At 39.4% G+C, this 62,113-nt stretch overlaps 1 protein-coding gene across 1 annotated transcript; it reads left to right on the top strand.

Annotated features, from left to right (window-relative positions):
* Window positions 1-28,576: 28,576 nt before the first annotated feature.
* Window positions 28,577-37,621, top strand: LOC125378405. The gene is made up of 5 exons (XM_048393883.1): window positions 28,577-28,922; window positions 33,144-33,413; window positions 36,215-36,383; window positions 37,118-37,233; window positions 37,602-37,621. The coding sequence occupies exons 1-5, from the start codon at window positions 28,586-28,588 to the stop codon at window positions 37,619-37,621; spliced, it is 912 nt and encodes a 303-aa protein (XP_048249840.1). The 5' UTR covers window positions 28,577-28,585.
* Window positions 37,622-62,113: the final 24,492 nt, after the last annotated feature.

Genomic DNA, 62,113 nt, shown 5'->3' with positions numbered 1-62,113 from the left:
ATTTGAAAACGTTCGTTGGAGTTGCCGGGTGCAAGAGCTAAAGTACTGTTGGAAAAACTGCTAGAAAACTGCTTTTCTGGCTTCATTTAATAAATACGAGTCATAGGACTAAAAAAGAGCATATATCAAAATAACTCAAATTGCCCTAATCTAGCCTGTCCTAACTGACACTGTGATTACCCTTAAAATGTACTTTTACGGGTAAAATGATGATCAACTTAGAAAATATTCGTGTGTTGTCATGCATGTATGAAATGGTCAGTAACCTTAGTTAATTACCTGACACCTGTCCCGAGGTGATGATGGGGGTGGTCTCAAAATATTGCTGCTATTGTACTTAAATGACATGTGCGTTGATTGGGTAGCAATTAAGGATATGTACTGCATTATATTTGCTTGGAAACACGATGGAATAGTTTAGAGCTATGAAACGGGATGCGTATTGGAAGGTTGCGGTTTTGGAATCCAGATGTATTTGTTGTTCTACAGACGATTTCTTGAGGTAGCATTTATTTATTTGAATGTTATCTTATGTCTTGCCACGAACCCTTTACACTTAGCCAAGATGGGCACAACAGGGTTGAGCTCACAATGTCTGACTGGCGTACGTAAGACAACGTGACCGTGTTGTGCCGCCATCACATATGTCCTGTACTTTACAGGGTTCTTTTCAGCCGAATTTTCACCATGAGTTGAACTTTCGTTTCATATGGTCTGAAGTCGACAATGCCATATATTCCTGTATGGTCGCCTTCAGACTACTCAAGGTTTGGGCGACAGTATCTGATTCCCGGACGTTATATTAACTGGCGTTATCTATGACAATGACACTGACGTTGTTTAAAATGGGCAATAGCTGAAGTTCTACCTAGTCTATGAACATATCACCTCCTTATGAAAATCACCAGTTTTCTTTTTCGCCTCGAAAACTAGCACATATACATGTACATGTACATCAATAAGCCCCATATCATGGGTTGCAGCGTGCAAAACAATGACACGATTACCTTTACATGATGGTCTATAGGTGTTTTTTGTCCACCTGCCACATGTAGTCAGTGGAATGATTCATCAAGATAAATTATCTGGATGCCCTGACTGTGATAGTTATGAATGGTTCAGAGATTATGTCACCTCATAGACAGGATTGAATATTTTCCCCTGAAAAGTGCTCGGTCATCGCCACGCGCAGTGTATCGAAATCCATCTCTTGGAGGGCAATAGTTAATGCAGTTAACATTAATTGTATCTTAAATTCCTCCCATATTCTAGTACATGTCAAGGTTACCTTCTGCTCATAAAGCCTGCACACTATACGCCTATTTATTCTGTATCAAAGCTGACTCATTTCCTTTTACGTCCCAGTTTTGTTTTCGACACCACCCCTATACCTATTTTGTTTTATTTATCATACCGTAGACTTGATGGTATGAACTGAAAACCATATAGCTTGGGCAGTTCGGTAATCCACCCTATCTAAATTAATAAATGTTTTCCTCTATCTCTCTAAAGTGTTAAGTACTTGTATTCATTTCCCAATACAGACTCCATATTGTGTACATAGTTGTGGCTATGCAAGTGTAAAGTAATATGCATCATGGGAGGAATGTTTACAAAACAAACGCAGTGTCATTTTGTCACTTTAGAAGCTGCACATCTGAAATTTTCTCAAAATGATTTTTGTGTGTGGATCAGACGTTTTATGAAGACTACATTATTATCATTATAACGGAGTCACGTGCGCATATTTCTGTCGTCCGACTGCCATAATTGGACATAGAATAAATGTAAACTTCCTGTTTTCGTTCTAATTTGTCTCCTGTAACCTTGTCGATAGGACTTCTTGTGACTGAAATACTTCAAACCACAGGGAGGTCGATCGGTAGTTACTCTATATTTCAATAACAACAGTCTGTGAAAAATTATATCCTTTTGTCACAGGCAAAAAGCAGTTTTCTAGCATTTCCGACAATACTTTAGTTCCTTCATATTCATTTTTGAATTGTTCTGAATATATGTGGAACTTGGAAGGTTGAGAGACGTAGTGGGGTTGTTCTTGGACTGTTATCCTTTGAGCATCGCTACTTACAATTGCCAAAAGTAGGTACTATAGCTTTAGTGTGTTTCGTGTCTGCCACATGAAAGCTTGACATTCGAAAGCGAGGTCTGCATATTTTCTTCCTGAATCTTGTCTTTCACATTTGTGTCAAACGGGGCCGAAAATTCAATAATATAAATGATTTCATTGGATTTATCAAAAAGGACAAGATCAGGTTTGTTGGCCTGAATGTGTATGAGGCTGTATTCGAGCCTGTTCCAAAGAATTTTGTATTTATCATCTTCGATGACGCCCTCTACTTATTCTGGGTCGTACCATGGATGGACCTCTGTGTCAAAACCACAAGCATTACAAAGACGGTATTAATGTGTCCACGTTAATCAAACCACGCCTCTAATTATAATTGGTAATATTTTAATTATGAGCGATTGAGGGAAGAGCAAGGGTGTGGAATCTATTGTCCGACATGATTCTTCGTGTGAGGATGTCAATACCCTGAACTTCTTGTTTCGTCCAATCAACACCACCAAAGAATACGAAAGGACAGGTACAACATATTTTTTTGTGGCTTTGACTTTATTGCGAGTGTTCGGCAGAGAACTCCTGATTTTCTTAAGTCTATATTTGTACTCTGTCTAAAGTTTGTCTTGTTATGGGCATTCTGGAGTTTGTCCCTAGCCTGCATCCGTAAGTATGTATAGGACTGACCTTCCACGAGATGGTCAATATCAACTCCCACAAGGACATACCAATATCATTAGAAAAGGACTCGACAATGAGAATATGTTTGTGTAGAATGAATTCTCCTTTGGCAAGACGTTCAAGGTCATCCACGTGAAGGAGGTGAGTAAAGGGTGTTGGGGATCTGTGCTGAGGTCAAAGGTGGTAACCTCCCTCTTTGCTGAGCAAAATGCTCGAAGGATATAGTGACAAACAGAAAAGCAAAGGACTTAAAAAAACATCGCCCTGAAATATTCCTTTTCTAATAGAAATGGGTTCCGAAGTCACCACCTGCCCCTGTGAATACATCTCAAGATAAGCTGACCAGCAATTCAATAAAGTCTTGAGTAAAACAAGTAGCCGCTCGGTGAGGTCAATACATTCCAGTGACTTCAAAATCCATAGGGGGGCAGGGGTGGCCCAGTCGTCTAAGGCGCCGCGATTCGCTGTGCAGACTTGCGTCCCTTGGGCGCGCTAGTAACCTATGATTGTGGGTTCGAATCCCGGTTCGCCCCGATTATGTTTCTAGGTTTGTCAGCACCATACCCGTGCTCGTGGGTTTCACCGAAGTGGTAAACGTCTGAGACCTGCATCACTTCGGGCTTTCCTCCCACATTAAGCTGACACGCGGCGATATAACTGGAATACTGTTAAAAGCGGCGTTAAGCCCAACTCACTCACTCAAAATTTATAAGTGAGGTACAGAATCATAAGCTTTTCTGTTGTCTATCCAACACATGTAGATTGAGAAGATATGATGGTAAGTTTTAGCCTCTTCAAGGATCATTGTTTAAACCAGCAATTGATCCTCACAACCCCAATATCCCTTTCTGCTCCATGGAAATAATGTCATTGAAAGCGCAGTATCATGACACAAGGTATGTAAGACATCCTGTAAATATTTGATTCTTTGTATTCAGAGATATAATAGGAATCAGTCAAATCACATTTCTTCTTCTTATTATTATCATATGCGTTCGCGAATCACTATCAAATAGTGATGATATCAGATGGTTGCGAAAAAATTGAGCGTATCCTGTCCCACAGGTGGCACCCGTCACAAAATTGTTTTACCGGTGGTCTTAATATAATGATTTCAGAACACCAATGACGAGGAAAAGATATACCCTACCCTTGTCGAAATAAGCGACCTAATGGAGAGACGCCTCACTCAACAGGGCCACCGGTGTCCCCGGATAAATGTTCTGAATATCCCAGATAATCCCAGAGTCGAAATACCATATTATATTCTAATTATAAAAATGCCTTTGTGACTATAACAATATCTCAAAGGAAATATACCTTGCCATTACACATTGGTATAATTTTAACGAATTCAAAGACATATGTGTATTCTAGACGATACATTTAATTAATGGAGACATTTCAATTGTGTATCATTCCAATTTGTGTTTCCACCAATATATGGTTTTCATCATCATAAATATTAAGCAATAATCACTCGTCCACTGATATCAGACGAAAGCCCAGAGTGAAGCATGTTTTCGACGTACACTGCTTTGATGAAAGCCATGTGCCTGGGTATGATACTGACATACCAACACGCCTAAAAGGGCGAACTGCGACTTCCGCCGCCTTAGACCACCGACCCCCGTGCCACCGAGAACATATACGTAAACACACATACATTGGAAGAGGTTATTTAGGCACTGACTTGGTGTGTTTAAATAAAGGCGACAATACCTTTTCCATGTTCATAAGAAGTCTCTTAACAAAAGCAGAGTCAATTGTGCGATTCTGACCATGAGCATGTGTTTATGATTTGGTTTTGGTTGGTTTGTTGTTTTACGCCGCCCTCAGCAATATTCCAGCTATATGACAGCGGTCTATAAATAATCGAGTCTGGACAAAACAATCCAGTGATCGACATCATGAGTTTGATATGCGCAGTTAGGATCGATGACAGTCATCGATCCTAATTGCGCATATCGATGCTCATGATATCAATCACTGGATTGTAATGATTTCCCTAAGAGTAGCGGTACATTGTCTGAACTAGACTATAACACTAACAACGGGGACCTGTTTATCATTTCTTTAAACAGAGCTTCTAAAGTAACCAACCAGAAGTTACTTCAGCCCATGCCGAAGACTAGACATTTTTATGTATTTGAAAGAGTATGTACTTACATGTAATCCTTCATCAGGTGAATGAATGATACATGTATGAGTGAGTGAGTGAGTGAGTGAGTATGGTTTTACGCCGCTTTTAGCAATATTCCAGCAATATCACGGCGGGGGGACACCAGAAATGGGCTTCACACATTGTACCCATGTCGGGAATCGAACCCGGGTCTTCAGCGTGACGAGCGAACGCTTTAACCACTAGGCTACCCGACCGCCCCGATACATGTATGAGGCAGAGTGCACATATGTGTACATGTAAGAACAACAAAAGTGGAAACTTAAAAAGGGAAGCTTACAGATAATTGGCGCTGATAGGTGATCAGCAATAGACAATGGACATGATATTCATAGCGCTTCGTGGTCTACGTCAACTTTATACGTATTTACATTTTATGCATTGTATCCATGAATTCTCTTAATTAGACCTTTTTAGGTATGTAAATGCGAATTGTGGCGTCTTTGACCTTCGAGGTTCATCCTGGCTATGATCGTCGGTCTGCCATCACCTTACCCGTGTTCATGAGTTTCATAAAGATGCGAGAAGATCGGAGTTGGAATTCATCTTCAGCAACCCCAAAACTTCTAACGGGATCGCGCTTACAGACTACCTGACTTGGTGGAAGCAAATTTAGATCCAAATTGCGGGGATCGATGCTCATGAAGTCGAACACTGGACTGTATGGTACAGACTCGATTATTTCCAGACCGCCGTCATGTAGCCGGAATATTAAGGTGCGGCGTTAAACAACACGCAAACAAGCAACCATAAGTAGAGAATGTCCTTCTCCCTTTAAGCTGACAGTCAACATTCGTCTGACAGGGCGTTTGTACCTGACACACACTGCAAACTGCATTAGAAACAACTCACTGGGGACGAGGTTTATGGCCAACAGCCATTTAGACGATTGTGTAATATCTCAGATTTAGAGTGGGGGAACGGGTGGCCCAGTCGTCTTAGGCGCCGCGATTCGCTATGCAGAGTTGCGTCCCTTGGGCACGCCAGAAACCTATGACTGTGGTTTCGAATCCCCGTTTGCCCCGATTATGTTTCTATGTTTGTCAGCACCATACCCGTGCTCGTGGGTTTCACCGAAGTGGTAAACGTCTGAGACCTGCATCACTTCGGGCTTTCCTCCTACATTAAGCTGACACGCCGTGATACAACTGGAATAATGTTCAAAGCGGCGTTAATCCGAACTCGCACACTCAGACTTAGATTAATAAATGTCCACCCTGCATCTTTCTTTTCATTTACTCGGCATTTTGCCGAGACGCCAGGATACCTCCACAAGCTATTTCATGTTATAGTAACGTCACGTTCTTTCAATCATGACGGTATTGAGGTTGTTATTGGAAACTTTAACGATATTGTTTTGGGAACATGTGATTCGTTGTGTATTGCATTTTGATCAGGACAAATTATATTTCGTGTTTTTCGGCTTTTTCTTTTGGTAGTTGCCCTAAGTTTTCAATTTTGTTGATAACCGTAAATTTTTAGTTTGATAAATAATTGATAACAATAAGCTTATAATATCAACTAGTTGTTATGGAAACAGTGCACCATGGTTCAGTGATCTTTGACCTTTGACCTTTGATCTACCTTCTTTCTATGAATAAATTATTGCTTCACTGAGACTGAATTTGTCTTTGGCTGAAGTTGCATTAATCTATTTGCATAGAAACTGAACATCGGGCATATGCAGAACAACATGGGCTGGCTGCTCAGGCTGGTTTACCTGGTGTCTTACATCACAACATATCTACCCATCTGTCATTGTCACTCTCGTTTGAAGGGACATTTTACCAACCAAGGGAAACAGTCTGTTAAGGTGGATTTAGAAAACATCCTCGAAAAAAGACAAGGCCGAGATTAGTTGGCTTGTGCCAAAGTGTGTGTTACGCTTCCACAATGCAACGCACTATTTTACAACAAAGCATCACGTCAATGTGTTCTACACAAGAACCTAATTGATTGTCTTAAACCAGAGGACAGAGTGGAATGGAGATTCTGGCGACGTCAGAATCCTTACACAGGTACGTGTTTTATGTTCTAGTTCCTCACAAATGATTTCACAAAAGAGTTGCTTTGTTGTAAATAACTTGATGATTAATGGAATAACAATTACATGAGTTTAATTATCAATATATTTATGTGGGCAAGTAGGATAAAATTGTATTTACGATTACCACTTCAGTGACAAACATAAGCAAGAATGTGGTGATCACAATAAATGGCATGGCAAGAATCTTGGCATGCATACGGGGAATCACTTCTGTAGTGAATTGCAGCGCCTGGAGGAACTTAATGTGACAGTGACGAACCCAAATGCCAAACTAACTCGAATTTTACGCGACATCAATATTTCGGTCGCTGTTAGATCATGGTTCAAATATACTACTACATTGCTACTTCTATATATGTTCCTTCAAATCATTTTAGCTAAATCGTGACGTAATTATATAGATGCAGGTAATTTCATTACATTTTTGTAAACACTGACAGGATGCATTCTTATATTCTTGAGGAATATACAACACAAGCTGCTTGTTCGGTCCAGAAGGCCCTGAACTAATACAACTTTACTGGGTGAACAGATACCAAATTCGAACAAATTCACAGTATTGAGGGGACATCATGGTTTAGTGGGATAGGGCTGATCAAGCTTGAGAACTGCATGCTCATGTAACTACTCTATGTCGCCTGCATTGTTTTTAACTAATTTGCTGTTATCTGTACACCGAACACCGGACCACAAACATTTCTATTTAGATGTGAGTTGAAAAGTTACATAACATCGGCAATATTGCAGCAATATCGCAATGAGAACAAGGCAATATTTTCTTAATTCCTGTCAAAAAAGGACAGTAAAACGGTAGGTAAATATCACAGTTAAAGACATAATACAAACCAGATCAAATTTAAAAACATCATTAATCTATATACTTGGTGGTACCAATTACAAATAGGCTATAACCCACCAGCAAACAAAGTTAGACCACCTTACTGGGGATCATGGAGCCTTACAGTATCTCTGCTTCCTGCATGATTCACCAGCAGGATTTATGTCATCACTTCGGTCACAATTGGCTGCCAATATTAAAAAGACACAAAATAAATATTAAGTTCTAAAACACAAGTCATTGTTATATACTTTGATAATGGATTTACGTGCCACTGGCAGGAGGCCAATACTTTTACGATACTTTGAAAGTGTCTGGAGACATGATTCAGGCAAGTGTTTTAATAGCTGATAATAAGTATCAAGAGCTTGCCCAAGTGCGGTATTGAATTCATGTTGAAAAAAAATTCATCATTGTAATCTTCAACATTATCAGAATTAAAATTAACTTTCCTGCTTTTGCTGAAATTTCTGAAATTTAGGATCATAGTTGGATGATGAAGAACGCTTAGCAAATATTTCACATAATTTATGTGCGATGTCAGATTTATCTGTCAATATATCATGATCCTCTTTGAGATGTGAATGCTGGATTTAGAACCTCTGCCTTTAATTCTTTGAATCATATTTCACATCTTTGACATAGGTGTACGGGAATTGATCTTGAATACATAATTTCTCTAAGACTGACGTTTATTTTGGTTTGCTTAAAGTTCGTCTTGCCTTATATTTTCTGCCTTTATCCTACGCTTTCTAGCCTCTTTGCAATCATTCCTAAACCATGGTTTACGAATGTGCGTGTTCACAGAGGACTTAGGAATGGTTTCATCAGCTTTGTTTTTCAGATGGTCTGAGAACACCTGAATAGGGTCTGGAAAATTTCTTTAAGTATCATGTTTCAGTGTTTCAAAACAACGGGTTTGACATAATGGCCAGTTTGCTCTATCAAAATTCCCCCTTGTTGAAGGTGGCTCATCAAGAGAATAGCTTTAAGTACTAAGGGTAAATAGTCACTTCCTCAGAGGTCATCATGGACTGACCTTGTAAACTTCGTTTAGTATATCAGCATCTGTAAGCGACAGATCAAATAGTGAATAAGTTCCTGTTGCATGATGCAAATACGTGTTTTAGACTTTATTAAATATACAATAAATAGTTGTTAGTTATACAGGACCGCGCACTTAGCGATAGAATCAATACTCCCCAAGGGTTAAGGGTCAAGTCCATTTAGGTCACCCATGATGACACAGGGTTTAGAGAGTTGGTCAAATAAAGGCTGAAGATCAGCCTGCTGAAGAGGAGTGGATGACGGAATATACAACGATCAAAGTGTGAAGGCAATGTGAAATGTCAGCCGGACTGCAACAGCTTGAAGACAGGTAGTTAGAGGAATAACACTATGAATTATAACCTGTCTCAACAAGATGGAAGACCTCCAGTGGCTTTGGCTCCTGGAGGTGAGAAGAGATCATCCAAATTATATTTCCTGATATCACATTTATCTGTGATTTTAAGATATGTTCCCTGCAAACACACGGCTGATGTTTGAAATAAAAAAAAAATATTTTGAATAAAAAGTTGTAAATCATTTAAATGTCTCCCCAATTCCAATGTATTATGTTGGACGATAGAGTCATCCTCCCTTCAGCAACCCATGCTTCCCGTAAAAGGCGACTATGCTTGTCGTAAGAGGCGACTAACGTGATTGGGTGGTCAGGCTCGCTGACTTGGTTGATGCATGTCATTGATCCCAATTGTGTGAATCGATGTCACATTTTTCTCTTCTCCACAAGTTCCAGAATCAGCTTTGGAATTTTGAATGGATTAAGCTTAGTAGGTTGTTTGTCAGCTGCTTCGATCACAACAAATTTAGCCCAGGAATGCAATCCACGAGGTAATTGTTCATTTTCATCAAGGTCAACATTTCTTCGTTTTAGACGGTTTGAACCAGAGTATTGCTGGGACATGGTGAAAAAGGTGATTCAGCACCCAATCTCACCACCCAAAATAGTGTGCCACAAAGTGTTTTGGTGCACTGGATATCCAAGATGGGGGTGTTATACTCCATCTAACATGACACAAATGCAATATTTGTATACAGAATTAAATGTCCCACTGGCTCAGCCCATGACAAGAAATTGGATACATACTGAATTAAGACTCCAGGCAATTTGTTACATAAATAATTTAAGAATTCAAGCATGTATATACATTTATATAATCATGTGTGTGCATACACAATTTGTGCACAGGGAATGGCATGATCAGCCGATTGATGGATCAGGGCCAGTTCTACCCCCGCCTATATGTTAACCACCAGATATCTCATTGTAAAGAATTTTGCAAATATTATGAAAATTTGGTTTTAATTCATGAGACAACCAAACATTTCAATGATTGGTCATTCATTATGAACACTTTCTTAACTTGTCTTCCAAAATGTTAAGGTTATTCACACAATGATAAAGTTAACAATATGATTCATACTCTTTTCCAGTTTACTATCAAGGCATCATACTTCTAACACTAACAATGAATGTAATCATGGAATGCTCCTTCAGCTTATGGCAGATTCACTACGGTAGCTTGAGGCATGGTCACTTTCCAAAATGATATAAAAAGGAAAAAGTTTGGTGTCATTTCTGAATTGACACTTTCTCTCTGGAGTAAAATATCAAAGATATTTCTGATTGCTTTACCGACTTTCATAATACAGATTTATCTCTATATTACTCATTTGTTTCAGATATCCTCAACAATAAGACGCCATATATGTTGGCGTTTATGATTCATAGCAACGTGTCTCCATACTGGGTTCACCTTGATACAGAAGAATGGGGATCAGTGGAGCTACCAAGAACTCATTTTTTGAACACTCAGGTTAATCAAGCAGCCTATGATGATGAAACAGGAATAATGTATGTTGTTCCAGTGCAAAAACTGATGTCCTTCAAAATCCGAAGTGTGAAAGACATAAAAGATGCCAAAGGGAAAGAATATTTGCCAGGAGTTCCAGGTAAAAAGGAGCAGAAAATGGTTTTCGCATAAGACAACATATGCATCTGTTGCAATTGGGATCAAACTATTCAGTCCACGTGACCATATTTTTCTTTCATTGTTACCATCGAAATTATCGGAGGCACGTCAAACAGGTCATCCATAATGTGTCTCGATGTGACTGATCTCCATCGTCCCATAACGGTTATTTGCCAGAAGTTAATTGTAACAATAATTATGTATTGGTTAGAACACGATGACCTGGTGTCTAATCGTTGAAGTGTTCCAACCTACTTACACAATTGCCAACATTCAAAGGACGCTTACACCTAAAATGTTTAAACAACATAACTTTTAAAGGTATTCAAGAGCGCAATGATTAAGTGTGAAATTCTGTGTGAGTCACATCTGCTTGATGCACGTGACCGACTTCCCCTGAGCGTTTTCGGGTTTTGGATTGTAATTTCAAGGAGAAATACAAATTCACATACGACCAAGGAATCATCCAATATTCTTTGCACATTTTGATGTACTATACTGAACCGCTAAAGAACCCCAACGTCACCCCAACTAACATTGCATGAAAAGTTGTCAAAGTTTCTAAAATTTAACATTACCTTGTCCGGAAAAATGAAATTTGATGATAAAAAAACAAAGCAGATGACAATAAAACCGATCGCCCAAACGTATCACGGCAACGGCCATGGTAACCCGATGCAAGTGAGTTCCATGCAAATTGAAATGCACATACGTTCCCCCATTAGATTTCTTGCCCTATAAAAATACACCCAGATCGGAAAACATTCATTCGTTATTGAATTGCTACCACATGCCACGATTGACAAGAAATCAGCGACACCAAGCCTTTGGACGATTGCAAGCTCGGCAAACCGCCCGGCAGGTAGCAAATGCATTTCAAGTCCACGTAAGGACCATATACAGGCTCCAGCAACGGTACCAGACCACCAACACTACAGATGACTGACTACGTAGTGGAAGACCAAGGGTCACCACCCGACGTCAGGATCGTAAGATTGTGCGACAGCATCTTTAAGATCGCTTTGTTACTGCTTGTGGAAACTGCTCGACAGACCATGAGGACACACCAGCGACACATCAGTGCGGACACCGTGCGTCTGGGGATCGTTATTCGGATACTTGTGTTGTTGAGAGACTCATGGGGTGGAATTGGTCTTGCATAGAGGGTCAGTCCTGTGGTCTTCCTAGAACATCGGTCCAGGGAGAGGCAATGGTGTCACAGCAGTTCGGTACATTGACCAAGTCTTGAGACCACACGCCATACCTCATTCGCCGCAACCACGAGTTTCAGCATGACAACGCCCGTGCCCACACTGCGAGAGCAACTACAGACTTCCTCCAGCAGAATGGCATGAGAACCATGCAGTGGCCTGCCGACAGTCCCGATATAAATCCCCTTCAGCACTTGTGGGACGAGATTCAAAGACGGCTGAATGACGTCCGACCAAGGCCGACAACTGTAGCTGAATTGCGTCAGGCGTTCCTCAGAGTGTGGGCTCACTCAAGTGCCAAATAACCTTCATCAACCGCCTCATTCATTCCATGTATCGACGTTGCACGCCAGTCATCAATGCACATGGCGGACACACGAGATACTGACTTGTGATGCCATTTTCTCAGAGACTAGTGTTGTGTTTCACTTTAAGAACATTTGACACTTTAATTTCAACCTTGATGATCAGTTTTAGCAAGTTTAATCTTTTTAATATGTCTTAAAGTGTGTTTACAGTTTTGGGACAAACAAGGTTTATCATATATCTATCCATGGTGACGGTTCTTTTGCGGTTCAGTATATTATGACCAAACAGCCCTGATCAACATGAGAGTAATTTCTGTCCGTTCGCGTCTTTCGTCCAAAACACACATACACTCTACGATGTACATATAATACCTAATCAAACAAACAGCGTCCTTTGTGAAACACATGTTTCATCGTTCATAAACGGTTAAACTATTGACGATGTAAGCAAACATAGTTGTTAATTTCATAAAGTTTCTTTCATGCCTCTGTGGCGGAAGACATCAATCCATTAACCTTGTGTGCAGACGATACCAGCCTCATAAAATTCAGATCGTAATATAAGTCCTTGCTACCGCTACACAAAGATTTGAGTAATCACATTACGGGACATGTAATTTGATGTTCTCATATCTTTGATTGTCTGGTCCAGACTCGATTATTTACAGACCGCCGACATGTAGCAGAAATATTGCTGAGCGTGGCGTTAAAGAACAAATAAACAGCCATTGAACAGTTTGTTGGACAATAACATTATGCCATATTTTCAATGTATAAGGATATAGTTTACTTGATAATATTGTTTTGATATACTTGGATGCATTTTGTCAATATGTTATTAAATATCACTAGAAGTATATATAATGTGTGTGTGTGTGTGTGTGTGTGCGTGTATGTGTGTGTGATCGTATTCCTTCAGTGTTCAGTGAAATATTTCCCAGATTTCAGTGTGAAAATATAGTCTACACTTTCGTCATAACAAATAGCCTGCATCTGAGATTTCTTTGAAATTCTAATTTCGTAAACAGATAATTCTTTTTGTATCTGACTGCTATCACCAATCTCTCATCGTTGTTATATATATTTTTGTCAGTATCCGGGATAGGCTATGACAAGAATCAAAAACGCCTTTTTCTTATGATTGGACGCGGCGTAGCATCTATGAAGCCTGATGAAGATGAAGATAATTATGACATGTTGTGGAATGGAGTTTTACAGAGACATGATGCGTTGTGCAAGATAGCGGTGGATACAAAGAAACAGTGAGTGTACACATTGACCCGTGAAGATCCGGGGTAGAATTTATATTAACCCGTCTCCTTGAATAAACGTAAAAGAGGCAGAGCTGATTGCCACCCGTTTGAGAGAATCCAAATGTAACCAAAACCAGAATCGTGAACGAATATTAATTAGAAACTCATATATGGCGCCCACTATTTTCTAAATACAATAACATGTTATACTCCTACAGGCGCTATAGAAACACCGCGGTCAAAGAGACAATAAAGATATTCAAATCTTTACAATACCAAATGGTCCAAGTTTCATGCTTCGCACTTCGAAAGCCTCAGTATACTGATGTCTGGGCCCCGTGAAGATCCGGGATAGAATAGGTCTTTAGCAACCCATGCTTGCCGCAAAAGGGCACTATGCTTGTCGTAAGAGGCGACTAACGGGATCGGGTGGTCAGGCTAGCTGACTTGTTTAATGCAATTGCGTGGATCGATGCTCATGATATCAATCACTGGATTGTCTGGTCCAGAATCGATTATTTACAGACCGCCGTCATATAGCTGGACTATTGCTGAGTGCGGCGTTAAATAACAAACCAACCAACCAACAACGGAGACTACCGGTAGGGTTGTACATTTCGTTTTGCAGAAACCTTTGTGAAGATTCTTGATTTTGTATGGACATATTTCCTGTAAATCTAAATGATCACAATGCGGTCTTGAGCCGATCACAATGAAATGAGGAAATTTTCATTCCAGGTTCATTTACTTCCATAGTAGAGCAATGAAGGGCATATTTCGCTGTAACTACAGAGGGAAAGGGACAAAAGTATTCAAGTCTGCGGTCAGTGAATGGATATCACTTGGCTTTGAAGGTAATCTGTATACCAAACAGTTTGTACCCGTGAAGAATTGATCTTCAGCAACCCATGCTTGTCGTAACAGGCCACTAACGGATCTAGTGGTCTGACTGCCTTGGTTGATGCATGCCAACGTATCCCATGACCGCATCGATGCTCATGATGTCAATCACTGGATTGTCTGGTCCACACTCGGTTATTTCCAGACAACCGTCATATAGATGGAATGTTGCTGTGTGCTAAACAATGGACAAGGAAATCCGGGCTATGGTTGTCTGGGAGACCTTAATTAGGAAGAATGTATTTTTCAAAACGCTCGTCGTGTCGCTGCGACTTTCCAGTCCATCACTTGAATGTCTGGTTTGTTTACAGGCCGCTATCGCACAACGTTGTACTGCTGCGGCAACAACAGGCGTCAGGCAACAAACACTAATTGTGGGTGCTAGACAGGAGACGCTTACCCATGTCATCAGTCATGTTTTAGTTATTTATGATGCCATTTACGACCAGTGGAATAGCTTACGGCGGACAATCGAGACTTGTATTTCTGGCGTTGACGCTCAACATGTATCTTTCGTTGCTTTTACGATATGAAAGTCTTGAACATGATCATGATGTGCTCTTTGAACGTCGACCCTATTTGAAGGAGAATCTTCTTATACATTATTGTACCAATTGCACAATGAAGTTTGGTACTTTTTTAGTTAGTGGGGTTAACACAGTTGTTGCGTTCTTTTACCTTTGGACCTTTACTTGACCTTTGCTCTGTGACAGTCCTAAATTCTCACTAAATGCATCTCCTCAGATATCATTTTCACCAATGCAGCTGCAACTTCACACGTTTATTCCCATCAGTCATGACAGCCCAAGGACATGTTGTTCAAAGGGTTCGATTCCATTTTTAAGTATGGCCGCCACATGAGCCATATTGAAAAACATATTTCTGACCTTTAATCAGCCATTTCCCTTTAAAGTGTTCTTGACTTTGGTATATGTATAGTTAGTAGTGGAGTGTTATAAATATATTCAGGGATTTCTTTGGGATATTTGAAAGTTTGACCTTAATTTGACCTTTTCCCAAACTGAAAGCTGAAACTGCTCATGGCCATTTCCCGAGCATTTCGTTAAGATTTTGTATGCATGTGCAGTTAGTACTGGGACCAACACTATTTGACATTTGCAATATTTTAGCATGAGTACTTTAAGCATGATCCTAAAGTGTCTCAAAATACATTTTTACCACTAAAGCTGACACATCGCATGCTTGCCCTCTCCAATACTGACTTCATGATTTGTTGAAGAATTTCGAATCGAGTTAACCACTAAAGCTGACACATCACATGCCTGTTCCCGCCAATATTGACTCCAGAATTTGTTGAATTTCGAATCTGATTTAAATATGACTGCCATGGTATTTTAGATATTAGTGGGACTAAACACAATATATTATGTTCCGTATGCTAAATATTGCTTTTAAATTATACATCGCCGTCATATAGCTGGAATATTGCTGAGTGCGGCGTAAACAACAAACAAATAAATAAATATACATATTTGCCTCTGTCATCGTCTCGGACTGATGTACTATGCTACAGTTTAACATTTATACCCAATTGAGACACTTTTTGTCTAACTGGTATTATGTGGATGGAAAATGTGCCAGTTTATCCTTATATATCGCTTATGTTGTTGTTATTGGATGTTATATTGCAAGCAAACGTATATTCAGAATAGGAATGGATTATTCGGATGTTCACGTAATTGATGTTGAAACAAGACAGGAACAGGCACTGAACGTCAAAAAGGCTCCCGAAATGAAACAAATGTCTATATGCACCGTGGTGGATGTTGGGGATCAAGTAATAATTACAGATGCAAATGGGTAAGTTTTGTAGCAACTTATCATAGTCGGTCACTGACTAAAATGATATGGCTATTAATTTGAGTTGCTTCCAGAATAAAGGTAACCTATTGCTGAAAATAAATACAATTTTACTAAAATCTTTTAGAAATCCAGTGAGCTCCATTGTTTAAAATGCTTCATGAGGATGGATGACCGTTTTGCTTTTCATCCCGTTTGCTTGTGAAAGAGATATTAACATATGTTTGCCAGTATGTTTGTGAGTAATAACTTTCCGATATTTGCACATGTGCATTTGGCGACTCTCAAAATTCTGATTTGTCAGTTGAAGCCACATGGCACAGTGCTAAATGCATTAGCAAAAATACGATATGACGTCATCTATTGTTCACGACGTCACAGTTTGTTTACATTACGTGATTTGAACGTGATCTGTAGGGTTGACAATTACTACTCTTTTGACCCGTGAAGATCCGGGATAGAATAGGTCTTCAACAACCCATGTTTGCCGTAAAAAGCGACTATGCTTCTCGTAAGAGGCGAATAGCGGTATCCGATGGTCAGGCTCGCTGACTTTGTTAATGCATGTCATCGTATCCCAAATGTGATTCCGTAGATCGATGCTTATGATGTCAATCACTGAATTGTCTGGTCCAGACTCGATTATTTACAGACCACCGTTAATATAGCTGGAATATCGCTGAATGCGGCATTAAACAAACAAAACAAAAAAACATACTCTTTTCTTCAGTTTTCCTCTTAAAATGTCGATTTTTCTATGGTAAGTGAGTTGGGTTTTAACGCCGATTTTAACAGTATTCCAGGTCTATCACGGCGTGTCAGCTTAATGTGGAAGAAAAGCGGAAGGAAAGCAGGTCTCAGCCTTTTACCATTTAGGTGAATCCCACGAGCACGGGTATGGTGCTGAAAGACCTAGAAAATAATCGGGGCGAACTGGGATTCGAAACGACAATCATAGGTTTCTGGCGTCCCCAAGGGACGCAACTCTGCACACGGAATCGCTACATGACTAGGCCACCCGTGCCCCCTGAATAAAATATATAGTTATCACCATTCATTCACTCGGTACAGATAAACCGTAATTCCTGGAAACTCGGTTATTCTACAAACGTTTTTGCAGTTTTACGCATGTGTACGATAAGGATTTACAGTTTGATCACATGATGACAAGGAATGAAGAATGTAAAAATCAATCCTGCGAGGACAGCTATAGCATGGTTTTGAACTTGCTTGATTAGTGAAAGGGGTGCATTTAGTTGTTGTAAAAAAAAATCCTTAAACATCAGAAAATTAAAAATGCATTTTGTGAAGGCAATATGAAGGAGATGGAACAAAGAAGATCTATTACACACATGAACAGAAAAAGAACACTCTTCTGGTCGAAGTTTAAATGTCGCTGACCAATACAATTTCGATGACACTGGATATATGGAAAGTAGAAGGTTGTGAGCCAAGTATACAAATACGTTTCAATGCAACGCCATTGATTCTGAAGCGGCAATCATACCACAAGGGACCAAGAAATGTATTTTAACGACAAACAAACATTGCAAATTCTCTTTGTGAATGTTTCGTTGTTTTCTGTTTTCTTCCTTTTTGTTGTAGAAATGACTCAATAAACATACTTCAACCGTTTATAAAACCATTCACAAGTTCTTCTTACAAATGACTAATCCGTGGTTACTTCTTTATCAGTGGTGAGTCCGAATTCACCTGTTTTACTGACTATCATCAGAAAACAAATAAAAAGGGAGCATGCTATTTATTGTTACTGCGTAATCACACATTAACTAACAGCTTAACATCCTTGGGGGGTTTACAGATACATGGGGATGAACTGTTAACATACAAAATTCAAACGTAGTTGTTTTCAGAAGGGGAGGCATACAAAGATATCCCCCCTGCCCATAGTTAACAGTTATAGGTACTTATATTAGGGGTAATATTTTCTTCAACTTTCAAGATGACAAAGTGTATTGCTGATCTAGCAAATCGTGCAAAACGGGCTTTGATGAAAGTAAATATAAATTTGAATAAAATAGGAATGATTGATCCAAAAGTATATTTTAAAATATTTGATACACAGGTATTACCAATACTTTGGTTATGGGTCAGAAGTATGGGGTTACCAGCGGTATGATCAATTAAAACGAGTTCATCTTTTGGCATGTAAAAGTTTTTTAAAGGTGGGAAAACAAACGCCAAATGCCATTGTCTATGGTGAATGTTGTCGCTACCCGCATTATGTCAATGCGCAGGTCCGCATTATAAAGTATTGGTTAAAATTAACCCGAATGCATGAAGAGCGTATCCATCCCAAGAAAAGTATAAAAAAATGTTGATGTATCTCGACAACATTGGTCGTAATACTTGGGTAGCATCTGTTCGTAACATTTTATTTTCTCATGGTTTGGGATTTGTATAATTAAACCAGTCTGTTGGGGACACTATAGCTTTCATTGGGTTGCTTAAAACGTGTCTTGTAGATGAATTTCGTCAAAACTGGATGTCAATAATCCTGTCCTGTTTGCAATATGTCTGTTGAAGATGAATATCATTTCGTATTGATCTGTAAACATTATACTGAGCTGCATCAAGTTTATTTGCCAGAATTGTATTGGAAGTTTCCAACTATATATAAATTCAAAACATTATTGTATACAACTCAGGATGAGTTATTAAAACGTCTGCAATATTATGTATATTATGCGTATAAACAAAGACATGAAGTTGTAAAATCTATGTAATGTGCTTCACATTGTATTATTGGCACTGCATTTTCTTGTATATGGGCCAAAGGCCGACACACAAATAAACAAATTTTGACTTTGACTTTGACTAGAAAGTGATAAATGGATCAACGGTGTGAAAGAAATATAGATCTATATATATATATAAACATGCAGTTTGGTACATGGTCCAAAATAATAACACTTAATGTTGGACTTAACAGATGTAAATCACACCGTTGATCCATTTATCACTCATACATTTATGTTAATGAGTATTATATTAATTTACAATAGTCCAATACTATACGAAAGGCTTACCAAATTGTGATGTGGTTGCTTAAGCATGCACAAGTGAATTTGTGAATAAGTCTGAAGCTGCTTTAAATTTTGTAAAAAAACCTCTTTCAGCTCCACCACGAAGCAACACGCTGACGTTCACCACGTAGGTGAAACACACAAATAGGAAGACGATGCTGATTCAAATGCACGATCAGTTGTCTTGGGATGCAAATATACTTGTATCTACTTCATATTTTTATACTATATGTCTTCAATATCTGATTGAGGTACCTTTCCGCCAGCTATCTTAATGAGCAGCCAGAAAGCATTTCTAATGTTATTGCGGCGACTAACGGGATCGGATGGTCAGGCTCGCTGACTTGGTTGATGCTTGTCATCGTATCCTAATCGATTATTTACAGACCGCCGTTTTATGGCTGGAATATTGATGAGTGCGGCGTTAAACAACAAATAAACAAAATCCAGTGTCATGAAATTTCTTCTGCTTGCAAGACATTTCTTACGGTTATGGCAAATGATTTTGTCACATTTACATCATTTGCAAGCTATAAACACCATTTGCATCTGACTAGGATCTGTCCTTTTGTTGAAAAAATTCGTCACGTCAGTAACTGGAACTCCAGTTGCCTGGCGCAAGTGAACAGTGATTTGATTGGTATGATTTCTGAAAGCCTGGTTTCTGATTAATCAGTCCTGACCTTGACGTGTTGTTGACCTCGAAAATGTGAGATGGTTCGTCCAAATATAACCTATTCATTACCTATCTGGTCGCTACAACCGACACGCTACAGTGTTATGCGAACACACACACACATTATATATATATATATATATATTGTCAGTCAGTAGTCTTTGTCTTCAATATTTCATCCTGAATTACATCCTTATTATATTTGGTGTCGATATATTTTATTTCGTTGAATAGAATTTCATTGAATTTCATATTAACCACGAAAGCCCGAAATGATGCAAGTCTAGACGTTCACTACTTAAGTTAAACCAACATGCATGGTGATGATGCTCACAAGCCTGGAAACATACTCAGGGAGAACAAGGGAATCGGATACAATTTCCAAGATTTATTGAGCGCTTAAGGGAGGAGGGCAAATCTAGATCAGAATCGGGAATTGCTGCTCATTGGATTTTTTGTATAACGCCAGCTATATGACGGTGGTCTGTAAATAATATCGTCTTGGGCTTACAAGTGTCGCCATGAGCATACGACTACATGCAAACAACCAAGTGACTGAGCCTGATCATTTTGTAAGACCCATGAGGATTCCGAGTAGGTACATAAGAACATAGGTCAATTGTAGCCTATGCTAATCGGAAGAGGCAACTCAGTGGAGCGGCACCTTTAACACCGTTAATGTTTATACTTCAATGTTTCGATACAATGAATTGAAAAATTTAGTCCATTGCTAAGAGTGGTTCGATCCCGGATAAAGACGTTACAAGATGGTCTGGTTGGCTCGTTAACGTGTTCAATTCGGCCACTTTTGACAACGTCACTTACGATGTATCATATTTCTTCATGACAAAAGATATTTCACTTGTTTGCGGGCATTTCCTTTGGTATCTGTTCTCTAATCTGTCAATTTGAGACATATATGACAGCAATATGAAAAAGTCCCCATTATACATTGCAAAATACCTTATATTGAAATACACAACAGGTCGTAGAAGGGCGGCCTGAAATCGGCCTCGCACTTATATCAGTAGGATCAGCCAGTCTTCTAGAAAATACTGCCTTGAAGACTCTTTAATAATGTCGCCCAACAAAACTGTAAACAACCAGCAGATATTTTAAAATCTTCACATCAGAGCTCTTCATCGGAGAGAAATGAAGGTTTCAAGCACTGTCGCACAGTTTTGACCATACACAAACAACGGCGGTCCCAACCACATTTCACATAATGCGAGTGCTTTAGTCAAATTGCAACTTACTATCATCATGGGTGAGGTGAAATTTGGTTGAACGTATATATATATATATATAATCCGTGGTGAAACATAACACACTTCAATAAAAAATACTATATATCCAATTTCATTATGGCTCAAAAGAATTCATATTTGACCAGAACACAAAATCGAAACAGTCAAATGCATTAAATACAGTGACACAAATGAAACGGTCATATCGTCGTGAAACAAAACATGAACACAACTATTCATACATGTGCACAGCGGGTCAAAACGTTTTAATGGCATGTGTTGCCCCCATCTGCATCAATGACATTGAAATGAATAAATAACTTTTTTCGGTGATGTTTCTCCATTCTTTCTGCAATGCTAAAAGAGGTTCAAGTCACGTTTGGGGTGGCGGCGTTCTTTAATGGACACGGTTATCCAAATAATTCCCAAAATGTTCGATTGCGAATGGTCTGTTGAACCTGCAGGCCATAGCAGTATTTTCATAGGATGACTTCACTAATGTATGCACAATGCGTTAATCTATGCTCAATGCATTAATCTTTAAGACCTATAGTTTCCATGGTGGGTTCAACAGATTCCATATGATCCTGATATGCCGCTTGCAAGGATAGTACATGGCACAAGCTGTCACCTGTTGCGCCCGTCTTGAGATGACTTCTTAAATGAATCTGCTGTGCCAGCTGTAGCAATCTCTGCCGACACCAATGTTGCCTACCAATTCATTGCTGGAGAAGATTCTGTAGTCCTTAGTTTGGCCAACTCGTTGTGCACTCCTTCGAACATGGTTACAAACTCTATCCAAAGATACATGGTCATTTCCACTGAATGTTGTTGACAATAGCAAATAATGGTTGGTCCATTGAAACAAGAGATGTTCTGGATTGGAAAGAGCTACAACGTTCTTGAAAACATCTAACAAGAGCCTCATCATTGCAACTGCCGCGGCGTCTTCCTGGAACAGAATATAGTTGGTGTATCAGTTTGTTTCTTGTGACTGGCATAGGAAGCAGCCCATGATACGTTAGTGGAATCCGGTCATGTTAGTACAGCAGTATGTTCAAGCCACGTGTACGTAAACTGTATAAACGTAAGAATCTCACGCAGAATGCTCTGGTCCAACAGTCTCTCGAACAGCGAGAGAACATCACGTCTGAAGCAGGTAAATCAAGACACCCTCTTCCCTGACTGACTGGTGGTTGCATTATCATTGCAGTTGGTTTCGTCGAGGTTCAAGGACGATCCGGTCAACATTGTCAAAACGCTGGAATACTGAGATGCCAGTCCCATTGAATGAACTCTTTGTAGTGGTAGCACTTGTTTGATTATGGATGTTACAAACAGCAGATGCAGACCAATCTTCAGGTCGGGTGGACACACTGTTCAAACAGTCATAACATTTACAAACATTGGTGTCAGTTTAAGTTCAAATCTCTGAAGTCCCCAAGAAACACTGACAAAGGAGGCTTCCTGGACTTGTAGTGTTAAAAAGTAGCAGCTGACACATGCTGAGTAGTGCTTGGTCCCAAGGTACAACAGACTGTTTGGTAATACTCACTCCATAATACTCGCTACCATGGCCACATGAGCGAGCAGAGCAGAGGGTATCACTTTAACCTGACAGTCCTCAGCAAATGTGCCATCAAACGATGTTGATGCATTGACCATTTCTTTACGTACAGTTCTTGCTTCCTGAGAAAGCGCAAATGTATTATCATCAACATCAAAGTCAGTGGCCTTCCCTGCAAAACTGTATCAACATCATCGTTCGACACTTGGAGAACGTGGACAGTTACTTGTGTAGTTATTGCACAAAAGATAAACAAACGATTTTACACCTTTTGGGGAATGTACGCCCCATCTGGTCCAATATGGACATCTGGCTTCTCCATAAAGAAAAAATAAAAATTATATTTTAAAAGAAAACGTTTGGCTTGGGTACACATTACAAAACAATAATCCTGTTAACACCATAATCCCGGTATTTGACAAAAGAGTTGAACACAAAATGCCAACTTTCCGTGATATCCAATGGGAGCTTACTTAAAACTACTCACTAACAAAATATTTTGAAAATGTAAATTATGATATGGGATATTTCAACATATCATTTACTCTTCTCCTAAAGTACAATGTAAAATGAAAATGCAACATAAAAAGCATAAACTAATAATTGGTCATTCAACTGTCAACATTTTTCAAGTCACTCGGCGCTGACGATCGGAACATCGCCAGAGGACGTATCCAAAGAGTGAAATCGCAGTCTTCTGTTGCACGCCACTTCAACGTCCACCAAATTGCCGCCTTTGGGACCGATACACTCACCGACCAAGAGTTACCAACCCTGCACAGGATCGTTACATTCGACTGTTCCACCTACGTCATTGCAATGCCACAGCTACGGATCTTACATCAAGAGATCTGATTAGTTGTGGCTTAGGTAAATTTGACAGCAATTCGCTACATGAATCAAATTCTTCAACCTCACCTTCTTAAAATCATTGACCGCCAGACGGAGCTGTTTCAACAGGACAACGCTCCACCGCACACAACTCGTGTCACGGTAGACTACCTTCATAATGCCAACATCAACGCTTGCCCTGGACTTCGAGATCTCCAGATCTCAACCCAATCGAACACCTCTGGGATGGAGTCGATCGACGTCTACGTCAACGTCAGAACACGCCGACGAAGCTCCCACAACTAGCCCACGCATTACAAGCAGAATGGCGGAGAATTCCCGAGGCAAGAGAGTTAACTGACTTTAAAAGTCCAGTTTCCACCCTTGCCGAACTAGGTTAGAATCCCTGGGGTCGATCGAAGCGCCACCGGTGGTTATTACGAGTTATGTCCCTTCTATGCCTCTCATATGGGCCAATCAGATTCCATCTCTCAGTATGAGAAGATTTGGAAAATATCTGTTGACAACGAGTTGGCGGTGCATATGTTTTTCAAATCCTGCAATCGTCAGAAATCTGCATAATAGTTTACGAACCGGATTTCTATTTCATTGCGCGATTTTGATTGTACTGTGCATTGACTCGTGAGTCCAGACACATTCTAACTCCAATATACCAGCCTACTTCGGCAAGGGTGGAAACAAGACTTTTATTGTCAGTTAACTCTCTTGCCTCGGGAAGATGAGAGATGCAGAGCCGTGATTGCTGCCCGGGGCGGTCACACGAGATACTGAGTTCAGCGCAACTTTGTGGCCTTTTGTGACTTGAACAGTTTTCAATGCCTTTGTACAACGACAACATGTGACTATCGAGCTAAAAAAATCATATTCGTGATATCAAATTACCGCACTCAGCAATATTCCAGCTATATGGTGGTGGCCTGTACCAGACAATCCAGTGATTGACATCATGAGCATCAATCCACGCAATTGGCATACGATGACATGCATCAACCAAGTCAGCGCGCCTGACCACCCGATCCCGTAAGTCGCATTTTGCGACAAGCATATATAGTCGCCTTGTATGACACGCTTGGGTTGCTGAAGACCTATTCCACCCCGGATCTTCACGGGTTGCCAGAATGATAAAATATGTTGAATAGATGCATCTAAGTGAAAAAGGTATGAATGCCCTGCATTGCCCTAATTAATGCTCAACCTACGCAATACAAGATCTAAACCGAAAGGCCACATATGCCAAGTTTGAACAAAATCCAATAAATTTAAAAAGAAATATCGGATTGAATGTATTGTGCGTAGGCCAGTCGCAAAGCAAACTTAATGTTGGTGATGGTGGCCGACTTTTTATATCAGTGATAGTTATCTCTGAGATAAATAAACTCAACATATTTCTAAATTTAGGACTTAAATATAAGAGTTGCAAAAAGATCCCTTAAATGCCACACTGAAAGTTTTTTAGTGACTTTGACCTTGGGCCCTTATATGACAAAAACTAGCCGATCCGAGTCCCCTGGTTTACACATATGGTATTCAAAGTGTTAATGGCAGGATGCTTTACATGAAGAAAGAAGCTGTTGCTAAAACAGAAGCGGCAGTCGGAGAAGATAAGCAGCCTGTTTTCACGAAACGGCTTATTTAATAACATGTGGGGGACATGTACACGGGTGGCCCAGTCATCTAAGGCGCCGCGATTCCCTGTGCAAAAGCTGCGTCCCCTGGGCACGTCAGAAACCTATGATTGTGGGTTCGAATCCCGGTTCGCCCCGATTATGTTTCTAGGTTTGTCAGCACCCGTGCTCGTGGTTTCACCGAAGTGGTAAACGTCTGAAATCTGCAGCACTTCGGGCTTTCCTCCCACATTAAGCTGACACGCCGTGATATAACTGGAATAATGTTAAAAGCGGCGTTAAACCCAACTCACACACTCAGACTTAGATTAATAAATGTCCACCTGCATCTTTCTTTTCATTTACTCGGCATTTTGCCGAGACGACAGGATACCTCCACAAGCTATTTCATGTTATAGTAACGTCACTTTCTTTCCATCATGACGGTATTGAGGTTGCTATTTGAACCTTTAACGATATTGTTTTGGGAACATGTGTGTCGTTGTGTATTGCATTTTGATCATGACAAATTATATTTCGTGTTTTTCGGCTTTTTCGTTTGGTAGTTGTCCTAAGATTTCAATTTCGTTGAAAACCGTTAATTTTTAGTTTGATAAATAATTGATAACAATGCGAAATAGGATGGAACACCTGAACTAGACATATTCTGACATTATATATTGTATTCCATATTATTGATAGTGATTGAGTGGCTATTATTTCAATGTCTTGGATACATCCATCTGAACCAAAGAAGAAGACGACGACTACCTCCGCTGTCATGACAAACCCCATCACATGCAAGGCCGGACATGATATACATTACGCTTCGTGGTCTACGTCAACCATATACACATTTCAATGGTATGTATTGAGTTACATATATGTTCCCATTTTAGACATTGCAGGATGTTAAGGAAACACAGAATACAAATCTGACACACATAGAAATATAGGTAAGTGATAATTGCAGGGTGTGCGCTGTTGAAAGGGCAAGTAAACTCAACATAGCACCTTTGCAGATTGTAATACTTTAAGGAATACGTAATCACAAATGTTTGACCGTAATCAAATTTGACGAAGGAAAAAAGAGTGCTCTGAGAGCACAACACCCCCCGCAAGAATGTTTTTAACGAGTTTATATTTTTTTGGTATTTTATGAAATGACAACAGTAGATGGCACTGCATTTGAAACAAATTGTGCAGAACATTTTGTTGGGAGTAATTCAGTCTGAATGCTTATGCAATAGGGATGTAGCTCACCCACAAAAGCCTTATACAAGGAAACTAACTATAGTTATAGTTGTAGTTAGATATTGTGATATTCACTGGAAACTTGAGGAGGAGTAGATTTCATGAAACAGGGTCACAAGCTTAGTACCTCTCTCACAATTAGGCAACTGAAGCTCCGTAGAACAGGGGCAGTAACTCTGTCAAAATTAGTCGAAATGAAACGGGACTGCCATATGCGTATCATCAACATGTCGACAGCTTGTGTGTAGAGTTTCAGGGATATTCTCTGGAAACTGTAGGAGTTAATTTCACAAGCTTAGTACCCTCTGTGGGACGGACAGGCGGACAGACAGACGGACGGACGGACTGCGCCACGACATAATCCCCCTTCGGCCATTCTGGCCCGGCGGTGGATAAAAAGCGTAAAAGAGAGGTAAAAAACTGGCATGTGAGCAGATGCTTTATTTGTCCAGAACCTCATGCTTTATGCACAAATTAAATTTATCTGTGCGTGGTCATTGGGAAGACAAAAATGTTTCACTTTTATTTGGACTGAAGCATGTAACTTTGAGATGTGAAGGAAAAATGTTTCTATATTGTGCATCTATGTGTTACAAGCATGCGCCTTTCGACTACAGTGTTTAATATGACATCCCCCCTCCCCTATAGCTTAAACAAACAGAATGGGGGTTATCCCTTGGAACAAGTTTTGTTTGTTTTGTTTGTTGTTTAACGCCGCACTCAGCAATAGTCCTGCTATATGACGGCGGTCTGTAAATAATAAAATCTGGACCAGACAATCCAGTTATTGACAACCATGGCTCAACTAAGTCAGCGAGCCTGACCACCCGATCCCGTTAGTCGCCTCCTACGACAAGCATAGTTTTTACAGCAAGCATGGGTTGCTAAAGACCTATTCTACCGCGGATCTTGACAGGTCCAAGTATGCACCCAAACAGGATGTTGGTATTAAAATGATAGTCATGTTGATTATTTACATCTTGATAAAAGATTTCATATAGCTGCAAAGCATCACTTATCAGGCAACGGTGCAGGGCTCCGCCGGTACCATCAGGCCAGATCCTCAAATATGTTTGTTGTGGAAGCCGATGACTAAGCGAGGGATTTCAGACTTTGACTTTGGCATTTAAATCCTTTCGAGGTTATTTCGCGAAGTTTTCTCTCTCGTAAATAACATGATGTGAATAAAATCTATCACCTTAGAAACATACATCATTAAACGCTCACAAACTGATCCTGGCGTAAGGAAGGCTTACTAAAATGTTATCCCTAATGAAATAATACATACAACTCACAGTTCGATTCTCTTGTCCTTCCTTCGGGGAGGGGGCAAGTTGGCCCTGTCGTCTAGGCGCCGTAATTGCGTCGCTTGGCCACGCCAGAAACGTATGATCGCGGGTTCAATTCCTGTTTCGCTCTGATTATGTTTCTAGGTTTGTCAGCACCATAGCCGTCATCAAAGTAGTAAACGTCTAAGACCTGCATCGGGTCAGGCTTTCCTCCCACATTATGCTGAAACGCCGTTGTTTCACTGGGATACTGTTCAGCGGCGTTAATGTCAACTGACTCATTCACTCACTCCTTTGAGGAGTGAAATAAGTGAACTATTATTTTTGGGTTTCGTAAATTTCAATTACTAGTTAGGTTGCAAATTGACGAAACACTGCTTAAAAGCCTAATTTCAGTTTAATTAATGAATAAGTCATGCAGCTTCAGAGGAAGAGATGTTTACCATTTTAAGAAGCATTATTTTGTCTCTTTTTGAAAAAATAAACCAATTACTGTCTTCATCTTACTAGTTGCTGAACAATAAACTTATAATATCAACTAGTTATTATGGAAACAGTGCACCATGGTTCAGTGTGTCAGGCCAATGGCCTTTGACGTTCTTTCTATGAATAAATTATTGCTTCACTGTGACTGAATGTTTCTGTGGCTGAAGGGGCATTGATCTCTTTGCATAGAAACTGAACATCGGGCATATGCAGAACAACATGAGCTGGCTGCTCAGGCTAGTTTACCTGGTGTCTTACATCACAACATATCTACCCATCTGTCATTGCCACTCTCGTTTGGAGGGACATTTTACCAACCAAGGGAAACAGTCTGTTAAGGTGGATTTAGAAAACATCCTCGAAAAAAGACAAGTCCGAGATTTGTTGGCTTGTGCCAAAGTGTGTGTTACGCTTCCACAATGCAACGCACTATTTTACAACAAAGCATCACGTCAATGTGTTCTACACAAGAACCTAATTGATTCACTTAAACCAGAGGACAGAGGAGAATGGAGATTCTGGCGACGTCAGAATCCTTACACAGGTACGTGTTTTATGTTCTAGTTCCTCACAAATGATTTCACAAAAGAGTTGCTTTGTTGTATAATAACTTGATGATTAATGGAATATCAATTACATGAGTTTAATTATCAATATATTTATGTGGGCAAGTAGGATAAAATTGTTTTTACGATAACCACTTCAGTGACAAACATAAGCATGAATGTGGTGATCACAATAAATGGCATGGCAAGAATCTTGGCATGCATACGGTAATCACTTCTGTCGTGAATTGCAGCGCCTGGAGGAACTTAATGTCACAGTGACGAACCCAAATGCTAAACTAACTCGAATGTTTCGCAATTTCAATATTTCGGTCGCTGTTAGATCATGGTTCAAATATACTACTACATTGCTACTTCTATATATGTTTCTTCAATGAAATTTTAGCTAAATCGTGACGTAATTATATAGATGCAGGTAATTTCATTACATTTTTGTAAACACTGACAGGATACATTCTCATATTCTTGAGGAATATACAACACAAGCGGCTTGTTAGGTCCAGAAGGCCCTGCACTAATACAACTTTCCTGGGTGAACAGATGCCAAATTCGAACAAATTCACAGTATTGAGGGGACATCATGGTTTAGTGGGATAGGGCTGATCAAGCTTGAGAACTGCATGCTCATGTAACTACTCTATGTCGCCTGCATTGTTTTTAACTAATTTGCTGTTATCTGTACACCGAACACCGGACCACAAACATTTCTATTTAGATGTGAGTTAAAAAGTTACATAACATCGGCAATATTGCAGCAATATCGCAATGGAACAAGGCAGTATTTTCTTAATTCCTGTCAAAAAAAGGACTGTAAAACGGTAGGTAAATATCACAGTTAAAGACATAATACAAACCAGATCTAATTTAAAAACATCATTAATCTATATATTTGGTCGTACCAATTACAAATAGGCTATAACCCACCAGCAAACAAAGTTAGACCACCTTACTGGGGATCATGGAGCCTTGCAGTACCTCTGCTTCCTGCATGATTCACCAGCAGGATTTACATCATCACTTTGGTCACAATTGGATGTACGTTATGATAGCCAATATTAAAAAGACACAAAATAAATATTAAGTTCTAAAACACAAGTCATTATTATATACTTTGATAATGGATTTACGTGCCACTGGCAGGAGGCCAATACTTTTACGATACTTTGAAAGTGTCTGGAGACATGATTCAGGCAAGTGTTTTAATAGCTGATAATAAATATCAAGAACTTGCCCAAGTGCGGTGTTGTAAAAATACCTCATTGTAATCTTCACCATTAATAGAATTTAAATTAACTTTTTTCTGTTCCTGCTTTTGCTGAAATTTCTGAAATTTAGGATCATAGTTGGATTATGAAGAACGCTCAGCAAACATTTCACATAATTTATGTGCGATGTCAGCTTTATCTGTCAATATATCATGACCCTCTTCCAGATGTGAATGCTGGATTTAGAACCTCTGCCTTTAATTCTTTGAATCATATTTCACATCTTTGACATAGGTGTACGTGAATTGATCTTGAATACATCATTTCTCCAAGACGTTTATTTTGGTTTGCTTAAAGTTCGTCTTGCCTTATATTTTCTGGCTTATCCTACGCTTTCTAGCCTCTTTGCAATCATTCCTAAACCATGGTTTACGAATGTGCGTGTTCACAGAGGACGTAGGAATGGTTTCATCAGCTTTGTTTTTCAGTTGGTCTGAGAACACCTGAAAAGGGTCTGGAAAATTTCTTAAAGTATCATGTTTCAGTGTTTCAAAACAACGGGTTTGACATAATGGCCAGTTTGCTCTATCAAAATTCCCCCTTGTTGAAGGTGGCTCATCAGGAGAATAGCTTTAAGTACTTTGGGTAAATGGTCACTTCCTCATAGGTCATCTTGAACTGACTTGGTAAACTTCGTTTAGTATATCACCATCTGTAAGTGACAGATCAAATAGTGAATAAGTTCCCGTTGCATGATGCAAATACGTGTTTTAGACTTCATTAAATATACAATAAATAGTTGTTAGTAATAAGGACCGCGCACTTAGCAATATAATCAATACTCCCCAAGGCTTGCCGTAAAAGGCGACTATATATGCTTGTCGTAAGAGGCGACTAACGTGATTGTGTGGTCAGGCTCGCTGACTTCGTTGATGCATGTCATCGATCCCAATTGCGTGGATCGATGTCACATTTGTCTCTTCTCCACAAGTTCCAGAAACAGCTTTGGACATTTCGAATGGATTAAGCTTAGTAGGTTGTTTGTCAGCTGCCTCGATCACAACAAATTTGGCCCAGGAATCCAATCCACGAGATATTTGTCCAGTTTGATCAAGGCTAACATTTCTAGGTTTTAGACGGTTTGAACCAGAGTATTGTTGGGACATGGTGAAAAAGGTGATTCAGCACCCCAGCTCACCACCAACAATAGTGTGCCACAAAGTGTTTTGGTGCACTGGATATCCAAGATGCAAACACCAGGGATATGGGGGTGTAATTTTCCATCTAATATAACACAAATGCAATATTTGTATACAGAATAAAATGTCCCACTGGCTCAGCCCATGACAAGAAATTTGATACATATTGAATTGATTTAGAGGTCAACATCACCAGATTGGCCCATGAGGCACCGCCGTCCGTCATAAGACTCCAGGCAATTTGTTACATAAATAATTGAAGAATTAAAACATGTTATAGATTGCCAAGACCAAAGAAAACATTTATATAATCATGTATGTGCATACACAATTTGTGCACAGGGCTTGGCATGATCAGCCGATTGATGGACCAGGGCCAATTCTACCCCCTCCTACATGTTGGTGAAGTCAGGGGCAAAGTAGTGTGTTGGGCAAAGAAACACAGTTCCTTGAACCAGTGCTCTTATCTAAAGACTTTCTTCCTCCACCGACACAAGGTCGCAACCCATGGCAAATAGGTTGACCAACCGGTTACCTTTTACGACCTATCTGGGTCCCAACGGGATACTATTTGGAAAGTACTGGCAGGACACTATTGATAGTTAATATCATTCATACAACACCCGTTTGTAACTGGAACTTTTCTGAGATGACAATTATAAAAAATGAAGGTAAAGAGCACATCTTCATCCAAATCCTGAGAATGTATTTAAACAGAAATTTAAACAAAATCGGACTCAGACGATCACAAGGATGTGAAAACCTCCAGATATCCATTGTAAAGCATTTTGCAAATATGATGAAAATTTGGTTTAATTCATGAGACAACCAAACATTTCAATGATTGGTCATTCATAATGAACACTTTCTTAACTTGTCTTCCAAAATGTTAAGGCTATTCACACAATGATAAAGTTAACAATATGATTCATGCTCTTTTCCAGTTTACTATCAAGGCATCATACTTCTAACACTAACAATGAATGTAATCATGGAATGCTCCTTCAGCTTATGGCAGAGATTGAACGTCAATGCCATATGGTCAAATCTGCTTTTTACTGTCAAAGTCAAAGTCAAAAGAAGTTTATTGTACAAAAGGCCACCGGCCCATACACACGAAAGAGTTACGCATGTAGAATGATACAATCATAAATGTTACACATTGGGATATACACGTTGTTTGATTAATTCATTTCTTTTGGCTAATGCATGCTTAATACAAAGAGAAAGATTTAATATATTCGATTCGTTCTTTGTCGTCAGCATAACTACAAAGGCGTTTATCGGTGACATTGCTATTAAATAATCTTTTATATATTTCTTTCGGAGATCATTGTAAAATGGACAGATAAACATAAAATGAATTTCATTTTCTATCTCTAGATTACACAATGGACAAATTCTTTTCAGTTTTTCAATGGACAGTTTTCTTCCTTCATTTACAAATAGGTCCAGCAAACCAAGTCGATATTTAATTAACTGTTTTCTTAAGTTTTCTGTAGTGAGTACTGATAAATATATTTCTGGTTGAAGTAAAGTCTTGAATGTTTTGTAATATTCATAACGTGAACTATCCTCTAAAGTGGAGTGCCATTCTTGGTAGAACATATTTTTACTGTCTCACTACGGTAGCTTGAGGCATGGTCACTTTCCAAAATCATATAAAAAGGAAAAAGTTTGGTGTCATTTCTGAATTGACACTTTCTTTTTGTAGTAAAATATCAAAGATATTACTGATTGCTTTACCGACTTTCATAATACAGATTTGTCTCTATATATTACTCATTTGTTTCAGATATCCTCAATAATAAGACGCCATATATGTTGGTGTTTATGATTCATAGCAACGTGTCTCCATACTGGGTTAACCTTGATACAGAAGAATGGGGATCAGTGGAGCTACCAAGAACTCATTTTTTGAACACTCAGGTTAATCAAGCAGCTTATGATGATGAAACAGGAATAATGTATGTTGTTCCAGAGCAAAAACTGATGTCCTTCAAAATCCGAAGTGTGAAAGACATAAAAGATGCCAAAGGGAAAGAATATTTGCAAGGAGTTCCAGGTAAAAAGGAGCAGAAATTGCTTTTCGCGTAAGACAAACATATGCATCTGTTGCAATTGTTATCAAACTATTCAGTCCACGTGACCATATTATTCTTTCATTGTTACAATCGAAATCATCGGAGGCACGTCAAACAGGTCATCCATAATGTGTCTCGATGTGACTGATCTCCATCGTCCCATAACGGTTATTTGCCAGAAGTTAAATGTAACAATAATTATGTATTGGTTAGAACACGATGACCTGGTGTCTAATCGTTGAAGTGTTCCAACCTACTTACACCATTGCCAACATTCAAAGGACGCTTACACCTATGATGTTTAAGGAACATAATTTTGAAAGGTATTCAAGAGCGCAATGATTAAGTGTTAAATTCTGTGTGAGTCACATCTGCTTGATGCACGAGAACCACTTTCCCTGTGCGTTTTCGGGTTTTGGAATGTAATTTCAAGGAGAAATATACAATTCACGTACGACCAAGGAATCATCCAATATTCTTTGCACATTTTGATGTACTATACTGGACCGCTAAAGAACCCAAACGTCACCCCAACTAACATAGCATGAACAGTTGTCAAAGTTTCTAAAATTTAACATTACCTTGTCCGGAAAAATGAAATTTGATGATAAAAAAACAAAGCAGATGACAATAAAACCGATCGCCCAAACGTATCACGGCAACGGCCATGGTAACCCGATGCAAGTGAGTTCCGTGCAAATTGAAATGCACATACGTTCCCTCATTTAATTTCTTGACCTATAAAAATACACCCAGATCGGAAAACATTCATTCGTTATTGAATTGCTACCACATGCCAAGATTGACAAAAATCAGCGACACCAAGCCCTTGGACGATTGCAAGCTCGACAAACCGCCCGGCAGGTAGCCAATGCATTTCAAGTCCACGTGAGGACCATATACAGGCTCCAGCAACGGTACCAGACCACCAACACTACAGATGACCGAACACGTAGTGGAAGACCAAGGGTCACCACCCGACGTCAGGATCGTAAGATTGTGCGACAGCATCTTTAAGATCGCTTTGTTACTGCTTGTGGAAACTGCTCGACAGACCACGAGGACACACCAGCGACACATCAGTGCGGACATCGTGCGTCGACGATTGACGAGCAGACACTTCCACTGCCACAGGCCACACCGAGGACCCATTCTGACACCATGTCATCGCGCGGGACCGTCTCCAGTGGGCAACACAGCACCAGCAGAGAGAGAGAGAGAGAGAGAGAGAGAGAGTCTGGGGATCGTTATTCGGATGCTTGTGTTGTTGAGAGAGACACGTGGGGTAGTCCGAGCATCATGGTGTCGGTCGGTCCTGTGGTCTTCCTAGAACATCGGTCCAGGGAGAGGCAATGGTGTCACAGCAGCTCGGTACATTGATCAAGTCTTGAGACCACACGCCATACCTCTTTCGCCGCAACCACGAGTTTCAGCATGATAACGCCCGTGCTCACACTGTGAGAGCAACACAAGACTCCTCCAGCAGAATGGCATCAGAACCATGCATTGGCCTGCCGACAGTCCCGATTTAAATCCCATTGAGTACTTGTGGGACGAGATTCAAAGACGGCTGAATGACGTCCGACCAAGGCCGACAACTGCAGCCTCACTGCGTCAGGCGTTCCTCAGAGTGTGGGCTCAAGTGCCTATAGCCTTCATCAACCGCCTCATTCATTCCATGTATCGACGTTGCACGGCAGTCATCAATGCACATGGCGGACACACGAGATACTGACTTGTGATGCCATTTTCTCAGAGACTAGTGTTGTGTTTCACTTTAAGAACATTTGACAATTAATTTCAACCTTGATGATCAGTTTTAGCAAGTTTCATCTCTTTAATGTCTCAAAGTATGTTTACAGTTTTTGGACAAACAAGGTTTATCATATATCTATCCATGGTGACGGTTCTTTTGCGGTTCAGTATATTATGACCAAACAGCCCTGATCAACACGAGAGTAATTTCTGTCTGTTCGCGTCTTTCGTCCAAAACACACATACACTCTACGATGTACATATAATACCTAATCGAACAAACAACGTCCTTTGTGAAACACATGTTATATCGTTCATAAACGGTTAAACTATTGACGATGTAAGCAAACATTAGTTGTTAATTTCATAAAATTTTCCTCATGCCCCTGTGGCGGAAGACATCAATCCATTAACCTTGTGTGCAGACGACACAAGCCTCATAAAATTCAGATCGTAAGTCCTTGCTACCGCTACACAAAGATTTGAGTAATCACATTACGGGACATGTAATCTGATGTTCTCATATCTTTGATTGTCTGGTCCAGACTCGATTATTTACAGACCGCCGACACGTAGCAGAAATATTGCTGAGCGTGGCGTTAAAGAACAAATAAACAGCCATTGAACAGTTTGTTGGACAATAACATTATGCCATATTTTCAATGTATAAGGATATAGTTTACTTGATAATATTGTTTTGATATACTTGGATGCATTTTGTCAATATGTTATTAAATATCACTAGAAGTATATATAATGTGTGCGTGTGCGTGTATGTGTGTGTGTGTGTGTGTGTGTGTGTGTGTGTGTGTGTGTGTGTGCGTGTATGTGTGTGTGATCGTATTCCTTCAGTGTTCAGTGAAATATTTCCAAGATTTCAGTGTGAAAATATAGTCTACATTTTCGTCATAAAAAAATAGCCTGCATCTGAGATTTCTTCCAAATTCTAATTTCGTCAACAGATAATTCTTTTTGTATCTGACTGCTATCACCAATCTCTCATCGTTGTTATATATATTTTTTGCAGTATCCGGGATAGGCTATGACAAGAATCAAAAACGCCTTTTTCTTATGATTGGACGCGGCGTAGCAACTATGAAGCCTGATGAAGATGAAGATAATTATGACATGTTGTGGAATGGAGTTTTACAGAGTCATGATTCGTTGTGCAAGATAGCGGTGGATACCAAGAAACAGTGAGTGTACACATTGACCCGTGAAGATCCGGGGTAGAATTTATATTAACCCGTCTCCTTGAAAAAACGTCAAAGAGGAAGAGCTGATTGCCACCCGTTTGAGACAATCCAAATATAACCAAAACCATTAGACCAGAATCGTGAACGAATATTAATTAGAAACTCATATATGGCGCCCACTATTTTCTAAATACAATAACATGTTATACTCCTGCAGGCGCTATAGAAACACCGCGGTCAAAGAGACAATAAAGATATTCAAATCTTTACAATACCAAATGGTCCAAGTTTCATGCTTCGCACTTCGAAAGCCTGATACTGATGTCTGGGCCCCGTGAAGATCCGGGATAGAATAGGTCTTCAGCAACCCATGCTTGCCGCAAAAGGGCACTATGCTTGTCGTAAGAGGCGACTAACGGGATCGGGTGGTCAGGCTAGCTGACTTGGTTAATGCAATTGCGTGGATCGATGCTCATGACATCAATCACTGGATTGTCTGGTCCAGAATCGATTATTTACAGACCGCCGTCATATAGCTGGACTATTGCTGAGTGCGGCGTTAAATAACAAACAAACCAACCAACAACGGAGACTACCGGTAGGGTTGTACATTTCGTTTTGCAGAAACCTTTGTGAAGATTCTTGATTTTGTATGGACATATTTCCTGTAAATCTAAATGATCACAATGCGGTCTTGAGCCGATCACAATGAAATGAGAAAATTTTCATTCCAGGTTCATTTACTTCCATAGTCGAGCAATAAAGGGCATATTTCGCTGTAACTACAGAGGGAAAGGGAAAAAAGTATTCAAGTCTGCGGTCAGTGAGTGGATATCGCTTGACTTTGAAGGTAATCTGTATACCAAACAGTTTGTACCCGTGAAGATCCGGGGTAGAATTGATCTTCAGCAACCCATGCTTGTCGTAACAGGCCACTAACGGGTCAGGTGGTCAGACTGCCTTGGTTAATGCATGTCATCGTATCCCATGACCGCATCGATGCTCATGATGTCAATCACTGCATTGTCTGGTCCACACTCGGTTATTTCCAGACAACCGTCATATAGATGGAATGTTGCTGTGTGCTAAACAATGGACAAGGAAATCCGGGCTATGGTTGTCTGAGAGACCTTAATTAGGAAGAATGTATTTTTCAAAACGCTCGTCGTGTCGCTGCGACCTTCCAGTCCATCACTTGAATGTCTGGTTTGTTTACAGGCCGCTGTCGCACAACGTAGTACTGCTGTGCGGCGTCAGGCAACACACACTACCTAAACTATCTTTATGCAAATTGTGTGAATTGAGGGTGCTAGACAGGAGACGCTTACCCATGTCATCAGTCATGTTTAAAATCGAGACTTGTATTTCTGGCGTTGACGCTCAACATGTATCTTTCGCTGCTTTTACGATATGAAAGTCTTGAACATGATCATGATGTGATCTTTGAACGTCGACCATATTTGAAGGAGAATCTTTCTATAAGTTATTGTACCAATTGCACAATGAAGTTTGGTCCTTTTTTAGTAAGTGGGGTTAACACAGTTGTTGCGTTCTTTTACCTTTGGACCTTTACTTGACCTTTGCTCTGTGACAGTCCTAAATTCTCACTAAATGCATCTCCTCAGATATCTTTTCACCAATGCAGCTGCAACTTCACACGTTTATTCCCACCAGTCATGACAGCCCAAGGACATGTTGTTCAAAGGGTTCGATTCCATTTTTAAGTATGGCCGCCACATGAGCCATTCTGAAAAACAAATTTCTGACCTTTAATCAGCCATTTCCCTTTAACGTGTTCTTGACTTTGGTATATGTATAGTTAGTAGTGGAGTGTTATAAATATATTCAGGGTTTTATTTGGGATTTTTGAAAGTTTGATCTTAATTTGACCTTTTCCTACACTGAAAGCTGAAACTGCTCATGACCATTTCCCGAGAATTTCGTTTAGATTTTTGAATGCATGTGCAGTTAGTACTGTGACCAACACTATTTCGCATTTGCAATATTTTAGCATGAGTTCTTGATCATGAAGTGTCTCAAAATACATCTTTACCACTACAGGTGACACATCACATGCTTGTGCCCTCCAATACTGACTTCGTGATTTGTTGAAGAATTTCGAATCGATTTAACTACTACAGCTGACACATCACATGCCAATATTGGAGGGAACAGGCATCGGATGTGTCAGCTTTAGTGGTTAAAACGAATCGAAATTCTTCAACAAATCATGACGTCAGAATTGGAGGGGACAAGCTGACACATCACATGCCTGTTCCCTCCATTATTGGACCCGTGAAGATTCCGGGGTAGAATAGGTCTTCAGCAACCCATGCTTGCCGTAAAAGGCGACTAACGGGATCGGTTGGTCAGGCTCGCTGACTTGGTTGATGCATGTCATCGATCCCAATTGCGTGGATCGATGCTCATGATATTAATCACTGGCTTGTCTAGTCCAGACTCGATTATTTACAGACCGCCGTCATATAGCTGGAATATTGCTGAGTGCGGCGTTAAACAACTAACCAACCAACCAACCTCCAATATTGACTCCAGAATTTGTTGAATTCCGAATCTGATTTAAAAATATGCCTGCCATGGTCTTTTAGGTATAAGTTGGACTAAACACGATATATTATGTTCCTTATGCTAAATATTGCTTTTAAATTATACATCGCCGTCATATAGCTGGAATATTGCTGAGTGCGGCGTAAACAACAAACAAATAAATTTATGTACATATTTGCCTGTAATCTTCTCAGGCTGATGTACTATGCTACAGTTTAACATTTATACCCCATTGAGACACTTTTTATCTAAGTGGTATTATGTGGATGGAAAATGTGCCAGTTTATCCTTATATATCGCTTATGTTGTTATTATTTGATGTTATATTGCAGGCAAACGTATATTCAGAATAGGAATGGATTATTCGGATGTTCACGTAATTGATATTGAAACAAGAAAGGAACAGGCACTGAACGTCAAAAAGGTTCCAGAAATAAAACAAATGTCTATATGCAACGTAGTGGATGTTGGGGATCAAGTAATAATCGCAAATGCAAATGGGTAAGTTTTGTAGCAACTTATCATAGTCGGTCACTGATGCTTTTCATCCCGTTTGCTTGTGAAAGAGATATTGACATGTTTTCCAGTATGTATGTGAGTAATAACTTTCCGATATTTGCACATGTGAATTTGGCGACTCTCAAAATTCTGAATTGTCACATGGCACAGTGCTAAATTCGTTAGCAAAAATACGATATGACGTCATCGGTTGTTCACAACTTCACAGTTTGTTTACATTACGTGATTTGAACGTGATCTGTAGGGTTGACAACTACTACTCTTTTGACCCGTGAATATCCGGGATACAATAGTTCTTCAACAACCCACGTTGGCCGAAAAAACAGCGACTCTGAGTCTCGTAAGCAGTGAGTAACGGTATCAGGTGGTCAGGCTCGCTGACTTTGTTCATGCATGTCATCGTATCCCAAATGTCATTGCGTAGGTCGGGCAAACTGGGATCGGAAACGACAATCATAGGTTTCTGGCGTCCCCAAGGGACGCAACTCTGCACACGGAATCGCTACACGACTAGGCCACCTGTGCCCCCTGAATATCATATATAGTTATCACCATTCATTCACTCGGTACAGATAACCTTTATTCCTGGTAACTCGGTTATTCTATAAACCTTTTTTGCAGATTTACGCATGTGTACGATAAGGATTTACAGTTTGATCACATGATGACAAGGAATGAAGAATGTGAAGATAAGTTCTGTGAGGTCAACTATAGCATTGTTTTGAACTTGCTTGATTAGTGAAAGGGGTACATTTAGTTGTTGTAATTTTTTCCCCTTAAACATCAGAAAATTCAAATTGCATTTTGTGAAGGCAAAATGAAGGAGATGGAACACACCTGAACAGAAAAAAGAACACTCTTCTTGTCGAAGTTTAAATGTCGCTGACCAATACAATTTCAATGACAGTGGACATATGGAAAGTTGAAGGTTGTGAGCCAAGTATACAAATACGTTTCAATGCAACGCCATTGATTCTGTAGCGGCAATCATACCACAAGGGACCAGAAATGTATTTTAACGACAAACAAACATTGCAAATTCTCTTTGTGAATGTTTCGTTGTTTTCTTCCTTTTTGTTGTAGAAATGACTCAATAAACATACTTCAACCGTTTATAAAACCATTCACAAGTTCTTCTTACAAATGACTAATCCGTGGTTACTTCTTTATCAGTGGTGAGCCCGAATTCACCTGTTTTACTGACTATCATCATAAAACAAATAAAAAGGGAGCATGCTATTTATTGTAACTGCGTAATCACACATTAACTAACAGCTTAACATCCTTGGGGGGTTTACAGATACATGGGATACTGTTAACATACAAAAATCAAACGTAGTTGTTTTCAGAAGGGGAGGCACCTTATCTGCCAAGGAGAAATGGACATACAAAGACATCTCCCTGCCCATAGTTAACAGTTATAGGTACTTAGGTGTAATATTTTCTTCAACTTTCAAGATGACAAAGTGTATTGCTGATCTAGCAAATCGTGCAAAACGGGCTTTGATGGAAATAAAGATAAATTTGAATAAAATAGGAATGATTGATCCAAAAGTATATTTTAAGATATTTCATACACAGGTATTACCAATACTTTTATATGGGTCAGACGTATGGGGTTACCAGCGTTATGATCAATTAGAACGAATCCATCTTTTGGCATGTAAAAGTTTTTTAAAGGTGGGAACACAAACGCCAAATGACATTGTCTATGGTGAATGTTGTCGCTACCTGCTTTATGTCAATGCGCAGGTTTGCATTATAAAGTATTGGTTAAAATTAACCCGAATGTACGAAGAGCGTATCCATCCCAAGAAAAGTATAAAAAATGTTGATGTATTTCGACAACATTAGTCGTATTACTTGGGTAGCAGCTGTTCGTAACATTTTATTTTCGCATGGTATGGGATTTGTATGGTTAAACCAGTCTGTTTGGGACAATATAGCTTTCACTGGGGTGCTTAAAACGTGTCTTGTGGATGAATTTCGTCAAAATTGGATGTCAACAATCAACAGTAGTACCCGATATATGATGTACAAAGAATATAAAAATCTGTTTGAATCTGAAAGATATTTGAGCATGTACAATGGCAAACATGTAGGCAGTGTTTTTAATAAATTCAGATGCAACGTTTTACCTTTACGACAGAACGAGGGTAGATGGCAATCTATTGAATCATGTTTACGTATGTGTGCTGTTTGCAATATGTCTGTTGAAGATGAATGTCATTTCGTACTGATCTGTAAACATTATACTGAGCTGCGTAAAGTTTATTTGCCAGAATTGTATTCCAACTATATATAAAATAAAAAAAGTATTGTGTACAACTCAGGATGAGTTATTAAAACGTCTGCAATGTTATGTATATTATGCGTATAAACAAAGACGTGAAGTTGTAAAATCTATGTAATGTGCTTCACATTGTATTATTGGCACTGCATTTTCTTGTATATGGGCCAAAGGCCTACACACAAATAAACTAATTTTGACTTTGACTTTGACTAACACGAAATAAATATAGATCTATTTATATTTATAAACATGCAGTTTTGGAACATTGTCCAAAATAATAACATTTAATGTTGGACTTAAATGGATCAACGGTGTGATTTACATCTGTTATCACTAATACATGAATGTTAATGAGCATTATCTTAGTTAACAGTAGTCCAATACTAAACGAAAGGTTTACCAAATTGTGATGTGGTTGCTTCAGCCTGCACAAGTGAATGTAAGAATAAGTCTAAAGCTGCTTTACATTTTGTAAAAACCCTCTTTCAGCTCCACCACGAAGCAACACGCTGACGTTTACCATGTAGGTGAAACACACACATAGGAAGACGATGCTGATTCAAATGCACGATCAGTTGTCTTGGGATGCAAATATACTTGTATCTACTTCATATTTTTATACTATATGTCTTCAATATCTGATTGAAGTACCTTTCCGCCAGCTATCTGAATGAAAAACCAGAAAGCATTTCTAATGTTATTGCGCGACTAACGGGATCGGATGGTCAGGCTCGCTGACTTGGTTGATGCTTGTCATCGTATCCCAACTGAATTATTTACAGACCGCCGTCATATAGCTGGAATATTGATGAATGCGGCGTTAAACAACAAATAAACAAAATCCAATGTCATGAAATTTCTTCTGCTTGCAAGACAGTTCTTACGGTTATGGCAAATGATTTTGTCACATTTACATCAATTGCAAGCTATAAACACCATTGGCATCTGACTAGAATCTGTCCATTTGTTGAAAAAAATCGTCTATCGTCACCTCAGTAACTGGAACTTCAGTTGCCTGGCGCAAGTGAACAGTGATTTGATTGGTATGATTTCTGAAAGCCTGGTTTCTGATTAATCAGTCCTGACCTTGACGTGTTGTTGACCTAGTGCGCCCTGTGAGGGTCCTAACATTAACACTTGTGTCTGTAGAATCCTGTTTAAAGGTCTGAAAATCAAGGACACACATTAAGCGTAATTGGCTACCACTCGTTGAGTTCTACAAGTTCGACAAGAACCAAGAACAGAGAGCTTACGTGTTACTATGGATAATGAAGACCAACTATATTTATGACCCATAGCAATTTTTGGACCTTACACTTAAGTGTAAAAATAAAAAATATATATATTCGTAACGTAACGTTCACTCCGACGTCTGTAGACACGTGCGCGCCCACCAGCACGTGTGAGTAGGAAACGGGACTCGTCAGTAAACAGTACATTTCTCCACCTTGCACGTGGCCATCTAGCCCTCTGTTGGCATCAAAGCAGACGGTCCGCCAGATGCCGTGGGGTCAATACATGACGTCGAACAGGTCTTTGTGCCAAAAGTCCAGCCTCCCTTTGATCTGATATTCTGCGTACCCCAGGGATATGTGTGGTTGTAGACGTGGCTGTGGTAGTGCGGTCTCGGAGGTGTCGCAGCCGGATGTATCGATCTTGTGCTTGGGTTGTCACCCTTGGTCTTCCTGACCTTGGTCTGTCGTCAACTCTGTTGGTGTTGTTGTATCGGATCCACAGTGCGGAGCTTGTCTATCTGGATACGCCAAAGTGCCTGGCCACTTCTTGCTGAGTTGCTCCAGCTTGTAATCTTCTAATGGCGTTGTTCCGTTGAGCTGCATTCAGTCTTGGCATTCTGTCACCGCCTCTACTGCCGTTATGAGGACTGTATGAACAGCCGTTGATGTGGATTTTTATATCTATTCAGAAGGGGGGGTTGCATGCCTAAATGCAGGATCCTGTGCTGTACGTTTTTACAGGCGGTTGCGTTTAGATGAAGCTGTAAAATTGATCCCCAAACGCTACGTTTATGTGCTTTGCATGTGTTTTCGCGAATTATAGACACATCATCTTTCTGTTTTGACTTATTTGGTTCTCATTTAATGTAATTATTTTAGATATTTGGCAAAAAGTTGTTTTACATCTATGTCCAGTTTCTTTTTTTTGAAGAGTATATATATATAAGAGTATATATATATATATATATATATATATATATATATACTGTCAGTAATCTTTGTCTTCAATCTTTTCATCCTGAATTACATCGTTATTTTATTTGGTGTTGATTTATTTTATTTCGTTAAAATGCACATTTGCACACACAATAAACTGGAAACGTAGTATCAGTAAGCGAGTAAGTTAATTTTACGCCGCATTGAATAGAATTTCATTGAATTTCATATTAACCACGAAAGCCCGAAATGATGCAAGTCTAGACGTTCACCACCGAAGTTAAACCCACATGCATGGTGATGATGCTCACAAGCCTGGAAACATACTCAGGGAGAACAAGGGAATCGGATCCAATTTCCAAGATTTATTGAGCGCTAAAGGGAGGAGGGCAAATCTAGATCAGCATCTGGAATTGCTGCCCATTTGATTTTATGTATAACGCCAGCTATACATGTACGTCGGTGTACTGTAAATAATATCGTCTTGGGCTGACAATTGTCGCCATGAGCATACGACTACATGCAAACAACCAAGTAACTGAGCCTGACCATTTTGTAAGACCCGTGAGGATTCCGAGTAAGAACATAGGTCAATTGTAGCTAGTATGCTAATCGGAAGAGGCAATTCAAAGGAGCAGCACCGTTAACACCGTGGACGCCGGATAAAATGGTACGAATGTCAAAGATAATCCACGGAGTTAATATCAATTCCTGACAACGAAAATCTATATATATGTTTATATTTCAATGTTTCGAGACAATGAATTGAAAAATTTAGTCCATTGGTAAGAGCGGAAGGTCGGTCGTTCGATCCCCGGCCGCGTCATACAAAAAGACGTTACAAGATGGTCTGGTGGTCTTGTTAACGTGTTAAATTCGACCACTTTTGACAACTTCACTTTCGATGTATCATTTTTCGTCATGACAAAAGAAATTTTACTTGTTTGCGGGCATTTCCTTTGGTATCTGTCTATCTCTAATCTGTCAATTTGAGACATATATGACAGCAATATGAAATAGTCCGCATTATACATTGCAAAATACCTTATATTGAAATACACAACATAAGGTTTACATTTTTAGAGGCAAGACAAAGGGTCAAAGAAATGTGGCAATATGAGGCACATAAACAATAGTCAATGCACGCACGAATGTCCAGTATTAGTCCCATTTGATTGTCTTGGATGAGGCACGTACACTCTTCTTGAATCCAGGAATTAGTGTTGCATCGGTATCCCATCTGCGCTGGGCAATCAGATAAGTGGCAACTCAGATCGTAGAAGGACGGCCTCAAATCGACCTCGCACTTATATCAGTAGGATCAGCCAGCCTTCTAGAAAATACTGCCTTGAAGACTCTTTAATAATGTCGCCCAACAAAAACTGTAAACAACCAGCAGATATTTTAAGATCCTCACATCGGAGCTCTCTAAACCGGAGAGAAATGAAAGTTTCAAGCACTGTCGCACAGTTTTGACCATACACAAACAACGGCGGTCCCAACCACGTTTTCACATATGGCTCAAAAGGATTCATATTTGACCAGAACACAAAATCGAAACCGTCAAATGCATTGAATACAGTGGCACAAATGAAACAGGTCATGTCGTCGTGAAACAGAACATGAACACAACTATTCATACAAGTGCACAGCGGGTCAAAACGTTTTAATGGCATGTGTTGACCCCATTTGCATCAATGCCGTTGAATTGATTAAATGAGTCTCTGCGTAACTTTTTCGGTGATGTTTCTCCATTCTTTCTGCAATGTCACGTTTGAGGTGGCGGCGTTCTTTAATGGACACGTTGATCCAAAAATCCCAAAAATGTTCGATTGCGAATGGTCTGTTGAACCTGCAGGCCATAGAATGTATTTTCAAATGATGACTAATATAATCTTTCATTAATTTATGTGCAATGCATTAAGGACAGGACAACGCTCCACCGCACACAACGCGTGTCACGGTAGACAACGTTCATAATGCCAACCTCAACGCTTGCCCTGGCCTTCGAGATCTCCAGATCTCAACCCAATCGAACACCTCTGGGATGTAGTTGATCGACATCTACGTCAACGTCAGAACACGCTGCCGGCGCTCCCACAACTAGCCAACTCGTTACAAGCAGAATGGCGCAGAATTCTGCTGGGCAGAATTCGTACACTTATCCAGCCAGTACCGAGGAGATGCATCTTTCCGAGGCAAGAGAGTTAACTGACTTTATAAGTCCAGTTTCCACCCTTGCCGAACTAGGCTGGAATCCCTGGGCTCAATCGTAGCGCCACCGGTGGTTATTACGAGTTATGTCCCTTCTATGCCTCTCATATGGGCCAATCAGATTCCACCTCTCAGTATGAGAAGATTTGGAAAACATCTGTTGACAACGAGTTGGCGGTGCACATGCTTTGCAAATCCTGCAATCGACCGAAATCTGCATAACCCGGGGCGGTCACAAGTGATAATAACTTCAGTGCAACCTTGTGGCTTTTTGTAACTTGAACAGTTTTAAGTGCCTTTGTACAACGACAACATGTGACTATCGAGCTCCAAAATTCCATATTCATGATATTAAATTACCACACTCAGCAATATTCCAAGTATATGGCGGAGGCCTGTACCAGACAATCCAGTGATGGACATCATGAGCATCAATCCACGCAATTGGGATACGTTGACATGTATCAACCAAGTCAGCGCGCCTGACCACCCGAACCCGATAGCTACGTCTTACGACAAGCACTATCTCCTTTTATGACACGCTTGGGTTGCTGAAGACCTATTCTACCCCGGATCTTCACGGGTTGCCAGAATGATGAAATATGTTGAATAAATGCACATAAGTGAAAAAGGAATGAATGACCCTGCATTGCCCTTGGTAATGCTCAACCTACGCAATACAAGATCTTGACCGAAAGGCCACCATATGCCAAGTTTGAACAAAAACCCAATATTTTTTAAAAGAACTATCGGATTGAATTTATTTTGCGTAGGCCAATCGCAAAGCCAACTTAATGTTGGTGATTGTGGCCGACTTTTTATATCAGTGATATTTATCTCTAAGATAAATAAACTCAACATATTTCTAAATTTAGGACTTAAATATAAGAGTTACAAAAAGGTCCCTTAAAAGTATTTTAGTGATTTTTACCTTGAGCCCTTATATGCCAAAAACTAGCCGATACACATATGGTATACAAAGTGTTAATGGTAGGATGCTTTACATGAAGAAGCTTTTGCTAAAACAGAAGCGGCAGTAAGAAGAGGACAAATTCATTAAAAAAGATAAGCAGCCTGTTTTCTCGAAACGGCTTATTCACTAACATGTGGGGGCATGAGTGGCCCAGTCGTCCTAAGGCGCCGCGATTCGCTGTGCGTCCCGTGGGCACGCCAGAAACCTATAATCGTAGGTTCGAATCCCGGTTCTCCCCGATTATGTTTCTAGGTTTGTCAGCACCATACCCGTGCTCGTGACATGTCCTTAGAGGCGCGTGTGACCTCCCCAGCAATGCACGCCAAAATACGTCTCCTCATGGATGTCGTCGGTCGCCGAAATACGTCAGCAGGAATTCAATGCCACTCATCCAATAAAACATCTTCAAGCTGCTGTCTGTTTGCTTGGGCATGTACGCTTTGTCTCAACTGTCGATCAAGATGATCCCATATATACACGCTCTATGGGTTGTCAAAGAAACTTTGACAATGAAGAAAGTATCAACTTTGGTCGCAAAGATTCTGACATTTGATCCAAAACGCATTAGACACAACATGTCTTGTGACAATCTAGCTCTGTTTGAAGTTGAGCCAGAAATCGAGTACACACTGATCCATAGAACGGGATAATATGCGCGCTTGGAGCATGCACGGGGTGTAATGTATGTATGTTCTGGTCCAGACACGATTATTGATAGATCGCCATCATATAGCTGGAATATTGCTGGGCGAAGAAACATTTCAAGATCTGGCAAAACCTTAGGGCAACCCCAACTACATGAAGCTGCTTAATCATCAGCACATAAGGTACAACGTGAGCTACTTATTGCACTTCTGTCCTTCGGTGTCAATCAGTATCGATGTCCACTTGAAAACTGGAAGTCTCAAGTTCATATTGTTACCATTTTGATACTGTGTTTTTGGATAAATGCCTTATTTTCGAATTGGAACAGCTTACATAAGCATGTATGATATACGTTATATTCAACAGATCTGCCGCTCGTCTCCAGAGTAAACACCGGGACAACAGAATGACACATGGTTATTATATAGTGAAATTGGAACCATTTTATTATCCCCTGTCACGATGTGCAGTGGGAGTTATTCGTTATTTCTGTACAGAGTTATGGCCCTTGCTCCGTGCTTCTGAACTTTGTGCATAGTGTCTGCAACGGGGACTAGTTTTCATAAAGATTACAGAAGTTCCATAAATGCAAATTTGCATGCTCATCTACGAGATACTTGTCAAGGCTGAGTTTGAACATGGGTACCGTAAAGTATTTATTTACAGAGTTAGGACCCTTGATCTATGTTATTGTATTTAGCGCATAATCTGCAATGAGGACAGATTTTCTCAGAAACTACTGACGTTACCTAAATGATGGTTTGCCATGCTTATCTGAGAGATACTTGTCAAGACTGAGTTCGAAAACTGGTGCCATTAATTATTATTATTTTTAATTTTTAATTTTTGATTTGTATTTTTTTATTTTTTTTTACATTTGGAAGACAGTTTTGATTTGGAGAGCTGAGACGGGTCGCGGACGGACGTCTCACTCTCTGTATTGACCGATGGTCAGTCTGTGACATCCCTTCCATTGAAATCTTGTGATGTATTCGGCCATGTATGTAATTTGTGATGGTTGGAGGCATAGTGTATGTAATGAATTCCCAAACCCCACGAATGAAGTTCACCATGGAGGAAGTAACCAATCGACAGCTCCCTTTCCTTGATGTACTCGTACAGAAAGATAAAAACGACAAACTCCCGACCACTGTTTATCGGAAACTTAACCACTCAGGTCAATACATACACTATCCCTCCAACCATCCACCTCAAGTCAAGAAAGGAATTGTCTCAACTCTAGCAAGACGAGCTCACAACATCCGTTCCCGTGGGATTTTATTTTTGAGGTGAACAATTAACTTGCTTCTTGACGGTAGCCACCTGTGGGTCAGAATACGATCACCTTTTTGCAAAGACCCGGTGTCATCCTATATCATAGTGATTCATACACACATGCCTATGGTGATAGTTGGATTCCTACAATGGACACTGCGTTTAGCAGAGATTGTTATGGCGTGAATCTAAGCCATGTCTCAGCTATCAGTGAGTTTCATACAGAGGACCAGTACATGCATGTAGCATGTAATTGCATTCAGGAATGTTGTTATTCGTAAAATGAAACTGGACTATTTAAAATACTTATACTGAAGTGGTCATTTATTATACATGCATAATACAAGACCGGTATTCATCTAAGGTCCAGATTCCTGCCTGTGACGTCGTCACCCGCAAACAGCCTTGGACATCCAGTCAGCAGAAGGACCGTTGCTAGACAACTCCGCCTGTATGGTCTGCGTGCCCTTGTACCTTTCAAGGACATTCCGTTAACGTTTCTACACCGACGTCACAGACTGAGATGGGTCAGGACTGTACAGCAGTGGCAGCAGAGAAATTGGCGACGAGAGCAGGTGCCAGCTCTTCAAGTCTGATGGGCGGGTTCGAATCTACCGACGAAGTGGTGAACGGGCGACACATTATTGCTTCGAAAAAGTGGAGCCTTATGGAGGTGGTAGTGTCGTGGTCTGGGGTGGCATCTGCGGGGACCAGAACAGAGATCAGGTCATCATCGACGGAAATATTACTTTGATGAGGTTTTGCGGCATGTGGTACTGCCTTTTCCACGCAACCCCTCACACAACTCGAGTCACTAGCGACTTTCTGACCGTATAACAGTGGCCAGTGAGATCACCGGACCCGTCTCCCATAGAGAACCTCTGGGACCAACATGGACGCAGGATTCGGAAACGTCAACAGTCGCCATTGACGAGGGATGCCTTGGCAATTGCCCTGAGGGAGAATGGCGAAGGGTCCATAATCGTGATGTCAGGAGACTCGTGTACTCAGTTCGACGTCGTGTTAGAGCCTGCATCGTTGCTGGAGGGGGTCACATCCGATGCTGAGCCATGTGTGTAGCACGGGACTTTAAAAGAGATCGACGTCGATTCTGCTGGTGTTATCGAATTCTTGATAGTGAACCCAGCGTGATAAACGTGTCTGCAGAACTTTAAGTGCATGGGTTTTTTTCATCTTGTCATTATCAAATACCGTCTTTTAATATTTGTTTTAATATAGTACAACATCCACCTTTACTTACTTTTGCGTCTGTTTTGTTTTAGACAAGAAATCTTTTTGGTGGCGTTTCTTTTGCCGTCAATTTAGCTTCTAGATCAGCCACCACATTATTTGTTGGAAACATAGTTCTCCATTCATCTGTGGGGTACACAATATTACATTATTATTGATTCAATTCGGATTTCATTGTATTGGTAAATTTGCATAGTGTTAGCGTGATATAATAGTAGAATCTAAATTCCTATCGTGCTATGCTGATTAAACCTCTCTTTTTTTCAAGAAATAAACATATCACATCTGTATTATCAGAATGCTCTGTAAGTTTGGAATGTTTTTGTACAATCTCAAAATCTCTTTCGAAGAGGCGCTTTTAAACAGGGAGCTGATTGTGTAGGTACAGTAGTCATGGTGAAATTGAGGATGAATATTATGTATTATTTACATATCAAACCTACTTAATGTCACAAAAAGGGTACTTAAAAAAAATCACGAAATGGTGTTCGTTATTATAAATTAAAATACGATTTTGTCAATATCTAACATTTAAAGCCATATATTTTATGAATGCTTCATTTAACATTGCCAAGGAAGATTTATGTCCCTTTTTAAGATCTTCCAAGTGAGTTTGATGAACTCATCAGGCACCTGGACCACATTGATTGGCCATGAGGCCTTTATACTGAATAAAAAGATATGTCTGGTTGTCTGCATGTTTGAAATTTTTTTTAATAGACCTCACATCCAGCCAACGATTAAATAACCATACATTATAACTGCATGGCTTAATCAAATACTTTCCATCAAATTCACCTGTTTGTTTCTGCCTGTTTCTTTCCTTGCAACTTCGGTCCTTTTACTCCACCACGATTGTATTTTGGAAACATTGTCACCATAGTTCAGACAACGCCGTCCGTCCTCCCTTGTTGGTTGATGTGCAATCTCAGATCACGATGTTCCATCCTCATATTTACACATAGTGCATATTTCATATTATTCGAGTCAAAGCATAAAACAAGTAGAATTGTTTATATATATATTATATGGTGAATATAAAGAGATTTAAGACAAAGAATTATGAGTGAAATCCGTGTTCCGTATACGGCAGAATTTACGTCAAGGCCCAGCCTGGAAATAGGTACATGTATATATAGTGACACATGTCCACACAGAATGTCAGTATACAACGTAGCTATATATAATGAATCATCTACACAGGATGTCAGTATATGGGTGAGAGAGTATGGTTATACGCCGCTTTAATATACCAGCAATATCACGGTGGGGGACACCAGAAATGAGCTTCACATATTGTACCCATGCATGTCGGGAATCGAACCCGTGCCTTCGGCGTGACGAACAAACGCTTTAACCACTAGCCTACCCGACCGACCTGTCGGTATATGAAATAAGTATATATAGTGACACATGTACACACTGGTTGTCAGTGTATGAAATAGGTATATATTGTGACACATGTACACCCAGGATGTCTGTATGCAACGTAGCTATATATAGCGACCCATGCACAGACATGATGTCAGTATACAACGTAGCTATATATAGTGACACACGTACACCCAGGATGTCAGTATACAACGTAGCTATATATAGTGACATATGTACACACAGGATGACAGTATACAACGTAGCTATATATATTGACACATCTACACACAGGATGACAGTATACAACGTAGCTATATATAGTGACACATGTACACACAGGATGACAGTATACAACGTAGCTATATATAGTGACTCATGTACACACAGGATGACAGTATACAACGTAGCTATATATATTGACACATGTACACACAGGATGACAGTATACAACGTAGCTATATATAGTGACACATATACACACAGGATGACAGTATACAACGTAGCTATATATAGTGACACATGTACACACAGGATGACAGTATACAACGTAGCTATATATAGTGACATATGTACACACAGGATGACAGTATACAACGTAGCTATATATAGTGACACATTTACACACAGGATGACAGTATACAACGTAGCTATATATAGTGACATATGTACACACAGGATGACAGTATACAATGTATCGACATATAGTGACACATGTACACACAGCATGTCAGTATACAACTTAGCTGTATATATAGTGACACATGTACACACAGCATGTCAGTATAAAACGTAGCTATATATAGTGACACATGTACACACAGGATGTCAGTATACAATGTAGCTATATATAGTGACACATGTACACACAGCATGTCAGTATACAACGTAGCTATATATAGTGACACATGTACACACAGCATGTCAGTATACAACGTAGCTATATATAGTGACACATGTACACACAGGATGTCAGTATACAATGTATCGACATAAAGTGACACATGTACACACAGCATGTCAGTATACAACGTAGCTATATATAGTGACACATGTACACACAGGATGTCAGTATACAATGTATCGACATATAGTGACACATGTACACACAGGATGTCAGTATACAACGTAGCTATATATAGTGACACATGTACACCCAGGATGTCAGTATACAGTGTATCGACATATAGTGACACATGTACACACAGGATGACAGTATACAATGAGTGAGTGAGTGAGTTATAATTTTACATCGCATCGGTAATATTGCAGCCATATCGCGATCAGTATACAATAAAGCTGTACATAGTGACACATGTACACACATGATGTCAGTATACAACGAAGCTATATATAGTGACACATGTACACCCAGGATGTCAGTATACAGTGTATCGACATTTAGTGACACATGTACACACAGGATGACAGTATACAATGAGTGAGTGAGTGAGTTATAATTTTACATCGCATCGGTAATATTGCAGCCATATCGCGACCAGTATACAATAAAGCTGTACATAGTGACACATGTACACACATGATGTCAGTATACAACGAAGCTGTATATAGTGACACATGTACACCCAGGATGTCAGTATACAGTGTATCGACATATAGTGACACATGTACACACAGGATGACAGTATACAATGAGTGAGTGAGTGAGTTATAATTTTACATCGCATCGGTAATATTGCAGCCATATCGCGATCAGTATACAATAAAGCTGTACATAGTGACACATGTACACACATGATGTCAGTATACAACGAAGCTGTATATAGTGACACATGTCCACAAAGGATGTCAGTATACAACGTAGCTATATAAAGTGTTAAATGTACATCCAGGATATCAGTATACAACGGAGCTTTATACGGTGGCACATGCATATCCAGGATGCCAGTATACATCGTAGCTATATAAAGTGCTACATGTGCACAGCCCGGTTGTCAACACAGAACATTATGTTTCAGACAATGTGTAAAATCAGTCAGCGTGTCAATGGACAATGAACAAATTCTCACTTAATTTGTAAAATGAATAAAATATTTAGACATTTTAGAAATTGCCTAAATGAATCAGATTTAACACATTGAGTGCAACATGTATATTGGTACGTATTCACATTGCAAATTGGGTGTTAGTGTTGATCATAGCAGGTTGCGCATGCGCCTGAATAGCATATCGCTGAAAAGAATGCTCCGTCACAATCGCGTTAATTATGAGATGATGTTGTGCAAAAATAATGTAATCTGACCTTGAAGCAACCCGGAATGGGTATATGTGAGTGAATCGTGAACATTATGGAGCGTTTTGCTTAAAATCAAGAGTCCTAAATGTAAACAAATGTGAAGGCGAATTTACACAAGTATTGTCCTGCTGACTGACCCAGCGTCCAGGCAATCAACAAACAATGGGCAGCCCGAGCAGGGTCATTGAAGCACTGAACAGCTCTCACAGCAAGGAAGATGGCCTACGATATCCAAAGTGTGGAGGATACACGCATTGACATTTTCAAAGCAATACACAGACGGCTTGGACAACGTGATGGAATTTATTTTGAAAATGAACTGTTTGAAACATACACTGATGATAAAGAAAACGGAACGAATAGAGGAAGAGTAGACAAGAATAGTCGACGTGATTCCCCCAAATGGACGTCCACCAAAACGTGTTCACAGAGAGCATTCCAGGAAGTCGGTGATTGAGAAATGTTCGTCTGGTGTACATTGCCTTATATGACTTATTTACAAACACAACCCCTTCCAAACATACTGGAAAAAAACCAAGCACTCAGCAATTGCAAGCCCGACCCCCGCCCAACCCACATGGAGACAGTTCAATGGACAAACAACGAGGTAAAGATTTTTCTACCCTTATCTTTACCACGTCCAATTTTCATTCTTTAAAAATCTGTTGTTCAGAAACTCTAAGCATTGTGGTCGGTTTTACACAGTTGATCGTGTTGTTTCCACTGAGACATCCTAAGGTATGAAAAGCGCAGCAATATGCTGTCGAAAAACCACGTGGTGACCAATTTTCCTTTGCACAAGACTGATATTTTTACAGTCAAGACATATATCTCAAAAGATGTCTAATATGATTCAATGTTTAGCGTCATGAAAACATTTGTCCCATGAACCAGCGCGTGTTCCTTCACTCCAAAATCATTTCTTTGTTTTGAAGAAACAACCGTGTAAATACAAATATCACCAAGCGTAAGTTATGCTTTTATTAAATATAATATAATAGACACTGTGATTTCACAAAAAATACATGTTGTAAATCAACTGTGTGATAAAACCTGCGCACTTGTCAACACCTACCGTTGGATATTTATGATCAGTCAGATGTGGTGATTGGTAAAAACAATGAGGATAGGGGTGGGATACTTGTGTTAGAAAGGTCACCTCACCTGTTAGTGATAGCTTGGTGTGTCACTTTACCAGTGTAACAGGACAGGCTTTGGGCACATGTAGACACCTAATATTTTCATGACTTTGCGTTGTGATTCTTTTATCAAGGAGATATTGATGCCGAAAATACTAAAAAATGTCTCTACGGTCCCTCCGTCTGTCCTTTACGACCTCAGTTCGTTGGATGTAGGGAGGTGACTCACGACAAAATATAATCAAGTTTCAACAGTTTATTACAGAAAAACAACAACAAAAAACAACAACTGTAACAAAATATAAATACGAACTCAACAACAATTACAAATCAGTCAATCCTATTCCTAACTAAAATTTACATTATTAAGCCAAACATCCTACTTACTTATACCCTAAGAATAAAACTCAGAAGCAGCCTAAAGCAGACGAACAAACCCCTAACTAACCCACTTTAATAAATAATCACTACAGCATCCTTAACACAGTCTACGAGGACAAACAAACCACTCTTCCAAACCTCCTAACACAATCGGTCAATGTAGCTACATGTACATCACATAGCTTACCTTATTTCCTAATTAAATCCACCCGTTCAACCCACCTTTATAACAGTTTACCCATGAATTCTAAAGTTGCCACATAATTTTCATCATTTTTGCCGAAAATCACTAGGGATTGGGGAATTGTTCGACCTGCGAACAGGAAATTGGTGTGGTCTCCCTCATCTGTAGTGATCTTCCCGATCATGCCAGACAATGAGAGCATTCGCGCCAATCACTTATATACTCGCAAGGACATGTAACTCTATGGCATAATCTCTGGTGTTTTCGCGAGTAGTGTCGGATATGGTCGACACATTTCACTCACTACCCCGAACATAACTCGGTGTCCGTTTGTTACATAACATTGGACTGAGATGAGTTAACTGTCAAGCCAGTATTCATCTTTTAAACATCAATAAACTACTTTATATACACCGGTCTAATTCTCATTTAATTGTAAAGTACTCTTTGTTAGCCATTTAGAAGTTGTAGGAATATGGGGGACATAAAACGGTTATGGATAGCAACTTTAATGTTTGTAGCGATGTTTCAGGGTTACTCTATCATTCGAATACTGAGTAATTATAAGCCTATTGAGTAGTTTTGTTTATGTATTTTTACTTAAGCGTAATTTTACTTTGATTATATTTTATACAAAATACTATTTCGTAGTTCCGTATGGAACGGCTAAATGGTTAAATGCATTTCATCTTGTATACTTTTTTATTAGATGTTAAGATGATACTTTAAAAAAACATGTTACTTTACTCTACTCTCTTGCCACATGCCGCATATCACACATATCACATGACACATCACACATATCACATCACACATCACACATTACATATAACATATCAACTGACACACTACACTCGACACATATCACATGATGCACGACACATACCTCAAAACAAATATCACATTTATGACATATCACATGATACACGACACATATCTCATAATACATGCCACATGTATGACATATCACATGATGCACGACACATACCTCATAACACATATCACACATATGACATATCACATGATGCACGACACATTTCTCATAACACATATCACATGTATGACATATCACATGATGCACGACACATACCTCATAACACATTTCACACATATGACATATCATATGATGCACGACACATTTCTCATAACACATATCACATGTATGACATATCACATGATGCACGACACATACCTCATAACACATACCACATGTATGACGTATCACATGACACACGGCACATACCTCATAACACATATCACATATATGACATATCACATGATGCACTAAACATATCTCATAACACATATCACATGTATGACATATCACATGATGTACAAAACATATCTCATAACACATATCACATGTATGACATATCACATCATGCACGACATATACCACATTTAACTTGACGCATTAAACGTATCATGCCGCATATCACATGACACATGTCACATACCACATAACACATAACACACGACACATATATATCACCTATTACCTGTCGTTTATGACATTATACAGATAGCATGACACATGACACATATCACATTGCACTTGATGAATTCCAAATATCTAATATCGCATGATATATGGCAAAATAACACATCACACATCATATACCACTTGCCACATACCATCAAATGACACATCACACAACACAACACAACACATATCATATATCACATCGTACATATTAGATGACACATATCATAAGATACATCACGCAACGCATATCATATATCACTTCACACATATTAGATTTTAGATCACACATAGATCACAGGGTGCATGACACATTTCCCATATCACATGACACTTGACGCACTACACATATCACATGACACATATAACATTTATGACATATCACATGTCCCATGACATATACCACATAAAACATGTCAAATATAACGCATATCACATGGCGCATGACACATATCAAATGTCATATGCCATATATCACTTAACACCTGGCACATCTATATCGCCAATTACCCGTCATCTATCACACATGACGTGATACATGACAAAATATCACATTATCCATGATGAAATTGGGTATGAAAAATATTTAATATCAAATGTCAAATTACACGTCACACATCACACATCACACATCACGCATCACATATTACATTTCATACATACTACCCGTCATCTATCGCATGACACACATGACATGACACATAACGCATATCACATGTATCCACGAGGAATGACTAATATCAAATATCAAATATCACATGACACATATAACATAAGGGGCGATGGAGTAGCCTTGTGGTTAAAGCGTTCGCTCGACACGCTTCAGACCCTGGTTCGATTACCCACATGGACACAATGTGTGAAGCCCATTTCTGGTGTCCCCCGCCGTGATATTGCTGGAAAAATGCTAAAAGCTGCGTTAAACTATACTCACTCAATCACTATAACATATTACATAACATTCAATGTATACCATGGTATATTTCGCGTGACACAACACATGATACATCACACAAATCACATTTCACATGATACGACACACGACACATGAGACGTATATATCACCTATGACATGACACATGACAAAACAGGAATGACACTACACACATCATATGCCACATGAAAAATACCGGACGCCACATATTACGAAAAAATACTTTTCGTGGCTCATACCACAGATTACATGACACATATCACAGGTTAAATGATACATATCATAAACATATCGCATATCACATGAAACAAGACACATCACGCATATAAAATTAATCACATATCACATAACCCATTACATAACACACCACAGGATACATGATATATATGGCACATTACTTAATACATGACGCACGACACAGGACACAGGACACATATAAATGAACTCACGACAAACGTCACATGGAACATATCTCCTGATATATATCGCAAGACACAGGACACATTGCATATAACATCGCATTACACATATCTCACCTCACATATAAAATGACAAATGATATATGAAATGAAATAGCACATATGATATGACGCATATGTCACGCATACATGACATATATGGCACGTCACAAATATCAATTGATTCACATCACATATTACAACAAAAAACATTGCATGCTACAGATCACAGGATACATGACACATATGGCACATGGCACATGGCACATGGCACATCACACATATACAATTACTCACATAACACAAAAAATACATGATACATATCACAGGATGCATGACAGATATGACACATGCCACATCACCCATATACAATGACTCACAAACAACATTGCATGACAGATCACATGATGCATGACATATATAACACATCACATATATACAGTTACACACATAACATGTCACAAAAAAACAACATTACATGACATATGTCATAGGATACATGACACATATGGCATATCACACATATACAATTCCTCCTATCATATATCACAAACAACATTCCATGACACAGATCACTGGGTCCAACGTTAGATTACAGCTGTTTTATTCCTCCATGGCAGCCAAAAATGTTTGTACCAATCTGGTTAAAATATGAGGTATCAAGCCCTACTTTCTGCAAGCTAAATTCACTTTGAACTCTGACCATGAAAGTGTTGAATGAAAGAAATATTCGAAATTAAAAACATGTAGGACCGCCGATCAAAATAACGTTGGCCTAACGTTGATTGCCAACGTTGGTCCAACGTTAGATTACGCCTGTTTTATTCCTCAATATCGCACAGTCAGCCTGAAATATTTTTTCCGAAAATATACACATCATAATCAAACTTTGTACCAACGTTGGCCCAACGTAGGACCGCCGACCAAAATAACGTTGGCCCAACGTTGGCCCAACGTTAAATAACGCCTGTTTTATTCCTCAATACCTCCCTGGCACCCTGAAATGTTTGAACCAATCTAGTTAACACATCAGGTAACAAGCACTTCATTCTGCAAGCTGAATTCACTTTGAACTCTGACCATGAAAGAGTTGAAATAAAAAGAAATATTCGAAGTTGAAAAAAATGTAAAGAATCATATTTTTTCCGAAAATATACAATTCATTATCAAACTTTGCACCAACGTTTGCCCAAGGTAGGACCGCCGATCAAAATAACGTTGGACCAATGTTGATAGCCAACGTTGGCCCAACGTTAGATTACACCTGTTTTATTCCTCAATACCGCCCAGTCAGCCTGAAATGTTTGTACCTATCTAGTTAACACATCGGGTAACAAGCACTTCATTCTGCAAGCTGAATTCACTTTGAACTCTGACCATGAAAGAGTTGAAACAAAAAGAAATATTCGAAATTAAAAACATGTAAAGAATCATATTTTTTCAGAAAATATACATATCAAAATCAAACTTTGTACCAACGATGACCTAACGTAGGATCGCCGATCAAAATAACGTTGGCCCAACGTTGATCGCCAACGTTGATAGCAAACCGTAAGATTACGCCTGTTTTATTCCTCAATACCTCCCTGGCACCCTGAAATGTTTGAACCAATCTAGTTAACACATCAGGTAACAAGCACTTCATTCTGCAAGATGAATTCACTTTGAACTCTGACCATGAAAGAGTTGAAATAAAAAGAAATATTCGAAATTAAAAACATGTAAAGAATCATATTTTTTCCGAAAATATACACATCCTAATGAAACTTTGTACCAACGTTGGCCCAACGTAGGACCGCCGATCAAAATAACGTTGGCCCAACGTTAGATAACGCCTGTTTTATTCCTCAATACCTCCCTGGCACCCTGAAATGTTAGTACCTATCTAGTTAACACATCAGGTAACAAGCACTTCATTCTGCAAGCTGAATTCACTTTGAACTCTGACCATGAAAGAGTTGAAATAAAAAAGAAATATTCAAAGGTTAAAACATGTAAAGAATCAATATTTTCCGAAAATATACATATCAAAATCAAACATTGCACCAACGTTGGCCCAACGTAGGACCGCCGATCAAAATAACGTTGGCCTAACGTTGACAGCCAATGTTGGCCCAACGTAAGATTACGAATGTTTTATTCCCCAATACCGCACAGGCAGCCAGAAATGTTTGTACCAATCTAGTTAACACATCAGGTAACAAGCACTTCATTCTGCAAGATGAATTCACTTTAAACTCTATCCATGAAAGAGTTGAAATAAAAAGAAATATTCGAAATTAAAAACATGTAAAGAATCATATTTTTTCAGAAAATAAACATATCAGAATCAAAATTGCACCAACGTTGGCCCAACGTAGGATCGCCGATCAAAATAACATTGGACCAACGTTGAGAGCCAACGTTAGATCAACGTTAGATTGCGCCTGTTTTATTCCTCAATACCGCCCAGTCAGCCTGAAATGTTAGTACCTATCTAGTTAACACATTGGGTAACAAGCACTTAATTCTGCAAGCTAAATTCACTTTGAACTCTGACCATGAAAGAGTTGAAATAAAAAAGAAATATTCAAAGGTTAAAACATGTAAAGACTCAATTTTTTCCGAAAATATACATATCAAAATCAAACATTGCACCAACGTTGGCCCAACGTAGGACCGCCGATCAAAATAACGTTGGCCTAACGTTGATAGCCAACGTTGGCCCAACGTAAGATTACGAATGTTTTATTCCCCAATACCGCACAGACAGCCAGAAATGTTTGTACCAATCTAGTTAACACATCAGGTAACAAGCACTTCATTCTGCAAGATGAATTCACTTTGAACTCTATCCATGAAAGAGTTGAAATAAAAAGAAATATTCGAAATTAAAAACATGTAAAGAATCATATTTTTTCAGAAATAATACATATCAAAATCAAACTTTGTACCAACGGTGACCTAACGTAGGATCGCCGATCAAAATAACGTTGGCCCAACGTTGATCGCCAACGTTGATAGCAAACCGTAAGATTACGAATGTTTTATTCCTCAATACCTCCCTGGCACCCTGAAATGTTTGAACCAATCTAGTTAACACATCAGGTAACAAGCATTTCATTCTGCAAGCTGAATTCACTTTGAACTCTGACCATGAAAGAGTTGAAATAAAAAGAAATATTCGAAGTTGAAAAAAATGTAAAGAATCATATTTTTTCCGAAAATATACAATTCATTATCAAACTTTGCACCAACGTTGGCCCAACGTAGGAGCGCCGATCAAAATAACATTGGACAATGTTGATAGCCAACGTTGGCCCAACGTTAGATAACGCCTGTTTAATTCCTCAATACCTCCCTGGCACCCTGAAATGTTTGTACCTATCTAGTTAACACATCGGGTAACAAGCACTTCATTCTGCAAGCTGAATTCACTTTGAACTCTGACCATGAAAGAGTTGAAATAAAAAGAAATATTCGAAATTAAAAACATTTAAAGAATCATATTTTTTCCGAAAATATACATATCAAAATCAAACTTTGTACCAACGGTGACCTAACGTAGGATCGCCGATCAAAATAACGTTGGCCCAACGTTGATCGCCAACGTTGATAGCAAACCGTAAGATTAC

The sequence above is a fragment of the Haliotis rufescens genome, unplaced genomic scaffold (genome assembly GCF_023055435.1).
Source record: "Haliotis rufescens isolate VD_foot unplaced genomic scaffold, xgHalRufe1.0.p SCAF_12, whole genome shotgun sequence".
Lineage (NCBI taxonomy): Eukaryota > Metazoa > Mollusca > Gastropoda > Lepetellida > Haliotidae > Haliotis > Haliotis rufescens.
Note: the sequence above shows the minus strand (reverse complement) of the source record. Positions and strands in the feature narration are given on the sequence as shown.

Coding starts and splice junctions, on each gene's coding strand:
- LOC125378405 (XM_048393883.1), top strand. CDS start 28,586: ATGCAGAACAACATGAGCTGGCTGCTCAGGCTAGTTTACCTGGTGTCT. Junction 28,923..33,143: donor ACGTCAGAATCCTTACACAG/GTACGTGTTTTA, acceptor CATTTGTTTCAG/ATATCCTCAATAATAAGACG. Junction 36,384..37,117: donor GCGGTGGATACCAAGAAACA/GTGAGTGTACAC, acceptor TTTTCATTCCAG/GTTCATTTACTTCCATAGTC.